General features: G+C 35.2%; 2 protein-coding genes across 4 annotated transcripts in view; one reads left to right on the top strand and one right to left on the bottom strand.

The window, feature by feature from the left end:
* The first annotated feature begins 1,544 nt into the window (after positions 1-1,544).
* LOC123547038 (uncharacterized) lies at positions 1,545-48,269 on the top strand. The gene is made up of 10 exons (XM_053550537.1): positions 1,545-1,641; positions 28,508-28,790; positions 31,582-32,822; positions 34,855-35,027; positions 38,309-38,347; positions 41,781-41,864; positions 44,373-44,444; positions 46,059-46,226; positions 46,721-46,875; positions 47,896-48,269. Exons 2-10 carry the CDS (start codon positions 28,590-28,592, stop codon positions 48,124-48,126), a joined length of 2,364 nt encoding a protein of 787 aa, XP_053406512.1. The 5' UTR covers positions 1,545-1,641; positions 28,508-28,589; the 3' UTR covers positions 48,127-48,269.
* A 6,882-nt stretch (positions 48,270-55,151) lies between these two features.
* The window catches only part of LOC123547033 (zinc finger and SCAN domain-containing protein 22-like), a 15,340-nt gene continuing 9,543 nt past the window's right edge, over positions 55,152-60,948 (bottom strand). For 2 of the 3 annotated variants that reach the window (XM_045333778.2, XM_045333779.2), the window contains exons 6-7: positions 58,672-60,341; positions 56,785-56,921 (exon numbers count right to left, since the gene is read on the bottom strand). In XM_045333778.2, coding sequence (XP_045189713.2) covers positions 58,674-60,341 — 1,668 coding nt within the window. In that variant the 3' untranslated portion in view covers positions 56,785-56,921; positions 58,672-58,673. Of the gene's footprint in view, positions 56,922-58,671; positions 60,342-60,948 lie in introns of all 3 variants that reach the window. The other variant, XM_045333782.2, reaches the window with a different exon arrangement.

The following is a 60,948-nucleotide window of genomic DNA, read 5'->3' as shown; positions in this document are numbered from 1 at the left end:
GAGTAAGACTAATGTTCACTGAGTAAGACTCACCATGAGTGATGCTTACTGAGTAAGACTCACTGTGAGTAATGCTCACTGAGTAAGACTCACCATGAGTGATGCTCACTGAGTAAGACTCACCGTGAGTGATGTTCACTGAGTAAGACTCACCATGAGTGATGCTCGCTGAGTAAGACTTACCGTGAGTGATGTTCACTGAGTAAGACTAATGTTCACTGAATAAGACTCACCATGAGTGATGCTCACTGAGTTAGACTCACTGTGAGTAATGCTCACTGAGTAAGACTCACCATGAGTGTTTTTCACTAAGCAAAACTCACCATGAGTGATGTTCACTGAGTGAGACTCATCATGAGTGATGCTCACTGAGTAAGACTCACCATGAGTGATGCTCACTAAGACTCGCTTTGAGTGATGCTCACTGAGTAAGTTCACAGTAAGGTTCACTGAGTACGACTCACTGTGAGTGATGCTCACTGAGTAAGACTCACCATGAGTGATGCTCACTGAGTAAGACTCACCATGAGTGATGCTCACTGAGTAAGACTCACCATGAGTGATGCTCACTGAGTAAGACTCACCGTGAGTAACTCACCATGAGTGATGTTCACTGAGTAAGACTAACCATGAGTGATGTTCACTGAGTATAAGACTCACCGTGAGTAATGCTCCCTGAGTAAGACTCACTGTGAGTAATGCTCACTGAGTAAGACTCACTGTGAGTAATGATCACTCAGTAAGACTCCCTGTGAGTAATGCTCACTGAGTAAGACTCACTGTGAGTAATGCTCACTGAGTAAGACTCACCATGAGTGATGTTCACTGAGTAAGACTCACCATGAGTGATGCTTACTGAGTAAGACTCACTATGAGTGATGCTCACTTCAGTAAGACTCACCATAAGTGATGCTCACTGAGTAAGACTCACTGTGAGCAATGTTCACTAAGTAAGACTCATCGTGAGTGATGCTCACTGAGCAAGACTCACTGTGAGCAATGCTCACTGAGTAAGACTCACCATGAGTGATGCTAACTGATTAGAACTCACCATGAGTAATGCTCAATTAGTAATGTTCACCATCTGTGAGTAGTGAGCACTGAGTAAAATTCACTGTGAGAAATACTCACTGCATAAAGTTCACCATAAGTAGTATTCACAGTTCACTTTGAGTAGTGTCCACTGAGTAAAACTCATCATGAGTAAGGTTAACTTTAGTCTAGATAATACGACATTTAGGGACACCTGATAACTTTTGACTTTAGAGGGATGGCAACTATAAAACAACAGATCCTCAATTTAAGCAGAATTAGTAAAGTGTATACTCAGTGTACATTATACTCACCATAAGTAGTGATCGCTGAGTAAAGTTAACTTGAGTAATAGTCACCTGGGTAGTGCTCCCTATGTGAGCAGTACTCACTGACTCAGTGATATTGAGTTTGTCACAATTTTTTTACCATCCAGACTTAGGTGCAAATTGCAGAATATCGTTCGATTAAATGTGCTCTTCTTTTCTGTCAATCAAATACGACTTGATCACGTGACATTGTTTACTCGCAAACATGACTACAAATGGTAAAGTAGCTTTTTAGGATCGTACAGTAAACGTTTTCGGTGGTATAGAAACAAACTTGAAGGTAAAGCTTTAATTTATACAATTTTATTTACTCTACTGGTTCTTAATGTCTATCAAATAGGTGTATTTTATTGAAATATTGTATAATTATGAATTTGTCCTCAATTCTGTTCAACCCAATTTTACGCCAGTATGGTAATTTAAACAAGGCAGTGGCTAGAGAACCGGAATCGGTTCCCTAGACAGCGAACTTATTCGTCCGGAACCGGTTCTCTAGCCAAATTACTGTGCATAGGCTAGGGAACCGGAATTTTATTTCTCTGCATAAAGCTGTCGAAATTCACTTTGTTTCTTTTGGAAAGTGTCATGCATGTTATTATCTTTTTTTTCACCATTTCAGCAAGCTAGATATATGCCCTTTCATTTATCTGTGTTTACTATGGCTCCAATAGTGTACTCGCCGCACACTGTCCGCCATATTGGAAGATAAACTTGGACGAATGAATGCGGAAACCGTCGGCATTGGAGCAAGCCGAAATAAACTTGAAATTTAAATTGAAAAGGTACAAAACAATAAAAGAAACAATTAAAACAAACTAAGTAATTTCTGTCAATTTGTATTGTTCACATATTTTTGAACGTGTAATGCCGAGGTGTTACAAGCCAGTATATAAAGTGATCAGATAATCTGCAAGAAGTTTTAATGGCAATTAAATTTGTTTGTACATCTATAAACCTGTAATGACGCAAATACAGTTTCAGTTTCAGTTTTTATTTGGCAAATCGGCATACATCATGCCTTTGGCCAATTTAACAATTTTCAATGATGAATATGGCCAAGACATACAACAACATGTAAAAAAATACATTTAAACAGAATTGAATAACGTGTTGAAGAGCATTTTACAAATATACACAAACATATACATATAGCTTTTAAGAAGCAGCTTCTGTTTCAAGGGTTGTCTTTCTAAACTGAAAAGCCTCATAAATATATTTTGCAGTTTTATATAACCTAAATTACTTTTAGATGACATAATATTTACAAATTTTTGCACACTAGGCCATGCACAGTGACCAAGGTACTTGTTTCTTAAATTCGCATATGCAGGACAGCTTAACAAAAAATGATACTCTGATTCAACCATATTGGAGTTACACATTTTACATATACGTTCATGTCTTTGAGTTCCATGAAATCTTCCAAATTCAATTTCCAGATTATGAGAACACATTCTAAAACATGCAAAACATTTTCTTAGTTTAACATTTGTTATTGTATCTAAATATTTTTCATATCCAAAAAATGGTTTAAATTTTCTATAATAATCTAATTTTGACACATTAATAATTGATTCATGCCATGATTGCAAATATTGATCTCGTAAACGCTGTTTTAAAACAGGAAAATAATTAACATCTGGTCTAAAGTTAATAAAAATATCACTAAAACCTAAATTATCTACAAGTTGTTTTATTTTAAAAGCCCAGCTTTTTTCATTGTTTCCATTGCATTGTTCTATAAATAATCTATACATTGGCGAATTTTGATTTTTCATAAGTTTCAACCAGAAATTAATAGCTCTTTCTTTACAGATTAAAGACAGTGGATATCTACCCAATTCTCCTAATACTGCAATATTAGGAGTTTGTTGTTTTACTCCTAACATATTTTTACAGAATTTCACGTGCAATTTATCGACCTCTTTAAAGTCATAAATGCCCCATACCTCAGAGCTATATAAAATAATTGGTACAACCATTGAATCAAACAGTGCCATCTTGGTTTTAATATCTAAGTTAACTCTATCAAATAAAGATAATAAGGCATTATAGGCGTTAAGAGCTTGATCTGAAAGTGTTTTAACAGAATTTTTCATATTTCCTGTGTAAGTCAGATCAACACCAAGATATGTAAAGTTATCAACTACCTCTATTCTCTCGCCATTTATTGTCCATATAAAATCATTTACTTGTTTTTTCTTCTCAAAAATACATATTTTTGTTTTGTTTACATTTATTTTTAGACCCCATTTAGTAGAATAAGTATGAACAATGTTTAGCTGCGCTTGCAAACTCTCAGGATTTGTTGTGAATAAAGCTATATCATCAGCAAAAAGAAGCATATACATACTCAACTGATTTAGGTCATTTTCACTTAATTGATTAAAATCGATATTTTCATTTATGTCGTTTATGAAAAGGATGAAAAGTAGAGGCGAGAGTGGCTCCCCTTGTTTTAATCCGATGGACACATCAAAAAACTCTGACAAATTCATATCCGAAGACATCTGAACACAAGATTTAACATTTGCATATATTGATTTGATAATATTAATCATTTTACAACTGACACCTTCTTTTAAAAGCTTTACCCATAAAGCATCTCTAATAACTGTGTCAAAAGCCTTCTCATAGTCAATAAAAGCACAGTATAATTTTGATTTGCTAAACAACACTTTTTGAATCAAAGAATGAAGTATAAATATACAGTCTACTGTGGAATGATTATCTCTAAATCCGAATTGCGATTCATTGAAAACATGATTTTGTTCACACCATTTGTTTAATCTGTTTCTAAGTAACAATGAAAATATTTTACCAATAACATTTACCAGCGTTATACCTCGATAATTTGAGGGGTTTGTAATAACACCTTTTTTATGAATTGGTACAATAATACCTTTACACCATGACTCAGGATATATACCCGAGTCATATATTTTGTTAAAAATTGTTACCAAATATGGAGATATGAAATAGTTTGAATCAATGAAAAAATCAGCTACATTCTTGTCATAATCACAGCTTTTATATCTATTCAAAGATTTAACAGTTTTTGAAACCTCCTCAACATTAAACGGGCAATCTAATTCTTCGATGTGTATTTCTTCATTTCGTCCCTCATAGACATCCTCAGCTGAAAATTCATTATGAGCTGTGTTTGAAAGATTCTTAAAATGTTCAACAAAATCATGTGGGCTCACATCAGCCGATTTCATTTTATTTTTTTTCTTAAACTTATTAATATATTTCCAAAATTTCCGTGGACTTTTTTTGCTCATACTACTCAGCTTCTTTTTTTCTTTAAAATAATAAGAACGTTTTGCATTTCGTTTTACTATTGTAAATTCTCTTCTACTGGTAAGAAATTTTATTTTATTTAATTCACTACTATTTGAATGGAAAAGTCTCTTATCTGTTTGAAAAACGGACTTTGCCTGCCTACACTGATCATTAAACCACGGCACTTTTTTATTCTTAGTACGCCTCCGTCTATGACCAGTGTAGCACCTGCCATTTACCTGATATGAAATATCATACACTGTTTTGGAAAAATCATTAATACATGCATCAATATCAATATCACCTGTACTCAACTTATACGACAATTCATCGAATACATGTTTATTCTCATCCAATAAAGTTTGCAATTTTTGTAAGTCTGTGTCTTCCCATACAATCTTATCATATGTTAAAATATCAGTCCTATAGAAACAAGAGCTGTCAGAGGACAGCAACGCTCGACTATTCAACAGCCTTGTCAATTGAATGAATACAAAAGTTAAAAAAGGGGCATAATTTTGTAAAATGCAAAGTAGAGGTATTGAACCTCTGTACTGCATGTCATATCATGACAGTGAACAAGTGTGTGAAGTTTCAATCCTTTCCAATTTGTGGATACTGAGATACCAGCTTACATACAAAAAACTGCTAAGTCAAAGGGGCATAATTTTGTAAAAATGCCAAGTAGAGTTATGGGACCTTCACAGTGCATGTTAGATCATGACAGTGAACAAGTGTGTGAAGTTTCAATCCATTCCAATTAGTGGATACTGAGATATCAGATTACATACAAAAATTTAACCAAAAACTGCTAAGTCGAAAAAGGGGCATAATTTTGAAAAAAAAGAGAGTAGAGTTATGGGACTTGCTTAGTGCATGTCAGATCATGATAGTGAACAAGTATGTGAAGTTTCAATCCATTCCCATTAGTAAGTACTGAGATACAAGCTTACATACAAAACCTTAACCAAAAATTTCTAAGTCGAAAAAGGGGCATAATTTTGTAAAAAAGCAAAATAGAGTTATGGAACCTGTGCAATGTAGATCAGTTCATCACAGTGAATAAGTGTGTGAAGTTTCAATCCATTCCCACAAGTGGTTACTGAGTTACCAGCTTACATACAAAACCTTAACCAAAAATTTTTAAGTCGAAAAAGGGGCATAATTTTGTAAAAAAGCAAAATAGAGTTATGGAACCTGTGCAATGTAAGTCAGTTTGTCACAGTGAATAAGTGTGTGAAGTTTCAATCTATTCCCACAAGTGGTTACTGAGATACCAGCTTACATACAAAACCTTAACCAAAATCGGGACGCGGACGCGGACGCCGACGCGGACGCCGACGCATGGGCGAGTGCAATAGCTCACTATTCTATGAATAGTCGAGCTAAAAATCATTCTCAATATTTAGTGAAAAAGTTACTGGGCAATGATCAGAAAATTCAGTCAAACTATGCACATTCATGTGAGAAATAAAAGGAAAATTATTAGAACTTGTTATAAGATAATCAACTACACTGGATGCATTTTTACTTCTAATTACATTATGACACGTAAATTCTCCTTCCTCGAGCCTTCCATTAGCAATAATAATCTCATTTTCCTTACAAAGTGATAATAAACGGTTACCAAAACCATTCACTTGGTTATCACGAGAAATGCGTGTCGGGATATCTAGTACAGACTGATCGCTCTCGGGTAAATCGACATAACGGTCAAGATTAATATTTTGCACAAAGTCTGGTTTTTGACCTGTCCTTGAATTCAGGTCACCTGTCAAAAATACGTCACCGAGAAAACTATACTTTCTTATATCAGAATTCAGCTGATCAAAAAAATCATATTCATATAAACCAGAGGAGACATTTTTATATACGCTGGACTCCTCAGGTGGTATATAGCATGCACAAAAATATAAATCATTGATAGTCCCAAAACATTCCCTTTTCAATTTAAACCATACAATTCCGTTTGAATTTAGGCTCACTAACTCTATTTTATTCAAGTACTCTTCTCTATAATATATGATAATACCGCCACTAAAACGTTTCGCTCTACGATTTGTTTTTGGACGAGCACAAACAAAAGAACAATATCCATGAATGTCAATATTTGCTAATTTTGAATTCCATGTTTCATTTAACAGGAGAATGTCGTACGAATTTATAAAATTCAAAAAGTCCGGGTCGTCTAATTTATTTTTTATTCCTTGAACATTCCAAAGTAAAAAGCTAAGCTGCTTCTCTACATTTCCCTAATCTGAAGATGAAACAAATCTACGACCTTCAATGTACAATTTGTCGTAAACCAGAACTGCTGTTTTGTTTTGATTTTTAGCTTTTATGAGTTCCGGAATCAGTTTCTTTCGCCGCTCTTGTATTTCCTTTGGATATTGGTCAGAGACCTTGATTTCAAATGATTCACGTTTTTCAAATACTTTTTGTTTAACGTTAATTTTATCAGGGGTGTGGCTAAAGTTAACCACTATCGGGCGAGTCTTGGCTCTATCGTATCTTCCGATGCGATGGGCACGATTAATTGTTATTGTATCCTTAGCCCCTGTGATTCCAAGATCTTTCTCGCAAAATTCTAGAATTTTTTTCGAACAGTCCTCACTTTTTCTTTCTTCAGTAGTGATACATTCATCAAAATTATAGAATAAGAGATTGTCTCTCATGGATCTTGATTGTAAATCCAATAACTCTTCAGAAAGACGATGATTTTCTTGCTTAATAGCTTGATATTCAGTTTCAATATTTTTTAATTTCGAAGATTCCGAACTAAGTTTTCTATCAATACAAATTAATACTATTCAAAAAAGTAATTTAAACATTGTACATGTTTAAAACAAATAACATTTAAAAACGACAAAGTAGTTTTCACGCATTCATAAAATTTCGTACTAGTTTACATCATTCCAATTAATATGGCGGACACGGAATGCGGCGAGTACACGTTTTTGAGACACTAAACGCAGAAAAATGGAAGGGAATGGTAAAATTAATTAAGATAATAATAAACATGATACTTAGATCTACTTAGAGAAACAGAATGAATTTCGGCAGTGTTATAAAATTCCGGTTCCCTAGCCTATATGTACGATATTTTGGTTAGAGAACCGGTTCCGGACGAATAAGTTCACTGTCTAGGGAACCGATTCCGGTTCTCTAGCCACTGCCTTTAAACAATTGACAGTTGAAAAAAAGACGAAAACATCACAAGGATTCATACTGTTCATACTGTTGTAGAGGCCACATATGAATTAGATTCATATAAACATAAGAGGTTTCTGGCAGCCCTGTGTTCTCCCCAATTTTTTTTTATCAGCATTCAAGTTTGGGATATTCGAATTTCAATTATTATTCGTCTTCGTCTTTCGGATAATGTGCATGGCCCCTCTGGAGCATCGTCGTCCATTGATGTAACCTATATATCTAGGGTTAATAGGTTGTCAGAATATAGATTTTATTGGCAGTCTTGTGTTCTGTCTAACTACTTTAGATATGGCACACTTCTTAGATATGACACTGGCTAGTGGCTATAAGTATAAGGGGTTAAATAACTGGACCTCTAGACTCAGAGTCACTGGACCTGTAGAGAACCTGTATAGGGCTGTTTAGAGGTCTGGAAATCAATAAGAATGTTATTAATTGTATTTGCAGAGAATTAATGAAGAGACTAGAATCAATCTATAAAAGATTAAAGATGATTTCGAAAATTTGCTCTCATTAATATTTTTTGTTTGTGTGGTTGCTTTTAAATATAATTGCAAGTGAAAGGAAATAGAATTATTTATGATCCTTTAAACCCGAGAAAAACACGATCACCAATTTGATGAATTATTAACATTTATTAGCAGTTTGTGTGACATAATGGAAACTCTTCCAAAGTGAAAGAACATGCATATAAAGCTATAGTAAGACCAAAGTTAGAATATTCAATTATTCATGTACTGGGACCTACATACTAAAAGCCATATAGATCAAATTGAAAAAGTTCAGAGAAGGGTTGCTAGATTTGTCACTATAATCGCTATCATAACACAAGCTCAGTTTCTGATATGTTAACATTTAAATTGGCCATCATTAGACATACATGTAGGAGGAACTATTGCTTGTTTTAATAATGTTCTTTAAAATTGTCCACCATGTAGTAGCTATATATCCGAAAAAGAATTTACTAATACATTATACCAGCTGATTCAAGAACAAGGCATGGACTAAAAATCCATTAGGTAACGATTACAAGTACAGCTTCAGACACATAGGCACATCCAAAGATTCCTACAAATATTCATTTTTCCTAGAACAGTAGGTTAGTGGAACATGTTGCCTGCTGTCGCACACACAACAGCCACAGTTGACTCCTTCAAAGCTTTTGTCACTGTGCCTGTTCTAATCTCAGGCCTCAGTCCTTTAAACAGCTACCAGTGTACAAAGTTTGGATAATTTAAAATTTGCAAAGTTTCATTGTTTTTGCATATGTACAAACTTGATATATGTAAAATCACCATAAATTTTTATTCAGCGCCTATGCATAATCTTCAGAGTTATGCAGGAGTGTAGTAAAAATAAAAAGAAGAAGAAACTTTTATCACATTTGTGTTTTTCTCGTCTAAAGGTAAATGTTATTTAGCATTGCTTTGTGAAACAATGAAACAAGGGGATTGAAGGATGAAATAATAAATTTATGCTTTACTGTACATAGTATTTCAGCTTTGGATTGTTATCATATTGTTGATTTTTTTTAATAACTGCGTTGGACAGAAATTGCCATGAATGTGTCTCCAACCTGAATGAGAGCTATTTATAAAGAAATATTTGCCGGCTCTATAGGTCAAAGGTCAAGGTCACAGATTGAGCTCAAAGGTCAAAACTGTCCGTCATAATTTCTGTCCGCAGCATAACTAAATAACTGAGCAAAGTATTTACTTCAAACTTGGCATGTAGGAAGGTTGCGATCAGACTGTGTGCAGAGCCCATTAACTGGGTCAAAGGTCAAGGTCACAAATTGAGCTCAAAGGTCAAATCCGTCTGTCATATTTGGTATCCGGAGCATAGTAACTTATTAACCATTCAAGGTATACATTGACTTCAAACTTGGCATGTGTGTAGGTAGTGATGAGATGGTGTGCAGAGAACATGAACCTAGTAATTGGTTTAAGGTCAAGGTCACAAATTGAGCTCAAAGGTCAAATCTGCCTGTCATATTTAGAGTCCAGAGCAAAATTTATTAACCATTCTGATTCAAGGTATTTACTTCAAACTTGGGATGTAGGTAAGTGGTGATGAGAGTCATGAGACGATGTGCAGAGTGCATGAATCTGGGTTGTAGATCAAAGGTCAAGGTCACAGCAAGGTCTGCCCTTCATATTTCATGTCCAGAGCATAACTTAAAAAAAGTATTAAAGGTTACATTGACTGGAAACTTGGAATATAGGCAGGTGGTAATGTGATGATGTGCAGACTACAACAATCTACATTACACCACCCTGCCAGTGATTTTTTAGCTCGACTATTCATAGAATAGTAGAGCTATTGGACTCGCCCATGCGTCGGCGTCCGCGTCCGCGTCCCGATTTTGGTTAAGGTTTTGTATGTAAGCTGGTATCTCAGTAACCACTTGTGGGAATGGATTGAAACTTCACACACTTATTCACTGTGACAGACTGACTTACATTGCACAGGTTCCATAACTCTATTTTGCTTTTTTACAAAATTATGCCCCTTTTTCGACTTAGAAATTTTTGGTTAAGGTTTTGTATGTAAGCTGGTAACTCAGTAACCACTTGTGGGAATGGATTGAAACTTCACACACTTATTCACTGTGATGAACTGACCTACATTGCACAGGTTCCATAACTCTATTTTGCTTTTTTACAAAATTATGCCCCTTTTTTGACTTAGAAATTTTTGGTTAAGGTTTTGTATGTAAGCTAGTATCTCAGTACTTACTAATGGGAATGGATTGAAACTTCACATACTTGTTCACTGTCATGATCTGACATGCACTAAGCAAGTCCCATAACTCTACTCTTTTTTTTTTTTTCAAAATTATGCCCCTTTTTCGACTTAGTAGTTTTTGGTTAAATTTTTGTATGTAATCTGATGTCTCAGTATCCACTAATTAGAATGGATTGAAACTTCACACACTTGTTCACTGTCATGATCTAACATGCACTGTGAAGGTCCCATAACTCTACTTGGCATTTTTACAAAACTATGCCCCTTTGACTTAGCAGTTTTTGGTTAAGTTTTTGTATGTAAGCTGGTATCTCAGTATCCACAAATTGGAAAGGATTGAAACTTCACACACTTGTTCACTGTCGTGATATGACATGCAGTACAGAGGTTCAATACCTCTACTTTGCATTTTACAAAATTATGCCCCTTTTTCAACTTTTGTATTCATTCAATTGACAAGGCTGTTGAATAGTCGAGCGTTGCTGTCCTCCGACAGCTCTTGTTTTACAGGCTGTTTCCTCTAGCCAAAAATAGCCATATTTTCCCCTAAAATTATTATATTTTCCCTTCAGGAAGGTCTTATTTTCCTCTTGGAATTAAAAGAAAATGTTCTGTAATATGCATAGTGAATACTTAAAAGTCGGTGTTTATATATCTTTCAACCCCAATTACCCCAATGTTGCTTCAAATTTACAACTGGCACGGCTGCTACGGATTATGGACTGATAATTATGTCAGTATATATGTCACACTAACTATGTTTACTTCTCATCAGGTGCCAAAATTCATAAGGACATTGGCTTACCGGTATTGCAAATAGGTACTTTACCCGTTATGAAAATCAAATGATTTGGATTTCCCCTTTTTGGGGTTTATCACACATGATTCACACTATATTTTCCCCTTCAGAAAGCCACAGGTTGTTTTGAAAATTAAAAAAAAAATCACTGCCTGCTCTCCCCCCTCACACCTCCAACCAAAAAAAGTCTTTAAATTTTGCTTGCGTCCTCTGATATAAACCTTCCGGCGTATATTGGTCAGCTTCATGGAGCTCTTGTTCTTAGTGTATGTGTTTGACTGAAAATGGTTTTTTCTCAATGCTTCAAATATATGTGATATTTTGTTTGTGAAAATCTTACTTTTGATGGCATACTGTAAATTTTGTTGAAAACTTAACTATTAATTTAGTTAATGTATCGAACTTCGACTACAGATATGTAGTCACATGCTTCCATACTTGATTCATAAGATTTGGTGTATTTAAAATGTTCTGCTTTGTTTCAGGATTATCTCCATTTAGTACTACTTTCTTGAAACTTTTACAAGCATGGTAACGGCAAGTTAAGGAACAGTACATTGTAGAATAAATACATATTGGACAAACACTATTCTGCATACAAATTTCATTATTTCAGAATGTTTCCTGTTGTTGGCGACCTTTTAATGAAATATTTGTTTTGGTTGGGAAATGGCGCCATCAAACATTGCTTTTATTTAAAATTGTATGTTTTGCTTAAGTGGTCTGTGGAAAATAACTGAAGGTTTTCAAATAAAACAAGGCACATGAGTCTATATAGATAGTTTACTATGTATGACCATGTGAAAAATAAAGCATCCAAAGAGGAATAATATCCTTATATGTATTTCAGTCAGATAAGTATAAATCTGTTCATAAAATTCACATTCTTTTCAAAATTTCATAGTTTTCAAAACAGTTGGCCGGAAAAAGCTTAAAAAAGTTTGCAATGATTATATATCATGCTGCATGGAATGTTATAATGTTTTTATTTTGTTTTGTTTTTCAAACTCTTGTACTATTATCATGTGTTATTACATAACTCCTTATTTAAGTTGCTGATCCATAGTTTATGCAAAATGACTGTTCTATATTCAACACATGTTCTCTGGGCTAATAAATCCAAAAATTTCAAACTGAAACTGTCAAAATTGATTTCTTATGTAACGTAAGTAATAGAAAGAGCATTGAAACTCGAGGGTAAACAATTTGTACGAGGGGGCGTAGCCCCGCGAGTATAAATTGTTTACCCGAGAGTTTTAATGTTCTTTCTGTTTTGTATCATAGCCATCCATATATGGTAGTTCAGTAGGCGTTCCACATTGCCATATGCAGCAGTTCAGAGAGTACTTGAAATCCTTGCTTTACAAACGTGTAAAGCTCAGGTAAAATAAACCAATGCGAGCGCAGAAAATCAGTAAAATGCACTTCGCTGTCTGCTGTTAGAGACACGACCATACATGCTGGCATACTTTCTTATCCAATAGTGCGGTAACTAGTGTGCGGGTATTTAATACCTGCGCACTTTTAGTTACGGCACCCTGCACTCAGTGTATACGAATTACCTGCACCAAATTTGTTAAGAAAAAACGACGAGCTATGATACAAATATAGTAATCACATAATTTATTTGTATACTGATTAATTCATGCTCTCTGACATCCTTAGAAAAAAAACCCAAGTAGTCTCATAGTTTTGCCTTTTGAGAGTGATTATCCCATATGCTTATTTTGCCTTTTTCATCTGAAGCTGTTCATAAGAATACATCTTTACTGGACTCGGTACCTTAGTATAGACTCATAAAGTATGAAATTGTTTCATGCATTATTAATACTGTTTACATACCAAGTGTTAGTACAATGGTGTCTGTGACATCATTGTTTACTGAAAAAAATACATTCATACCTGTAATACACTTGTATTGATCAAGGAACGCTAATTTAGTGTTTCTGTGCCAAAAACACATTTGTGTTACATTAGCTGTATGATTGATTCCTATCTGTGATTCAGTCATGTATTCTGTCAGTAAGGTAGATGAATGCACAATGCAATCACTTTGTTAATCATCAACTTTGATATATCAGGAATTATTGTTCAGAAAAAAATGTCAGAAAGTTTCAAGTTATTTGTGTTTACAGAAAATAATACAGGAATAGCACCAGCTTGTTAAATGCTGGAATTATTTATCAGGAAAGTGTCTGAACATTTTGTGGACTGTTAAAGAGTAAGGAAAACAGCTTTTATTATTTATTAATCAGCTTTAATAGTATCATATTGAGGTTCTACAGAATTCTGTTAACCCCTGAAAGTTTCCATTTAGCTACATTTTTGTATTACATTAATTCTTACAATGTAGTACTATTGGTTGTGTTGAATATCTTCCAGAGCATTTTTTTTTAATTTAAAAATTTCAAATTTTTACAAACATAAGGAAGTAGTGCTGAATGGTCTTGATCATTATGATTTGTCCATTAACTAGCATGCTTTGCTCTTGTGAAAATTATTGGAATATCAGGAATAATTATTCAGAGAAATCTCTAACAATTTCAGGTCAGAAATTTCTACAAAATTAGCAATTTGCTTAATATAATCTGTGAACCTACTGTTTTGATATTGCAGGAATTATAATAATAATAATAATAATATTATGCAGAAAAAATGTCAGAAAGTTTAAAGTCATAAATACTTCTTTTAACTCACGGAATGAGTTAGCTGTCGCTGTCATATTGGTGTTCCAAGAATTACTGTTATACTTGGAAAGTTTCGAGTTTAAGTCTTCATGAAGCTAGGGCTGCATGTATTGTAGCTGCTGACTGTTGGCAGCTTTGATCTCTTGGGCTTCAAGATTTTTATATACAAGATAACCTCAATTGCTATCAGTTTTTAAACAGTGTCTGCTCTCTAACTGAAGCAGTTATTATCTAATACTCACAAAACTTGGATACAATGTTTATGTGTATGATATCTCTGCCAGGTATGGGAACCAGCTGGACTGTCCCACAGGCTCTGGAGGTATGGCCCTTGTATGACTAATAATTGTGAAAATCTACAGTGTATGCTCTCTAACTTGAGTAATACTAACAGTTCTTGTTCATAATGTTTATGAGCGTGAAACCTAGGTCATGTTCAAAAACCTGCTGCCCTGGAGTTATTGCCCTTGAATTACACAAAATTGTGAAAATTGATGGTGTCTGCTCTCTAACTTGAACAGTTCTTAGCCATTGTTCACCAAACTTAGTCACAATGTATATGGACATAAGATTTTGGCCAAGTTCGATAACGAGCTGGATCCTCTTAAGTTTGTGTTGTGGCCCTTGAAAATTTACAGTTCCTATCCAATGATCACCAAAGTCTGTATGTTTATGGGTATATTATTTTGGTCGGATAGTCACAATGTTAGTTTGGAGTTATGGCTCATTGTCAAATTAGGAGTTATGGCCCTTGAATAAGCAGACATTTGGAAAGATGACATCTAGTCTGCTCAGAGTGTACAGTATTTTTAAAGTCAAAAGCAATTTGCCATGACTTATAGATTGCCCACCTTGTCTATAAGATATTTATATAGTCTAGTTACAAATAACTATAATATAATTATTTGGGAAAGGTTCAAGTTGTATGAAGCTAGGAATATGGTAGATTAGTAAGCAGTATGCTTTTCCAATATTGGTTTGTGAATCTTGCAGCTTTGATCTCTTGGGAATTATAGTTCATGAATATTCAGGAATATTCAGAAATTTGTTTTCAGCAAAATGTCTGTTAGTTTTAAGTAATCATTCAATCTTGTAGTTTTGATCAAATAGTTACTTTTCACGGCAATTGTGTTGCAATATAAATTTGTGAATTTGATCTTTGAACATCACATAATTGGGAATTTAACTGGTTTACTTGGATTAAATTTCATGGATTGACTTAACCACAAAATCCATGAAATTCATGAATATTAATGATTTTACAATAAAGTAATAACAGCATGTTTAATATTTTGCTTAGTCAATGTGATAATCTTAGGAATTATTATTGAGAAAAAAATATTGTTGATTATATTTTATGTAATTGTAAATAAGGAATATGACCAGCTTGATACATGCCACTTTGTCAGAAGACTAGGGAAATTAATATAATAGGGTTATTATAACAGTAGCTCGAGTGGATTTTGCCAGATTGGATCTCATGAGGCACGCAAGCGCCGAGTGTGATCCAACCTTGCAAAATTTACGAGAGCCAAATACAAAATCCCAGATCTAGCTACTGTTATAATGACCCTTTTATTTATTATATACCTCTACCTTTTTATGCCCCCACTTTGGGGTGGGGGCATATAGATTTGCTCTTGTCCGTCCGTCCGTCCTTCCGAGAATGTTTTGTCGCGCCTAGCTCCAAAAGTATTTGACGTAGAGTCACAAAACCTTACAGGAATGTTGGTCAGCATGTGTAGTTGTGCACCTGGGGTTTCGCGTCCGGATTCATTCAGTCGTGTAGGAGTTATGGCCCCTGACTTAGTAAAAAAATTGGTCATTTTAATGTTGTGTCACGCATAGCTCCAAAAGTATTTGACTTAAGAGTCACCAAAGTTTACAGGAATGTTGGTCAGCATGTGCAGTTGTGCACCTGGGGTTTCGCGTCCGGGTTCATTCAGTCGTGTAGGAGTTATGGCCCCTGACTTAGTTAAAAATTGGTCATTTTAATGTTGTGTCGCGCGTAGGTCCATAAGTATTTGACATAGAGTCACCAAAGTTTACAGGAATGTTGGTCAGCATGTGCAGTTGTGCACCTGGGGTTTTGTGTCCAGATTCATTCAGTCGTGTAGGAGTTATGGCCCCTGACTTAGTTAAAAGTTGGTCATTTTAATGTGTCGCGCGTAGCTCCAAAAGTATTTGACCTAGAGTCCCCAAGGTTTACAGGAATGTTGGTCAGCATGTGCAGGTGTCCTTTATCATGAAGTGGGGGAATTTGTATCCCATGGACACATTTCTAGTTGTTTGTTGTTTTGTTATTGAATGAAATTTTCCATGTTCATCGATATTAAAATGGAACAAAGTGAAGTTTTTATGTGCGCTATTTATAGAACTGTGTCAGGTCATTCAGTCCGGCAGCATACAATACAGAAGGTACAATACAGAATTTAAAAGGTACAATACAGATTTTTGTTCTGCCTGTTCATATTTAATTGTGAAATACAAGCCGATTATTTACAGAATTTATATAGTTATATAATAAAATCAGTTAGTGACCTATCATATTGATGTTCTAGAACTAAGAAATGTTCAAGTTATAGTCTAATACCAATATTGGTTTGTAAACTGTTAGTCTTGGGGAATGATTATTCATGAATAATGATAATTATACTGGAATAGAATCTTTGCTTCAGAACTCTCAGTATCTACATCTATTAATCTGAAAAAATGTTGGAATAATAAGTAGTGGCAGGAGTCAGTAACTTGATTACCTTGTTTAATTTTCTCATGCTGTGGATGGTAGATTTATATAACAATAAGTAAGGTGAAGCAACTAGGTTGGAATGTTGGTTGTCTGTTTTGATGTTATGAGATTATAGTGTTATAAATTATCCTCTTGGTTTCCTTTTTAGCTCAACTATTTGAAAAATATGTAGAGTTATTGGACTCACCTGTGTGCCAGCGTCAGTGTCCCGATTTGGTTGTTAGTTTTTGTATGTAAGCTGGTATCTCAGTAACCACTTTTGGGAATAGATTGAAACTTCAACTTCACACAGTTATTCACTATGAAGGACTGACTTACATTGCACAATTGTCATGTTTCTTAACTTTTGCTTTTTTACAAAATTATGCCCCATTTTATACGCCCGTTTGAAAAACGGGACGTATTATGGGAACGCCCCTGGCGGGCGGGCGGGCGGGCAGCGTCCACAGACTTTGTCCGGAGCATATCTTCTACATGCATGAAGGGATTTTGATGAAACTTGGCACAGTTGTTCACCATCATGAGACGGAGTGTCATGCGCAAAAACCAGGTCCCTAGGTCTAAGGTCAAGGTCACACTTAGAGATCAAAGGTCAAATTCAAGAACGACTTTGTCCGAAGCATATCTTCTTCATGCATAGAGGGATTTTGATGAAAGTTGGCACAGTTGTTCACCATCATGAGACGGAGTGTCATGCGCAAAAACCAGGTCCCTAGGTCTAAGGTCAAGGTCACACTTAGAGGTCAAAGGATACAAGAAAGAAAACTTTGTCCGGAGCATATCTTCTTCATGCATGGAGGGATTTTGATATAACTTGGCACAAATGTTCACAACCACGAGACAGAGTGTCATGCGCAAGAACCAGGTCCCTAGGTCTAAGGTCAAGGTCACACTTAGAGGTCAAATGATACAAGAATGAAAACCTTGTCCGGAGCATTTCTTCTTCATGCATAGAGGGATTTTGATATAACTTTGCACAAATGTTCACCACCACGAGGCGGAGTGTCATGCGCAAGAACCAGGTCCCTAGGTCAAAGGTCAAGGTCACACTTAGAGGCCAAAGGTCAGATACAAGAATGACTTTGTCCAAAGCATTTCTTCTTCATGCATGGAGGGATTTTGATGTAACTTGGCACAATTATACACCATCATGAGACGAAGTGTCATGCGCAGTTCCTTTCTTTAGAATTACTTCCCTTTGTTGTTACTATAAATAGCTTATATTGTAACTTTTTCATTACTAGTTGTAGAGAAAAATCGAGACCACTTTTCTGTAGTACAACATGCATGCTACATCCAATTATGAGGTGTATTTTGACCAATCTCTACCTGGTAAAGATTTTTGTGTGGACTTACAATTTTTTTATGGATTTTTTTTTTTTTTTTTTTTTTTTTTTTTTGTTAAGATTATCTTCCCTTAGTTGTTACTATAAATAACTTATATTGTAACTTTTTTATATTTGACCGTAGGGAAAAAACAAGACCACTTTTCTGTGGTACAACATAGATGTCACTTTCAAATTTTAGGTGTATTTTAAGGTATCTCTACCTGGTAAGGAGTTTTTTTGTGGACTTAGAAAAACAAATGACTTAAATGATTACTAAACAACCACAAAATTAAAATTCCATTTGCAAATACAGATGCTAGAGTAAAGAAATTTGCTGTGACGGGCGTATATTGTGACATTCTGGCACTCTTGTTCAACTTATATTTTTTCAGTTGACAAGGCTGTGTTGCTGTCCTCCGACAGCTCTTGTTTTTGTTGACTTCAGTAATTATGTTACAGGTTTTTTCTGCTACTTTCTTTTTTGCATTAGAGCAGATGTCATCAAGATTTTTTTATGTACCGTGAAATGGTCGTTTTAGCTTGACTATTCAAAGAATTTTGAGAGCTATACTGTATTCACCCCGGTGTTGGCGTTGATTAAAGTAGGCAAGAGTACATAACTCTGTCAAGTATTTTGGCTGAATTATGGTCTTTTTTGGACTTGGAAATTGGTTCAGTTTTTGTACAAGAACAGGTTTTGCCTAATCTGTTTGTCATGTGACTTTGAAACTTTGACAACTTGTTAACCATCATAGTCTACATATGTAGGCAAGACTACATAACTAGGACAAGGACTTTAGATCAGTTATGGACCTTTTTGACATAGAAATTAGTGTAAGTTTCACATACCATTCCATATTTTGTCTATTGTTTGATAAATGGCTTTGAAACTTTGAACACTTGCTTACCATCATGGTCACACATTGCCATACAGTGCAATACTTATCCAGTTCCACAAATACAGGTGCATTGTCTTATCAATTTTCTTCTTTTGTCTGAAATTCTGTGGTAAAATTTTGACCCCGTTCTTCCATCAGTTCTTTGAATAGTCGAGCGGGCTGTCAACAGACAGCTCTTGTTTATAATTAAAGAGATAAATGCAGGGATTTTGGCAGGCTCAGGTATAAGATACATAGTAAAATGTTGGTTGATACTGGTTTCATTTCTTTGGGCTTTATTTCAGGGATCAATGTTACCATAAAATCCATGCATATATTAGTCTGCAATATCAGTCTTGCACAAAAATAATGGTGATTTCATAATTATGTTAGCTATGAAAGAGGTAGCAGATTTTTAATGGAATCAATGCAATAAGTAAACTGTGTGGTACTTCTCATTTTGCAGAAGTTATTACTAGGAAAATTGTTTTTGAATTTTGAAGTAGCAATAATCTGTAACATAATTTCCTTTATGAAGTTTCTCAGAATTCCACAATGCATGTATCAGTCCTTTGATGCTATAGGATTTTATTATCTAATTTATTAAACTACTTATCATCATCTAGACTTTTTGGTTTTGAAGAATTTCCAAGATTTTAATGAGGTGTGTAGGTGCAGTTAAATGCAGTGTCTAGGATTTCAGGATTGTATGGTGAGTTACCCAGGGAAATTAATGATTGATGTCTTAGACAGGAGAACATTACCATGTTATGTACAAAAGATAATTTGTGATATATTATTTCAGGTACATTAACTAATAACATCACTTTTAGATTTTGAAATTTTGAGTTATTCGAGTTACTAACTAACAATAGTTTACATTGATGTATAGGTCCTGGCCAAGATAGTGGTACATGTACCTGGTGTATCCATCAGGTAGCCCTACAGGGTCATATGATTAAGATGACTGGGCAGTGTTTGCTCATAAAAAATTTAAGTATTTAAACCATGTTTAAGTCTGGAAGGTTTTAGACCTAGTTTGAGCCCATATGACAAGAAAATATAGACTTACCCTGCATGAACGTGTAGTAGTGAGTCTGACCAAGATTGGGTACCTGGATAGATCTAGATTTTGAGGAGAGGTCATAGAAGGTGACCGGGAAGTATTCAAACTTAGAATATTTCACTATTTTGACCATATCTGGAAGGTTTTCGACCTAGTTTCAGCCGCTACCACCTGAACATACTATACATATAAATGAAGGTATATATCCTGGATACAGTTTGAAATCTGGAGTAGCTCTAGACACTATGGGGTTGGTCATACATTGATGTATGGCAGGGGTTTTTTTCGGCCGTTTTTATAGCCATTATTCGGCTATATTCCCAATGCCAAAAAGTATGTATTTTTCCCAAAAATGAGTGCAAAAATTCCCAATCTACATTCTGAAAAAAATTTCATCAAAATTGCACAAAAATTGACCAAATTATGGACAATTTTGTAATGGAAGTCTGTTAAAGAAGTTGTACAATGTGAAATAAGTGTATGAGAAAGTGCTTAAACACATCCTTACTATATCCTATGGGACTAAATATTTCCCAATTTGGAACATTTACGCATCAAAATTCCCAATTTTGGGGGTATAGGCTATGTTCCCAAATTAGCTAGAAAAAACCCTGTATGGTATTATTTATATGTTCAAGCCGCTACATGTTGGGTACAATATATGGATGTGTAGATAGAGATGATTCCACTTCGAAGAGTCAAAAGTCGTCCATTACATTTTTTGCCTTTGACAGACGGACAGATGTTCAAATTTTGCGATAAAAGGGCAATATACGAAGTAGAATTTCAAGTTATCTCGAAATTTCGAGGTCAGTTTACGAACCTAGGTATGATTTTGATAGGAAATTTGAGGATTATTGTAAATGATTGACAATGGAATTTCATCATTATTTTCTTCTGTGAACATTTTCATTTATTTCTAATTTTCATTTATTTTTCATGGCTGTGAAATGTAATTGTTCACTGAAACATATATATGCCTCAAATGAAATATTAAAACAAGTTTAAATGTTTTATGAATTTAATCTTTTTATTGGCAATGAATTGACAGTTTAGAATATACGAAATAAAGATACTGTGAAAAAATTAAATTTCAAATTTTAGGCCGAAATTTATTTCTTGAATTGTCAGCGAAAATTAGTCTGTGATTTCACAGTATATTCTAAATGAATTAGAGACACTATAAGGTCTACATTTAGGAATGTGCAAAAAGAAATCAAAATTGTTTGTGAAATCTATTTCATTTCATGCATACTTTTATGTACATAATTGATGTGAAGTGCCTGTATATTTAACAGCATATGAAGTTTATATACATCACAGTATTACAGTAAATACATTGTTTAAACAAAAACAATCCCCTATTTCATTAAATTTCACCTTGAAAACTTTATAATCACAAATTTGTTTACTTAAATTTTGATATCTAAGCTTAACAGTTTTCATTCTTTGTGTAAAGGCTTTAATTTTTTTTAAGTAAATGAAAATTCCAAAATTTCATTGTCACAATAGGTAATTCATATTTTTAGACATGAACCAAAGCTTAAAGCATTTTTAACTCCACAATTTCTTTTGAAGGATCCTTGTGGGATGGGTAATTTAACTTCAAGGTTATACATTATTTAAATATTCTGTGTGAAATAGTTCCATGGTCTTAATACTTGTACTATAAAGAGATTTAATATTCTCACTTTTAAATGGGTCATGTTTTTCTTTAGGCTTAAAAAAATAATTGTTTGTTTCCGGTATCCCGACCTACCATAAATTTTTGGCCCGACTAAATGTTTTTATGGTCTTGGAGAATATTTTTTTCAACTTTTTAACAAACAGTTGCAAAACTGCAATTTTTATGCTTTAAACATGGCCAGTGATGTTAGAAATCAACTTACTGATGCTCTAAAAGCATTTCCTCCTTATTTGTATTCATTTTTTGACACAAAAATAATATCTGAAAAGTCAAAATCCCCCCCCCCCTCAAAAAAATTTTTTTCCAACCTACCTACCCTAATTTTTATTAGCATGTTACCGGAAACAAAGAAATTTTTTTAGGCCTTATAAATCCCTTGAAAAAGGTATTCAAGGTTGAACATGGTGTTTAATGGATTTAATCTAAATTTAATATTGAAAATGAAATAATGTTCAATCCCATGTGTAGATCTATAAGGAAATTATGTTTTTATAGCTTTTCAGTGCATGGTGAGAATGTTTGTTTTTTTAGTTATTTGTAATTTACATCTAGCCTCAGCACATTTAAAACTGAGTATTTCCATGCACTGACCCACTTTTTTGTGCTGATGTGACAATTATTAATGTAAATTTATTATTGGTTGAGTTTATCAAATAATTATTTATAATGAACAACATTTTTGACTGAAAAATGTTTTTTAACAAAGGAAATGGTTACAAAATTAATATGATTAAAATTGGATAGTTTAAATTTCGTTAATATTTGCAAACAGTGTGGCAAATTTAGAATATTCGTGGATATTAATTGGAGTTATCTTTTTTTTTTTTTTTTTTTTTTTTTTAACGCCGTTTTTCAACAGTATTTCAGTCATGTAACGGCGGGCAGTTAACCTAACCAGTGTTCCTGGATTCTGTACCAGTACAAACCTGTTCTCAGCAAGTAACTGCCAACTTCCCCACATGAATCAGAGGTGGAGGACTAATGATTTCAGACACAATGTCGTTTATCAAATAGTCACTGAGAACATACGCCCCGCCCGAGGATCGAACTCGCGACCCCGCGATCAGTAGACCAACGCTCTTACCTACTGAGCTAAGCGGGCGGGCTGGAGTTATCTACCAAACTATTTACTCTAGTTTTATGAATAGAGAATTTTTACAAACATACTAAAGAATTGCACAATATTAGCAAAGAGAATAAAGTACTCTTTTAAGAAATAATATATAGCAGAACCATAATTTAACACATGGAAACAATACGTTGAAGTTATAATCCACCCAGAGTTTTATGTTGGGCATAATTATCTCAAAAGGTTATTTGACCTGCAGTCATCAAACCTCATAGGATTGATATTCAGCATTATGAAGCCCAGAGTTAAGACCCTTGACTAAAGTCAAAAATTTGCAAACTGTGACAGGAAGTAGGGGCACCAGTGTCCCGTGGACACACATCTAGTTTTATCTAAGAAATAGATTTCTCTGACTTATCGGACAGAAAAATCTCTATTTTTAGAAATGCTGGAAAATCTTATCTCACATGGGTTATCCAACACTCCTGTGACGGACTATTTCATGCACTGAAGTTACATATTATTTATGTAAAATAATTAAAAATCAGGTACCTTTATCTTTTCTCTCCGTTCCTTATAGTGTATTTATTGATTCAAAATTCGTTACTTTATGATAAGAACGTACCGTTACGCTACAAACGATAAAACTAAAGCGGAACTTTGTTATTATGCGTCACTGAAATGTCATGACGTCACTTCTGCTTACGGACTTCAATTTCCCGCGTTTTAAATAGTTCCATATTTTCATACTTGTTTTCATTGTTTCTGTTGTGGTAAGTGAGAAATAGAATCCATCATTGGTGCTCGGTGAAGATCGAAAATCCCAACCCTCTGGCGCACCGCTCAAGTCTTAAACTCGGCACAGCCTCGTTTAAGACTTGAGCGGTGAGCCCTCAGGCTGGGATTTTCTGATCTTAACCGAAGACCAATGACAGATTCTCTATGTCTTTCCTTATAGATTTGTGTTAGTTATTTCCTAAAACTGAAAAAAAGAAGAAAAATTTCAGTATAACTTCACATAATTATTTTTTTTGTCATCCTAGAAACGTTATCTAAGTATATTTCAAGTATATAGTTATAGGACCCTTAATAACATTACACTCTAGGCAGGTATATTTTCATGCTAATTTTTAAAAATTTAAACACATTATATTTTAATTAACCACATTAGGAAGCAGTTATGCATAAGTAATATTGTTTTCCCCAACAATAACCATTCATCAAGAAAATTAATGTGAAATCAATACAATTTCTGGCAGCTATTGTAGAGTTTGTTATCTACAAAGAACATTGACACAAAAATCAATTGCTTCAATCATGAAGTAATCAACATGATTTCTTAATTAGTAATTGTAACAATAGTTAATCTATATAGGTGGGATTAAAAGGAAACAGCAATTGGCATTCTTTGTGGTCTTGTTTATTTAAAAATTTATGAATAAATTTTGTAAGATAAGGATATTTATGTTTATCTGATAAGCATATAATAGGGTAGAAATGTGACTAAGTAGTTTTTATGCCAACAGAGGCAAACATTTCGTACTCTTACTTCTCTGCATGTGGGGAAGTTGTCATTTACATAGTGTGTTTTTTGTTGGGTTTAATGTCAGACCAACACAGATTTAGATCATATAATGAGTTGACAGCACTAATTAGATGATGGAGGAAGACCCTGGATGCCCCTCTATGCATTATATCAGGCACTCTCATAGATTTAACAACCCTCCTTAAGACAGCTGGATGGTTTCGAACTCACAGCAATGAGCTGCAAGTGAATCTTAATCAGCAACTTTAACCACCCAGCCATGAAGGCCCTAATTTACAGGGTGAGACAAAACTTGGTACTGGCACAGAATCTAGGTATATTTCTGCTGTTTCATAACTGAAGTTGAAAATACAGGATTTTATCAGTCACAAGGAAGAAACAAAACCATAAGATATATTCTTCACATTGTTATAAGAGAATTCGCACAGTAGTGGACTACATTACTAGAATGTGGTTCTTTAGTAGATAAATTTGATAACTATCCAGTGGCAGTTGTTAGTTCCTTCCACTTTAAGTAACTTTTAGTTAATACGTGAAATTTCCAAGGACATGCAGCATTACATTATTAATTATTGAGTTAATGTTAGCAACCTTCCACGGAAATATGGGGCTAATGCCTCACCACCCATTTATCATACTGGCCCCACATATTTCCATGGAGGGTCACTAATAAACCCAATAACTGATTTGTTTTATCAACCACTTATTTTTAGCCGTAGAATGACATGAAAAGCTACTGACCCTCCACAGAAATATTATAGAGGGTCACCACGTGACCACCTTTTATCCAGTGAAAACGCTAGTCTTGTGGTAAAACAAACAGATTTGTGTCTGTCATTTTGTCACTATTGACATGTGGAGGATTTGCCATTGACTGTTTCAAGACAGTGCCGTGCTGTGTCCCTTTCTCGTGTGTGTTTGTTGCTTCTGCACTTGTTGATGTTATTGTGTACATTGTGTTCAATAACTGTATACATTTACACTTACCATATTTCCATGTGAAGTGCTTTATGGTTGACGTCATGTGTGGATTTTCATGTTTGACCTTTGTCCCTGTTTTTAGCTCACCTGTGACGTTACAAATGATAAGGTGAGCTTTTGTGATCGTACATCCATCCACAATTTCTTGTGAACATGATAGAGATCACATTTTGCAATTGATTTTATTCAAACTTGCACAGAACTTGTATTGGCATAATATCTCAGGTCCTTTCGAAAACTGGCCAGATCCCTTCACGAGTTCCAGAGTTATGGCCCCTTAAAGGGCTAAAATTTGATATTTTGGCTTGTGAACACTATAGAGACAACATTTTGCAATCGATTTTAATCAAACTTACACACAACTTGTATTGGCATAATATCTTGGTTCCTTTCGAAAACTGGCCAGATCCCATCATGGGTTCCAGAGGTATGGCCCCTTAAGGACCAAAATTTGCTATTTTGGCTTAAGCAGCCATATAGAGACTTCATTTATGATTTGATTTGATACAAACTTGCAAAATATCTTTAACAGCAATAGATCTTGGATTCCATGATGAATCCATTAGATCCAGTCGTAAGTTCCGGAGTTAGGACCCCTGATTGACCCCTGAAAGAGCCAAAATTTGTTAATTTTTGCCTTGTGAACATGACAGAACTGACATTGTACATACGATTTTAACCACACTTACACACAACTTAAAAGTCATAATAAGATAGATACTGCCCCTGAAAGGATTTTTGAAAGCACTTTCAGCCATATAGACGTTTCATTAATGCTTTGATTCGATTCAAACTTGCACAGAATGTTTATCTTGATGATCTCTAGGCCAAGTTCAAACTTGGTCATGTTGGGTCAAAACCTAGGTCACCAGGTCAAATCAAAGGAAAAGCTTGTTAACACTGTAGAGGCCACATTTATGACCCTATCTTCATGAAACTTGGTCAGAATGTTTATCTTGATGATTCCAAGGCCAAGTTCGAAACTTGGTCATGTGGGGTCAAAAACTACGGTAGTTCACCCACGCAAATCAAAGGAATAGCTTGTTAACACTCTTATAGAGTCTAGAGGCCATATTTATGACCCTATCTTCATGAAACTTGGTAAGAATGTTTATCTTGATAATTCCTAGGCCATGTTCGAAACTGGAAAAAGTCTCACTGGTGCACAGCGTCACATGACTGTATTCTTGGATTTCAAAAAATGAATAGAAAGATGTTTGTCAGGCTTTATTTTCCTGAACCATCCATGAAAAATTGGTTTTCCAAGTATGATAATGATGATTTCACTGTGTGCCTTTGTAGCAAGTAGATTGTTTCATTTTGTGGTATTATGCTGCATTGCTCCATTAAAGGTAACATGATCAGATGGTGATAGTGTCACTGTTTAATGGAAACATTGTGTACCTGTAGTTACAGGGTAATTATTTTCTTCCCTAATCAATAATATATTTCTGCCTTTGACTGCTCTGAAAATTGCTATGTCATCTATTTTTATGGTCATCATAAGCAGAATGTGGGAGAGGCAATACTTAGTTATTTTTTACCTCTGTCTACTGCAATGCAATTAACAGTTTTTATACGCCCGAAGGGACGTATTATGTTATGGTCCGGGTGTCCGTCCGTCCGTTAGCAATTTCGTGTCCGCTCTGTAACTCTTGAACCCCTAGAAGGATTTCAAAGAAACTTGACACAAATGTTCACCACACTGAGATGACATGCAGAGGGCATGTTTTGGATGTCTCATTTCAAGGTCAAGGTCACACTTAGGGGTCAAAGGTCATATGAGTGTGTTTCGTGTCCGCTCTGTAATGCTTGAACTGCTTGAAGGATTTCAAAGAAACTTGGCACAAATGTTCACCACACTTAGATGACATGTAGAGCATTTGTTTTGGATGACTAGCTTCAAGGTCAAGGTCACACTTAGGAGTGAAAGGTCATATATGACTTTGCTGTGTCTGCTCTGTAACTCTTGAACTGCTTGAAGGATTTCAAAGAAACTTGGCACAAATGTTCACCACAATGAGGCGACGTGCAGAGTGCATGTTTTGGATGACTCGCTTCAAGGTCAAGGTCACACTTAGGGGTCAAAGGTCATATATGACTTTGCTTTGTGTATATTGCTATGCATTGCAGTGCTCTTGTTTTTATCAAGTGGCAGATCCCTTTTTGTTCTCTTACAATATTTTTTTTTGAATGACTTCCCTTTTTGTTACTATAAATAGCTTATATTGAAACTTTTTTATTAACATAACTTTACCTGGTAAGAATTTTTTTGTGGACATAGAAATTTTTTTTTGTTTTTTTTTTTGGAATTTCTTCTTTTTGTTGTTCCTGTCCTTTGGGCTTCAACAGTCAAGTTCTTTAAATTTTAGTCCCATCCTCTGATGTAACCCTTCGGGCGCATATTGCCCCACTTGGCGGCGCTCTTGTTTCTTGTCTTTAATATTCTTTTTAATACTGATCTTTTTTGTTCTGAGGAGGCTTGAGGGAATTTAAGAATATACTATACCATAAAAGGGGATGTTTATCTTGTTACTTCAGTTGAATCAGAATGTGTAGGTCTTTGAGGCCATCTGATTCCAGATGTGAATCCCTACTTTACCATCATGCTGGCTCTTTTTGTTGCCCAAACTGGATGTTGACGTTATATCAATGTGCTGAAAATACAGAAATTTTAAAGTTTTATTTATCAGTTTTAATGGTTTTAGGAATTTGGCAGATGTTAATCACTGGTGATGCTCAAACTGGTGGTGAGAGGCTAATTTACCTTACCTTTATCACCTTGTTAGAACACCAGCTGTCCAAAAGGTAGATAGCTTATATTGGGGGAGTTCAAAGTCAAAAAACTTAACCACTTGGTTAGAACCACCACCCTTTCATAACAGGACAGCTGGATAATTTCCAATGGGGTACACAAATCACAATGAATACTTCAGACCTCCAATTGTGAAGTCAGGTGGTACTCTTCAATGTTTCTGGCAAAAGTTTACAAGATGTAATTATTTAACAGGAGCAGATTTTAGATCAGCTTATTTTCTTGAGAAATTTGAAGACTGAAGTGGATTGATTTTGATACATTTTAAAAACTTTTTCATGATAATTTATTTCAGAACTCTTCAGCGCAGACAAATAAACACACAATGTGATGATATACAAGGAAACTTATAGGGTGTGCGTTTAGCCCGAAACTGTATGGATCTGTCCAGCTTACCACCTTTACATGGGCAAATCGCCAATGCAAGAAGTTCGGTAGAGTTTAGAAACGATGGTTTAGGAATTCCTGGGTACCTCTATGACAGGGATCTCTTGCAGGATGAAGATCCGAGTCAAGTTAAAACGTTCGGTGAAAACGATGGAGAAGAGGCAGTTAAATGTCTACGTAGATGCTTTCAGGTGAGCAAAAAAAACATACAAGATGTTTGAAAACAAATTTGAAAAATCTCCGAAGTCTTATTGTTAAATGTGTGGAACGTACATGTAGAAGCATGCACTTATAATAGTAATTATGATGAAATACTCGCTGCATCAGCAGTTCTGGCGGATTGAAAACATTGGAGTAGAATGTAAACCTTCATTAATTTTAGTACCGTGCAATCATTAATATTCGTGGAGGACTAATTTTCGTGGATTTCATGGTTGAGTCAATCCACGAAATCTGAATGTGTGCTTTCACACTCGAAGCTTTTGATGTCACTTGAATAGTGTGCAACATTAGGTACCACAGCATAAATTTTAGTTCCACTATACAAAGTTTATATATTATATGGTTAAAGTTTTGATGCATTTTCACTTTATCTCTGTTATTACTTGATGGATTTGCTTCAGATTTTAAAAAAATGTCCCTCATCATTACTCATATCATATATCTGATGGACCATAACACTGACCTCAGTTTATGGATTATGCCCCTTTTCAACTTAAAATTTCAGGTTAAAGTTTTGATTCACTTTCACTCTATTTCTGTTGTTATTAAATGGATTTGATTCTGCCTTAAAATGGTTGTTCCACATCACCACCAACGTCATGTCCCTTTTATACTTGGGAATTCTGGCAAAATTTTTATGCATGTTCACTTTTTCTGTCGTCGTTACAAAATGGATTTGACTCAAACTTTTGTCCCACATCATCATCCACATCAGGATATTTATCACTCCAAGGGTAGCTCTAGTTTCTGCACATGTGCACTAGTAAACACTCAAGCATCAAAATGGCACACTCTCCTTTGACAGCTTTTATTTTGTTTGGGTCTGAAGGACAATAATATTATTGTTTATGGCAGTTTATTTGTTGTGGTATCCTGCAGCTAATGGCAAGACCAAGATTCAAACCTGGGACCTTGGAAATCTGTTCCAAAGCTCTACTGACTGAGCTACTGGGTTGCTTTAATTTATATTCTTTACATTCACCATATTTGAATACTTGGATGAAAAATGGAGCTTATATCTTTATATTGGTCAAATTCAGATAGAAGTAGTTCCCTTCCAGGATACTAAACAGCTGTTTTACTTCAAAAAATACAAATCTTGGAAATTTAAGACCACCAGATTAGATTAGACACTACCTGTAGACTTGATTTTACAATCCTTTCCAAGAAATCAGTTAGTTTCCTGATTTCATATAGATTAGATGCAGATTTCAACAGACATAAATAATTTTCTAACTCATCACTCACTGTAAGTTCATATGAAACAGCATGTTAGATGCATGTTGATTTTCTGGTTGCTATGGTTACAGAAAATTACATTGTCACTATCAGGCTTTTATTAGCTTTATTTATCAGGCACTTGCCAATAGGTATTTATTGGGAGTTGTTCTTTTTCCCCTTGGTGAAAATCTTTCTTGTTACTGAATGTAATCAAATTCATGAATTATGTCAGTTAAAGGCATACACTAGAATTCCCTGTATATAAGATGGGTGAAATTTTTCCCAATAATAGAAGTTCTTCAAACTTTGGATATTGAAAAATATGCAATAAAAATCATAGGTCACCAGTATTGAAAACGAGTTATCTCTATAAGAAAAGACCAACAAAAAGCAGTGATGTATGTTTCTAGAAGTATTAGCCATGCACCCGTTTGAAGAAGACGGAGTATGTTGTTTTGCTCATTGTCAGTCAGCTGGTCAGTCTGTTGGTCAGCTTTGGTTGATAGATCATTTGGTTTTTTCACAGTTACAAGAAAATGCTTGGTCTTATAATTGTCAAACTTCACAGGATGATTGCTTGTTGTATTGAGTTCATTTGGTCAAAGGTCAAGGCCATAGTGACCTTAAGACTTAAAACAGTTTCCACTCAATAACTTAACCCTTACCATGCTAAATTTCTATAATGAACTTGTCCATCTTCCAATTTGGACAGTACCATTAACTGTTAAAAGGGGTGCTTACCAAAAATATACTGACTGAATAGCGAACAGTGCAGATCATGATCTACACTGGTCGCAGAGGCAGATCCAATCGTGTCCAGCATGGTAAGGGTTAAGAATGCTTTGACATACAGTCATCAGACTTCATTATAAGGATGATTGCTTGTGGTTAGTAGATAACCTGTAATAATATGGGGGTCAGTAGGCCACTTTGGCTTTTAGTCTTCATAGGTCAGTTGCCTTTAGTCAGTAGAGGACAACTGTTGTTTTGGGTCAGAAGGTCAAAGGACAAGGTCACAGTAATCTTGAGACTGAGTAATACTCAGTATGGTTTCAGCACAATGGCTAAAGAGCTTTTTGGCCTACAGCTGTCCAACTTCATAGGATGATTGCTTATCGTCAGTCGGAGGCCACTATTGTTTTGTTAGAGTATGTAGGTCAAAGGTCAAGGTTGCAGTCACCTTGAGACTGAAAACAATTTCCAGTCTATTATGGTTTTGAAGTCAAAGGTCACAGTTACCTCTAGACTGAAAACAGTTCCTTCTCTATAATTAAAGCTTTCACTTTTCGTAAAATGATTACCTGTAGTCAGTATATGACCCCAGCTGTTTCTGAGGTTATTTGGTCAGAGCATACAAATTTACTTACTCGCTTATCATGGGGTGGGGTTTGTTTTACAGATCAGTGCCCCTGAACACTAAAAAAGCTGAAGCATGCTGCAATGCTTTTGTGACTGTTGTCTACAAAATGTCTTTGGCTTTGTGAGTTATAATTGGAAAATACAATTTATGTATTGACTGCTCCACTTTCTGTTTCACAGGTATTGGAACCAGGGTATCACATAGCAAGACGTGCACCAGATCATGGTGGTTCAAGCTTCATTCATTGTCGGCACTCCACCCAGGTCGGTCGGCGGTATTTAAATCTTCGACAAAACCTTGAAGAACGAGCACGAGTTGAGCTTATGAGAGACTGCTTTTACAGATTAAAACTATCGATCACCTTTGTGCGTGATTTACAACAACTTGTCATGGATGAGTACAAGGTTTTATATACAATTACGCATGATTGTGTCGACGAGCTTCCTGTCAGTAAAATATTCTGTCTCAATGCTCTCTGTGAAGATTTACGGACACTAATTGGTCACTGGAAATGTATAAAACAAAAACTTCACACAAATCGGTGGTTACAGCCAGTTCTCGGTTCGCTACATTTTCAGTTGGATAAGATCAGGTTGTCGCTGATCCATTTACAAAGTAAAGCGATATGGTGGCTTGAGAAGTTTGTTCTGATTGGATTACAAGTGTTTGCTCACGGAAATGTGGATGCACTAACCCATGAAATGATATGGAATATAACGAGAGGTCTTGAAGATCTTAATAGAATTATAAATGGCTTGCAACAGGATAATCATTCATCTACCTCAAAATTAGGCCTACAATCATTTTACAATCATCCTGTAAGTGGTTTAAGTGCAGAAAACACAAACTCCTTAGCGAATATTGGAGAGCATGTAAGAGCCATTCCATTTTCTCGGGTGCTAAGTGTACTTGCAAATGAGAGATCAAAATACGCAGCACTTGAAACCCACAGATTTTTTACAACAAATCATGAATTTGTGAAACTCCTATATTCGGGAAAATTACCTGATTTTGTATGGACTGAGGATTCTAGTCATGCGAATGAGCGCCCAGACAAAGACACGTCTGATTACCACACGGCTACTGGGAGCATGACATCTCTCAGTGCAGCTATACTTAAAGTTGGAAGTATACGCGCACCAGACTTGTCAGACTCTGATTCACCTTTAGTTGAACTAGCTAGACGAGAACACTCATTTGCTGAGAACTTTCTGCTAATTGTGTGCAATTCTACGAACCTGTTACGAAGAAATGATAATCAGAAATCTAAACGTGTTGTCAAATACAGTCAGAGTATGGCAAGTTCAAGTAAACCTCCACGAGGGGATACCCCAGTGCTTTCCCGAAGTGATTCATTGAGAAAGTCGGTCTCATGGGGAGATTCAGCCGATAGCTCAATCAAGACACAACTTACCTCAAGGTGAGGAAATCAGTTTCTGTTCTGCCTCTAGATTTGATTCAGATTATATTTTGTTGAAATGTGCAGCACAAATAAATGAGATTATTGTGGACTTCATCTATAATTCCCTTCATAATAGCCTTCTTTTTTCAAATTTTACGAAATGCACTTAGGGACAGCCAAAATTAAAATAGGAAAGGCTTTTGGCAACTTCTTACGAACCAAATAGATTAAACTTGGTCAACAGCATCCTTGCATGGACCTTCCTCAAGTTTGTGCAATTGGTTCTGCTTGACTACACTAGGGCCCACCAGAGCTGAAAATAGAAAAAAAGATTTAAACTCTTCTTGAACTGCTTGATTGATGTTCAATGAATTTGGTCAGAACAAAGATCTTTGTCAGGTGAGCAACTAAGGGCCTGTTTTTAGCTCACCTGTCACATAGTGACAAGGTGAGCTTTTGTGATCACCCTTCGTCCGTCGCCCGTCATCTGTGCGTCTCGTGCGTTCGTCCTTCCGTGCATCAACAATTTCTTGTCTGCATGATAGTGGTTTCATTTATGATTTTATTTTAACCAAACTTGCGCACAACTTGTATCACCATAAGATCTCGGTTCCTTTCTTGAACTGGCCAGATCCCATTATGGGTTTCAGAGTTATGGCCCCTGAAAGGGCCAAAATTAGCTATTTTGACCTTGTCTGCACAATAGCAGCTTTATTTATGATTTGATTTTTACCAAACTGGCACACAACTTGTATCACCATAAGATCTTGATTCCTTTCTTGAACTGGCCAGATTCCGTTATGGGTTCCAGAGTTATGGCCCCTGAAAGGGCCAGAATTAGCTATTTTGACCTTGTCTGCACAATAGCAGCTTCATTTATGATTTTATTTTAACCAAACTTGCACACAGCTAGTATCACCATAAGATCTTGGTTCCTTTTTTGAACTGGCGAGATTCCTTTATGGGTTCTAGAGTTATGGGTTCAAAATTATCTATTTTGACCTTGTCTGCACAATAGCAGCTTCATTTATGATTTGAATTTAATCAAACTTGCACAAAACTTGTGTCACCATAAGATCTCAATTCCTTTTTTGAACCGGCTAGATCTCATAATGGGTTCCAGAGTTATGGCCCCTGAAAGGGCCAAAATTAGCTATTTTGACCTTGTCTGCACAATAGCTGCTTCATTTATGATTTGATTTTAACCAAACTTGCACACAACTTGTATCACCACAAGGTCTTGGTTCCTTTCTTGAACTGGCCAAATTCCATCATGGGTTCCAGAGTTATGGCCCCTTAAAGGTCCAAAATTGGCTATTTTGGCTTTTGCAGTCATAAAGAGACTTCATATATGGTTTTATTTGATACAAACTTCCAAAATATCTCCAACAACAATAAATCTTAGATTCCATGACAAATCAGATCCAATCGTAGGTTCCAGAGTTATTTTATATCTGATTACCTCCCCTGATTGTAATCAAAATGGATTTATATCAGTAAGTACTTATAGGACTTATTTGAAATTTCATAATTGTCATTAGTTGGACTGAGACAATCAGGGTAGATAACTATGGACTGATTTTATGTGAAATTACCTCCCTTTATTTCAAATTAAAATGGGTATATCTCTGTAACTAATGAAGATACTGATCTGAAATTTCATTTATGTCAACAGATTTATTTGGCAGAGCCTTCTTTTGTTCACTTACAATATTTTTTTTTTTAATTACTTCTCTTTTACTTTACTATAAATAGCCTATTTTTAGGAACTTTTTTATTATTGGCCGTAGGGAAAAACCGAGACAACTTTTCTGTGGTACAACATGGATGGTACCTCCAATTTTTAGGTGCATTTTGACATATCTGTACCTTTTAAGAATTGTTTTTTCCTTTTGGTTAAATTTCTTCCCATTGTTGTTCCTGTCCTTTGGACTTAAATATTTTTACTGAGGACCTTCTTGTCCTCAAGTGCAATGATAACAGGTGAGCGATATAGGGCCATCATGGTCCTCTTGTATCATCCTGTAGAATGTATGATTTAATTTTACAGGTACATGGATTTATACTGGAACCATTTTGGCACCAGCCTGTATATGATGTTTTACGAACCATGCTGGGTTCGGCAAAAATCTTTGTATTTCTCCGAGATCGGCAGTGTGCTAATGCTCAATACAACTGTGATAGCCCTTGTCAAACATATGATACAACATGTCTGTCTTAAAGGTATTGTATAAACTTGGAAATTTTTTATTGGAGTATGGTGTACAAAATGTAATTAATTTAATTTCTAGGTTCTTCAGGGTAATTTTACTCCATCAAAAAATAGTCTTAGCACAAATTTAAATAGACAAGCATTTAAGCTTTAGACTCGTTGCATGTTATTTTGCTTTTATAAAAAAGGTTTTACTAGACTTTTTAGATTTAGATGTTAATAAATTGTTAACAACATTTCAAAACATTTTACATCCCCTACACTTAGCATAGAACATGTAGTTTAGGACATTGCACTGTGTATTTACCATTTCTTTGTATTAAAAGAGAAAACGTTTTACTTGTCTTAGCAGATGTTCATCAGTTACTGACAATATTTCAGAACATTTGAAATCCTCTACATTTTAAAAACAATACAGTTCTTTAGTACATGATACTGCCTGTAAAGAGAGGTTTGAACAGACTTTATAAGTAGATATTATTATTACTCCTTATTAAAATTGCTGGTCCATACAGTCTTATAGCTCAACATTAAATTTTGTTGTGCTGAAGTTAAAACTATGAAAATTATTAATTTCTGATATCATGTAATAAAGCACTTGCTGAAGGGCTTGCTGATCAGTAGTCAAAACTATTGACCCTCTATCCTTCACACCTCAGGCAATAGTTCAACTATTGACTGGCAAGTCATTCAGTAAACTATTTACTGTGCTCAACCGGTAATTCCTATTTGCGGTAGTGACAATGAATGTTAGGTAAATATGATACTGATTTACAGTCACTTTTGTACACAGTTTGCAACTAGGTACTTACTACCAATAATCAAGAAATTACTGGTTGATCATGGTGCTATTGTAGTCAAGGTAGTGTGATGTCCTTCACAAATAGAAGATAAGTGACTTATTTTAGTGTTTCATTGAATCACATGGAACTGACATTATCCAGTTTTAGTTTTGAATTTATATAATATTTGTTACCATGTGCATACCGTACCCCAGGGCTTGAGCTAGCAGGCGACTTGAGTGAAGTAGTCATTTTGGATCTCCCCACTTTGCTTGAATTGAACATCAAAGCGAAATTCAAGTTGTCCATTTTTTTTTTTTTTTAATCCACACACTTCTAATTATACTGGATATCGGCCTTTTGACACTTGGTTTGAAGCTCTGCCTACTAATTTTCTGTAAAGGCGATTATACTCAGTGGTTATGTCTTTGACACTATGTTTTGTAAACTGACTGTTGATAAACTTAAGCTGTAGGGCTTTACATTATGTTTATTTATCTTTTTGACCTTTTCAAAAAGTATCTTGTCTCACACAATTTCTTTAAATCTTCATAACTTTTACTCAGATTTTAAAGAATACCAAGCCCAGACCGTCAACATTTAGCTTGTGTATACGATAGAGGCTGTTTTTTTCAACTGATCTTCATGAAATTTGGTCAGAATGATGACCTTGATGAAGTCTAGGTCGAGTTCGAAAATGGGTCATCTGGGATCAAAAACTAGGTCAGTAGGTCAAATCAAGGAAAAACCTTGTGTATGCGATAGAGGCTGTATTTTTCAATTGATCTTCATGAATTTTTGTCAGAATGATTACCTTGATAAAATCTAGGCTGAGTTTGAAAATGGGTCATCTGGGATCAAAAACTAGGTCACTAGGTCAAATCAAGGAAAAACTTTGTGTATGTGATAGAGGCTATATTTTTCAATTGATCTTCATGAATATTGGTCAGAATGATTGCCTTGATGAAATCTAGGCTGAGTTCGAAAATGGGTCATCTGGGGTCAAAAACTAGGTCACTAGGTCAAATCAAAGGAAAGCCTTGTGTATGCGATAGAGGCTGTATTTTTCAATTGATTTTCATGAAATATGGTCAGAATGATTGCCTTGATGAAGTCTAGGTCGAGTTTAATTTTGGATCATCTGGGGTCAAGAAGTAGGTCACTAGGTCAAATCTAAGAAAAACCTTATGTATGCGATAGAGGCTGTATTTTTCAATTGATCCTTATGAAATTTGGTCAGAATGATTGCCTTGATGAAATCTAGGTCAAGTTTAAATTGGGTCAACTGGGGTTAAAAAACTAGGTCACTAGGTCAAATCAAAGAAAAACCTTGTGTATGCGATAGAGGCTGTGTTTTCCAATCGATCTTCATGAAATTTGGTCGGAATGATTGCCTTCATGAAATCTAGGTTGTTCTTGAATATGGGTCATCTGGGGTCAAAAAGTAGGTCATAGGTCAAATCAAAGAAAAACCTTGTGTATGCAATAGAGGCTGTATTTTTCAGTTGATATTCATGAAATTTGGTCAGAATGAATGCCTTGATAAAATCTAGGTCAAGTTTGAATATAGGTCATCTGGGGTCAAAAACTAGGTCACTAGATCATATCTAAGAAAATACTTTTAAACTCAAGAGATCACATTTTTGGTTCAATCTTAATTAAAATTGGCCAGAATATTTGTTTCCATGAAATCACTAGGTCAAACATGTTTACACTGTTATGGTGTGTTTTTAAGGTGAGTGACCTAGGGCCATCTTGGCCCTCTTGTTTGTAAATTTTATTCATAAATACAGGGTTTTCTTGGTTTGGGCATTGATGAGGCAAAACTTTGTGAATAACAAGTAAATATATCACATTAGATTCACAAAGATAAGAAAACAGATTCCCTTAATTTTTCAGTGAGTAACTTTAAATAGATAGACTTACACAAAGACAGGAAAGTATATAACAAAAAAAAGTTACTAGTCAGTTAGTTCCTTTTTTGACTTGCATGACTGGGCACTACTACCTAAAATCTCACTTCTCTTTAATCTTATTGAGGGAGAACTCATCAGAAGAGACTTCACCCTAAAAGTTAAGCCTAGCTTAAGCTCTGCACCCATCTATTAATAATATATTACAAACACAAACAAACTTTATGAGATTTGTATATCATACTTTTTTTTTTTAGTTTTTAAGATAAATTGTTTGTTCTTTAAAAATAATGGTTTTCTGAGTCTCCTTTTATTTTCGTGATGCTAGATACAGCCAAACCTGTGTATAAAGACCATGCCTTTGAGATGCAACATATGTTTTTTGTTTGCACCAGACATGGTAATTGTTTAAATCAGAAATAAAACCTGCCGTCTTTAGTGTTCCAAGCTGGTCTTTAGTACAGTGTTGGCTGTAGTTTACGTTGCAGGTTTTTGTACTTCAAAAGACGTCTCACGCTTTTTTTTTATCAGTTCCGTGTGAATTCCTTTATAGATTTACACATTACTGTATATCATTTTCTGTTCTTGCATGGTCAGTATCACCGCCTTTAGACAAGGAATCAACTAGCCAATCAGGTAGCTTTTTACATTTTCATCACGGTGTGTTGTCATGTTAGCCAATCAGCATGCATGTTACATAATTATAATATGTCCTAGTTTTGGTAAAAATAGTTGAAATATTTCAGTGACTTCAGTTGCTAACAACTAAAATGCTCCATTTGATATTTTGACTATGTACAGGAAGCTGTATACATTTTACTTGTACATACATGTATATAAATTTAATATTAATATGCTCAGAGTTTTTGGAATTCAGTTTTCTCATGTGTTATATACCTGATTACTCTTGTGATATAAAATCACTTTAGTGCAAGAAATTAAAAGCAGTAAGGGACTTGTTCTGGTACAAACTTAGAACTGGAAGCTAAAAAATATTGCTGAAATCTTTCATTCATTTTTAGTATGTGAACTGATACGTTGCACCTTTGACTTTGTTTCCAAGTTATTTGTCTGTTCAGTTCTTAGATTTTCATTGTTTTTGTAATGAATATAATTATGATGATATTGTTACCAGAGATATGAAGTGGGAACTGGCTGAATTTTGCCTTTTATTTTGGGTGATAAATCATACTGAATCTACTTACCTGTTAAATAGCATTGTTAATATTACCAACATACTGAAAATCAGTTTTCATTTGCAAAAGGCCTGCCACTTGGAGCATTTAAGGAAGAGTTTGTTCCCCTGGATGAGGTGATTTCTGAATGACAGTTTATTTTTAGAAAATAATCACCATCTGTTGTCATAATTCTTGTAGGGAAGTTGTCATAATTCTTGTAGGGAAGTTGTCATAATTCTTGCTCAGAAAAGATAAGAACTTACAGAGTCTACAGTTTATTTTCTTAATTGTACATGTAGTGATGTACTGCATGTATAAGAGGGGTTTTGCAGCCTCTCGTACTGTAGATTTGGCACTGTAGATTGGGTTATATTTTCAATGCTTTTATTTTTGCTAATTATAATTTGCAAATGTTGTCACTTGTGAATCAAAATATTCATGAATATTAATTGGCATCAGGTTATTACTCTAAGGCTCCCATTTTCACAGAATTTTATAAACATTTACATGATTGTTCAAACACAAAATGATTGTAACCATGTCAACAGCCTTTATTTATTGTTTGCAGTCTTGACTCTAGATTGCTTTTTCTTTTCTAAAATGGGGGCCCCCAAATTGTAAATGCATTATTTTCTAAAAGTAAACTGGACAAAATATCACACTTTCAAGGTAATTTTTGTTAACATTTTTACAAGTTTGACTGTTTTGATGTTTCTGGGCTGTGTGTGTCCCACACTGTTTCATGCAATTCAGTTGTAAAACAGAACAATTTATTTTAAGTGAATCAAATTTAGCAGTGTTTACAGCCTCCTTACATGATATAGTTCCATCCTGATAGAGGAATTTCATTTAATTGTATAGATTGGAAAGGTTAAACAGTCAAACATGACAACCATCATGGACTCGTTCAAACCTGTAAACTTGGGAGACTTACTTTTCTTAAATTCCTAATACCTTGTTTAAAGGCTGTTAACCATGACAAAGCAAAATGAAGCCTTCATGGAAAGTTTTCGCAGTTTGCAGTAATTTCCATGCCACTTTTATAAGACAGTGAAATACAGCGGAAATTTTCACTTTGTAGTTACGGTTAGTTGTTTCGGAAGGTAATGCTGCTTGATATACATGATTGTTTTGAATTTGCGTCTCATATTTTGATGCATGTCACATTTTTAGCTCACCTGTCACATAGTGACAAGGTGAGCTTTTGTGATCACCCTTCGTCCGTCGTCAGTCTGTCCGTCCGTCTCGTGCGTCAACAATTTCTTGTCTGCACGATAGTGGTTTTATTGATTTTATTTTAACCAAACTTGCACACAGCTTGTATCACCTTAAGTTCTCGGTTCCTTTCTTGAACTGGCCAGATCCCATTACAGGTTCCAGAGTTATGGCCCCTGAAAGGGCCAAAATTAGCTATTTTGACCTTGTCTGCACAATAGCAGCTTTATTTATAATTTGATTTTTACCAAACTGGCACACAACTTGTATCACCATAAGATCTCGGTTCCTTTCTTGAACTGGTCAGATTTCTTTATGGGTTCCAGAGTTATGGCCCCTGAAAGGGCCAGAATTAGCTATTTTTACCTTGTCTGCACAATAGCAGCTTCATTTATGATTTTATTTTAATCAAACTTGCACACAACTTGTATCACCATAAGATCTTGGTTCCTTTCTTGAACCGGCCAGATTCCTTTATGGATTCCAGAGTGATGGCCCCTGAAAGGGCCAGAATTAGCTATTTTGACCTTGTCTGCACAATGGCAGCTTCATTTATGATTTGAATTTAATCAAACTTGCACAAAACTTGTGTCACCATAAGATCTCGGTTCCTTTCTTGAACCGGCCAGATTCCTTCATGGATTCCAGAGTTATGGCCCCTGAAAGGGCCAAAATTAGCTATTTTGACCTTGTCTGCACAATAGCAGCTTCATTTGTGATTTGATTTTAACCAAACTTGCACAAAACTTGTATCACCACAAGATCTTGGTTCCTTTCTTGAACTGGCCAGATTCCTTCATGGGTTCCAGAGTTATAGCCCCTTAAAGGTCCAAAATTGGCTATTTTGGCTTTTGCAGCCATATAGAGACTTCATTTATGGTTTTATTTGATACAAACTTCCAAAATATCTTCAACAACAATAAATCTTGGATTCCATGACAAATCAGATCCATTCGTAGGTTCCAGAGTTATTTTATATCTGATTACCTCCCCTGATTGTAATCAAAATGGATTTATATCAGTAAGTACTTATAGGACTTATTTGAAATTTCATTATTGTCATTAGTTTGACTGAGCCAATGAGGGTAAATAACTATGGACTGATTTTATTTCAAATTACCTCCCTTTATTTCAAATTAAAATGGGTATATGTCCGTAACTAATGAAGATACTGATCTGAAATTTCATTTATGTCAACAGATTTATTTGGCAGATCCTTCTTTTGTTAACTTACAATCATTTTTTTTAATTACTTCCCTTTTACATTACTATAAATAGCTTGTTTTTAGTAACTTTTTTATTATTGGCCGTAGGGAAAAACCGAGACCACTTTTCTGTGGTACAACATGGATGGTACCTCCAATTTTTAGGTGTATTTTGACATATCTGTACCTTGTAAGAATTTTTTTTTCTTTTTGGTTTAATTTATTCCCTTTGTTGTTCCTGTCCTTTGGACTTAGATATTTTTTCTGAGGACCTTCTTGTCCTCAAGTGCAATGATAACAGGTGAGTGATATAGGGCCATCATGGCCCTCTTGTTGGCTTATATTAGTGAAGATAAAACCATCTGGTATACAACCCAATGCACAGTGTCTTATACTACCCTGTCACAAATATTTCTGCATTATGGTGACTTGGTGTTGCATGAATGTTGAAAAGCTATTATGTTGTTTTAGGTCCCGCAAATATGTTGCGACACCCTATTGACCCCATGTATCCTGATATAGGGGTACCAATTGTCTTACCCGAACCCACTCCAGGTTTGTAAAACTGAGTTAAAAGCTTGGTACTATGGGGCAAGCTTTGCTGTGTTGTGTCTTTGTGATGCTAATTAAGGATTATGGCCTGTCACCTTGGCATGAAACCATTCTGTTTGCTGCTTTAGTAGTAATTTGAAAAAAAATAACAGCAGAATATTGTTATAATAAAGTTAAACATGACAAAGACGTTTTACACCTCCAGAATAATTTCACGAGGGTGTTGTATGGGTGAATTATTCTATGCAGTGTATAACAGCTCTGTTGTGCTTGAATTTATTGAAACAATTTTGTTCTGCTACTGTATGTATTATTTCGATTCTAATATGACTTTTATGTATAAAAAAGTGGTTGAAATAGGTAAGCACTATTTATTGTCACAATCCATGTATAGCGCAAAATAGTAGATTGACACCATGTCTGCACAACTGTGTTTTAATAATATTTAAACATGATGAAGGATTACATGTCCCACAGGGTTATGTAGACAAGCGCATAGAGGTTTTGTCTGCAGGAGTCTGTAATGATGCTAGAGGTGGCACCTGGTTGTGTTCTTGGCCTCCACCAGTGAAGATGAAACATCACTGTATGACACTGAATGTCAGTTATAGAACATTAATTATATTAATGCACAATTTTTCAGAACTTTTTAAGCTACAGTTGATCCTTCCTTATTGGCTACCTGTATTAAATAACTGTGTGCCTTAAGTAGGCCGACAGCTATCTTCCAACATGGCTTTCTCTTCTAAATTTCAACCCAAAATAACAAGCCTCGGCCCCTTTTTCTCTCAGTAAAAAAAGGCCCTGGTCATACAAAATAAGCTTTCCCCATGGTTTGCAGTACCGTGTAGAGCAGCTTTAACATTTTTTCTGTGCCTTTGTTTGCATGGGTTGTGCTTGTATTTATGTGATAAACTTGCATGGTGTTTGCATGGTGTGGCATTAGTGTTTGTTGTTTGAATTATCTAATCTCACAACTTTTGCAGATGAAAAAACACCACATGTCATATTTTTGAAAGGTGTCAGGTGGTCTACATCTTAAGATATGATATTTTGTGTTTGAGAAATATGGATATTTGATGTTTATTGCTTACTGTTTACTTGTCTGCTTATTTCAAAATGAATTAAATATTGATTATGTTAATAACTTTAGATGTTACAATTAAAAAAAAAAAACAACACAAGATGGTTCTTTTATCTTACAAGAACAGTTGAGTAGAATTAGAACAAAAAATAAATAAAAATATGCAATGGCTAGTCAGCAAACATGCTTTTCTTGCTAACCTGAACACAAAGTATTTGCCATCACCCTTCATGCATCATTGTCCATCAACAGTTTTTAGCTCGACTATTCGAAGAATAGGGGAGCTATCCTACTCGCCCCGGAGTCGGCATTAGCGTTAGATGACATCACACAAATGTTAAAGTTTGGTCCCAACCCAAAAATTTTTCAAAAGTCCTTGAATATTTGTTTTCATTTTTTGCCCTTGTTTCCATCATGCCCCAGTCTGAAAAAAATGGAGGCAACCTGCAAGCTTTTTTGACTGAATTATGGCCCCTTTTCGTTTTTTGAAAAAATGTTAATTTTGGTACCCCCCAAACTTTTTTAAAATTCCCATTGGATATTCTTTCATTTTTTTGCATACGTTTTTCCCATCATGACCCCAAATGTAAAAAGGGGGGGAGAACTCTATCAAGCATTTTGACTGAATTAGGCCCCCTTTTCACAAAAAAAATGCTTTTTGAAATTTTTAAAAAGTTTTACCATTGCTTATTTATATATCAAGCACTGAAAATTTGTCGAGCGCGCTGTCCACTACGCTCTTGTTATAATAGTGTTTACACATTGGAAGCTACATTTCTTGAGCAATTTTTGTGACTGTTTAATGTTGTCACTAGTTCTAAATTCATGAGCAAGAAAGTTCATTATACCAGAGTAAAATGAATATTTTTACAAAAACTTGCAAATGTAGTCAGGTGGCGATATAGGCCACTGACCCCCCTTTTTTGTAGATTAAGTAGATAACTTACCCCAGTCTGCTTGAAATTTTTCTTCTCGTTCTTTTACCCTTGGGGTTATATTATACGCTGTAATTGTAAAAAGTCATATGTATTATTTTTTGATTACTATAAAATATGATTGGGCCTTTAGGATGGTATAGAAGTAAGGAATATTAAATTAAATTATGTTTGGTAATGCTCATCAAAAGAATTTCAGCGCATTGAAATAAAAAATTTGTTTTTCCATTGACCTTTAAGAATAATTTGGCAGCCCTTTTTCAGGCTTTTAGACAAAAAATTAAAAGGTGAAGGGATTTAAATAAAAGTTGAAAAAATAAATTAATAGAAAAAAAAATGTTAATAATTATAATAAGTCTTGTTTGTTTCGTTTACTTATTTCTTTCAGTATTTTTTATTTCTTATGTATTTTTTTTTTAAGTGAAATTGGTTCTATCTTTTTCTTCTTCAAAACTAGTGAATATAATGAAGAATTTATATTGCATTTTACAGATTTGTTCCCTCCAGGCAGTGTAAAACCCCTGTTGAAAAAGAGCAGAAAAGTCTTTATACAGCGCTTTTGGGGCCTGGGACACAAATAAGCATTTTTTACAAAGTTAAACGAGGTTTTTGGTATTGCTTTAAGGAAAAGTTTCCTTGTAAAAATTTTTTATTGAAAATGTCTAAGTGAACACGCTTGGGAAAAATACAGTGTGTTTGTTGTGCAAAAATTTTTTGGCGGCCCCCTGATTTCCCAAACATTTTTTCCCTCAGTGGGTTTTGGGTTGAAATTTTTATAGCAAATTTTAAAAAGAACTTCAGATTAAACTCCAATTAGTAGGTAGTCACTTGAAAATACGTCCACTTTGTTCTCTTGAATTGACGGGCAGAAAATGTGTGCAAGTTATTGCAGTTCGGCCATCAAACAAAATCTTATACAGATTTTTCTGTGACCTGATAACGAGTTTGAGCAAAGGGTGGGGATGAAATAAATCTGTTCGAGGGGAAAGAAATTTGATGCATCTTTTAACATTTTAATTTTTTAAAAGCAGTTTAGATTAAAACCCCCCGATAAAAAAGAGGCCCCCAGGGAAAGATGGTGTACTGATCGGTGCAATTTTAAAAGAAGAATGTCTATTCACAAATAGCTAGGCTAGTTAGCTGGACAGGCCAGTATCTTATGGATTTCTCTCCCTCTGCTCAGGGGGCTTTATCTCTCTCTGTCCCTCTGGTCAGATTGCTCTGTGTCTTACTAGGAGAGGATGAATTTGATGCCCTCTGGTCAGTGTCTGAACTAGTAGAGGATGAATTTGGTGCCTAGAATGGCTACCTGCGCCTTTGATAGTGTTTATCATGAAAAGGGCACTTTATAAATTTGGTGTAATTACATAAATCAGGTAATTATTATGTCTCCCACACCACTTTGGTGGGAGACATATTGATTTACTCCTGTCTGTCTGTGTGTTTCCATGTGTCTGTCTGTCTGTCTGTCTGTCTGTCACAAGTCTTGTCCGTGCTCTAAGTCGAACAGTTCCCATCCGATCTTTACCAAACTTGAACAATATATCCTCAGCCAAGTTCGATGACTAGCCAAATTAGCCCAGGCACTTTGGAATTATGGCCCTTGAATTACCGAAAATACTGACACCAGTGATATAGGTCTTGGTGCATGGTTGACTCAGATACATAATGGAGAAGAAATGCCAATCTAGATGATTAGGCAGTTGTTGGAGACATGCGCTTTTCTCAAAAGCAGCTCTAGTTTATATATGACACTGAGTGGGAATTTAAGTGTAAGGTATTGGCAATAAAACTGTTTATATTTTGCATTCAAAACTTTAAAAGCAATACAAACAGTTTACTCCCTTCTGCACAATATTTTTGGTAATTTATTAGAAAATCTTGCAAAAATTATATGTCAATAAGTTTGTACCACTAGTCAAGTCCACAGTACTGACATTTTATTGATTTTTGGGAGAAAATGATTTTCGCCTAACAGTGTGATAATGTCCGTTTATCAGTTACACTTAAGCCAGATATACCTATCCACACCTACAATTAAAAGATTCTTATAAGTTTCATTGCACAAAGCTGTTGACTGACAAAGTATTAACTGTGGGGGGAATTAAATAAAACTGTCAGTGTATAAATGCTACTACATAATTATTTATTGTATACAAATGTAAATACATATTTCAGTGATGTGTGAAGCCCTAGCATCAAATCGGAGAGACAAATGTTACCCCTGCCCTCTCGTGAATGGAGACTACAGCACGAGAACTGGGATGTTGCTTAGAGATACGTACCAGCCCGTGCTCAATCTGCTCAGAGAAAACATGGCTGAAAGCGTTGAACCTACTCCTGGGGGTGTGTCTTACACTTTTTCCTCTTTAAATTTTTTTCACAAAGTTGATTATTATTCAGTGAGAAAAAAGACAATTATCAAAACCCTGAAACTCTGTCATAGTCTAGACTTAGAAATAAGAAAGAAAATCTATTGAAAATGAAAAACACTGGACTATAAAGTATTAACTTTAAGCAATCTGTGGTAACCGTGAGAAAAGGAACACGGTATATTTCATGCTTTCTGTATTATTGAATATATAGTGTGATGTTAGTTTTCAATTTTGTTGTTTTAGAGATCTGTTAGTTTTACGTAAGCAACATTGAAGTAAATCAGTGTTAAAGAAAGAGAAGACAAAGAATGTAAATTTTGGGTATGATTTGTGCTTATAAAATACCGGATATAAAATAAACTGTGCCTATTAAAGTATGTGTGGAAACCTATTAATTCCTCACTCTTAAAACAGTCCATCTTTATAGCCATACACAGTATATTTCTTAAACTGATGTTTTTACAGGTTTACCAGCATCAGTGAATGAGATGGTTGCTGTGGCGGTGAGACTAGTATCAACATCTGGTGTGTCCTTAAGTTGGTGTCGTACGAAAACCCACCAGTATCTGGCATCTATGGCTGTTGGAAACTTCTTGCTTATTTCACAGACTGATTTGAAGGTAAATTGACAGACCAGAGATGTTTGTTGTATGGAAGAAAGAGTTTTCTCCCTTTATAATGATATTGCTTCTACATGTACAATGATTAACTGACCTGACTTGTGTGTTTGCAATTTCTGCTGAATGAAGCCTGTCAGCTAAGCTCAGTAGGGAGAGCACTGATCTATGGATCCTGGGGTCATGAGTTTGAGGTAAATATGCTCCATGATGATTTGATACAAGACATTCTGGTCCGCTACCTCATGCGGAAAAATTGGCAGTTACTTTTGGAGACCTGAGCAGTACAGAATCTGGAAACTCTGGTTAGGTTAACTGCCTGTCATTACATAAATGAAATACAATGGATCAGTTGAAACAATGTGAAAGAAAATAAAACTGTAAATATAAGATATAATATCAGTTTAGTAATTTCCATTTTTTGTATGAAACACATAGTTGTGATTACAGTACACATGGGACTACACACTTCAATCATTTCTGTGTATCTTATACACTACTTAATAATCACAACTTGCTAGGTAACTTACTACATAAATATAACCCGTCCGCTTGGCTCAGTAGGGAGAGCGCCGATCTACAGATTGCGGGGTCGTGAGTTCGATCCTTGGGTGGGCTGTATGTTGTTCGTGATGATTTGATAAAAGACATTGTGTCTGAAATCATTCGTCCTCCACCTCTGATTCATGTGCAGTTACTTGCGGAGAACAGGTTTGTACTGGTACAGAATCCAGGAACACTGGTTAGGTCAACTGCTCGCCATTACGTAACCGAAATACTGTTGAAAAATGGCGTTAAACCCAAAACAATCAAACAAATACAATGTAAATAGGGATATAAACTGGTTCATTGATGATCAGTGCTTAAAGGTTTTATATACTTTGGTTCTTTTCTAACACCTATGTTTTTTTGTACATGATTTAACTTTTTTGGATGTTTATAAAGTGTGTGGAATTAGTATGGAAATTTAAAATTCCAAGTATCTAATCAACAGAACTTAATCAAAATTTTGTTTCCTTCCAGATTTTGATAGATGAATCACGTTCTGCCCTGTACCAGACACAGATGGTATCTAAGTCACTGTCTTCAAAAGTAGGTCAGGAGTCAGTGGTTGGGTTGAGTCAGATAGCTGATCAGCTCAGCACAATCATGGATAGTCTACAGGTATCTGTTTCATGCAGTTTTCCACAAACTTTTTTAAGACCTTTTCATCCCAAACCAGAGGGTAAGATTTTTATGAAGCTGAAACTGTAAAAATAAGGTTGTAATATTTTTGTCAATATCTAAATTTAAGTAATGTGCCAAGCAGAGAGATATATTTTACGTAATTTGTATGTGCAAATTTATATATTCGTATGTATGTTGCACACTGAATATGCATATGTATATTAATATGCACAGTGAATATATAATTATGTGTGTAAGGTACGGGTAACCTGGAAGTGAGGCAAACCTGTTTTACCATTTGTCCACAAGGGTAGTCTTAACGATACATCACGATACAGATATTTTAGCATTATTGTAATACACAGGAGGTATTAACATTTTATACCAATAAATGTTATCGTAAGGTAAAAACCTCATTAAAAAAGGAAAATAAGATTTTAAAATTTTTTTTTATTCCAACAATGTTGGAAAAAAGAGATCACAAAGCTGTGCACAACACGCGTATTATTACATTGATTTTCTCCTAAATCCTCAGATTTTCCTCAAGGACGTTCGAGTCTTTCTGTATTTTACCTACATTTATACCTTCAATGACATTGAAGAGCCTTCAACTTATCGAATTTTGTCTTCAACGTATCGAATTCTTAAATACATTTATACCTGCATTTAAGGTACTCTTTCAAGCATGAACATTTTTATATATCATAATTCTCACTGTATGACATAAACTATGTTAACTCCCTCTTTGAGAAATAATTTGATTCACCTGTATTTTGGTTACTTGGCTGCGTTGCCAGAGCTGTTTCTTAGAAAAATAAGGTATATACAATTACACTTTAACCACTGACTTGTTCTATATTTGCAGTACTTTGAAAAGTGTAAAAAAATAGGTAATACCAAACTTCTTTCAAAGACATTTTTTTATTTCTACTGAAAACGCTGAGCAGGTCCCTTTAAAGTCATTCTAATGCATTGTGTGTATTGACCGATACAAAGTTGTTCTTGGGGCAACATTACACGATCATATGACGATGAATCATACACAAAATATGAATAATTATAATTATTTTGTTACGATAACATCATAAAATGATTATTTTTTAAAAGGTGACAAGTTCAGTGTTAACAGAAGGGTAGCTATATGATTAATTAAATAAGGTTAAATGTTAGCCGAATAAGCAAAGCCTAGTTCGATTATATTGTAATATTTAAAACTTAAAGGCTATTCATACCGTAATGTATGGAGTATACAACGCGGCTGGTGAAGAACGAGCGGAAACTGACTATCACGTGCAGAAGAAATCTCAAGATCAACATGTAGTAGACAGGTGATACACATTTCTATGGTGTACCATTTGGGTCGGATGTCTGCTTTGCGTGCGCGCACATTTCAAAATATACGTACACGTATAAAACTATGCGTGCACGAGTAAATATATACATTTTACCTGTATATTTTATACGTGCACGCGTAAATATGTAGATGCACGCTTATATCATATATGTACGTGCTCGTGTATATATACGTTAACTTGTAATTTCACGTGTAACCGGTAAATTTACGTGTGCACGTCTATATATGCCTGCACGCGTATATTTACGAGCACTCAGAATTACGTGTGCACGCGTAAAATAATACGTCCACGTATATATTTACGAGTACACTGGTAAATATAAAGGTGCACGCGTATATATGCGATCATCCAGAATTACTCGTTCACGCGTAGAATCATACATCCACGTATACATTTACGCGAAAATTTGTAAATATATAGTTAGGTGCGACTATATGTGTCCACGTGTATATTTTCATGCGTGCACACGTCAATATGTAGGTGCACGCATATATGGACGTGCACGCTTAAATTTATAATAAGTGCACAGATATAAAACATGCGCACGTCTACATAAACGTGCAATATTTTGAAACGTGCGCGCACGTAAAGCAGACTTTCGACCCAAACGGTACATTTCTGTACCTTTCACGGAACACTCAGTCTGCCAGTAGTTCGCTCGGTTGCGTACAACGATGCCACTTAAATCTAAATATGGAAAATCCAAGGAATTCTTGGACATTTATGTTCAAGTAATGATAAGCAAGTACGCTGAGTGAACGGATTGAAATATGCGAAGAAACACACTCCTCAGACTAAGACCTTCATCTGACCGCTAGCTACATCATTCAAAATCGCGAATTAAGATCGCATGGCATTTATTGCACTCCTGCAAATGCCACCTAATGAACAGTTGTTTCAATGCCCCAGCATTTGTCTGAAAAATGAATCTCTGGAATGCTTACATATAATTATTGTCAGTAAAGCACTTTATTTTATGTATGATGATATAATATAAATGTCACAAATTTGCTTTACTAGGATTTTGTCAAAATTATAATAAATGATAAAATCTGCAAACTTGCAGATCCTTTGGAAGCAAAGAATCGTTACATTGTCGATACATTTAAAGACGTTTGTGCATTTTAAATCAACAGGAGCTGTCCATAGTATTTGTGAAATTTCTTTGTAGGATGTTTGACCATATCCTAACTAACTTGTATTTCGTTTCGACAAGTCATTGTCTCAGTTGTGTACCATTTCCAGACACAATTTGCAAAATTATGCAAGATGGTATTGAATACGTTCTTTAGTTTGCTCATGTCATTGTAAATACTCGGAGTGCTGTATGTATTTATGTTATATTAATATCTTTGTAGCTTAAATTGTTGCATGAATTGTACTTAAATAATTTAATTATAAATGTTACCTGTATATATGCATGTACTACATATCATGTACTCTTACAGTGTGCAGGTAATAAAGAATTTGTTTACGACCTGCAACTTTTTCATAATTTATTTCACTGCCCGACCTACCGATATACCCTTTTTACCGGAACATTTTGGTGTGTATTGTACGACTTTCACGCCCGTCCAATCCCGCGACTTGCAACAAGTGCTCATAAAATCACATTCGTTGTGCCCCGCGGTCGGCTGAGAAGCAACCTATACTCATCGGTTTAGACCAAACAAAGCATCATAGCCACCATTCCATATTTATATTTCTAAAGTTCTAAGGTGCAGACCCCTGACCATACTAACATAAGCGGCGCCTACCCCCCGTGGTTGAATATCGGGGTTCTACCAAAATGATATCTGCTGTGAGGTGCGCCTTTACCGTCCAGACTAAGAATTTACACACATGAATGCACGAAAGGTCATCATTTCGTACCTAGCTTTCAAAAACTTCCAAAGGGAGTTTACATTCGGTGTGTCGCCGATGAGGCGTTTACCTCCAAGTTGACACATTTCTGCCTTCAATGTATAATACTGTCTGAATGTTTTTATTACATCAACGTATAATATTCATAAGCAGAGTAGAGTATGTCCCAGGTTGGAATATCAGACCGAGTTCCAAGACACTGTATAAAATGTTATATACTAAAGTTTGTTCCCAAATTTTTAAACATACAGCTTTCCTAAATTTCATGAATAATTACTTATCTGTGTAAACTATTTTAACAGGTGTGTGATGCACGCACGCGAGTGCATGTAAACAGTACTGTGGTATTGTAATGTGCCAACGAGTGCATGTAAACAGTACTGTGGTATTGTAATGTGTCAGCGAGTGCATGTAAACAGTACTGTGGTATTGTAACGCGTCAGTGAGTACATGTAAACACTATTGTGGTATTGTAACGCGACAGCGAGTGCAAGTAAACAGTACTGTGGTATTGTAATGTATCAGCAAGTGCAGTGCATGTAAACAGTACTGTGGTATTGTAATGTATCAGCAAGTGCAGTGCATGTAAACAGTACTGTGGTATTGTAATGTATCAGCAAGTGCAGTGCATGTAAACAGTACTGTGGTATTGTAATGTATCAGCAAGTGCAGTGCATGTAAACAGTACTGTGGTATTGTAATGTATCAGCAAGTGCAGTGCATGTAAACAGTACTGCGGTATTGTAATGTATCAGCAAGTGCAGTGCATGTAAACGGTACTGCGGTATTGCAATGTATCAGCAAGTGCAGTGCATGTAAACGGTACTGCGGTATTGCAATGTATCAGCAAGTGCAGTGCAAGTTAACGGTACTGCGGTATTGCAATGTATCAGCAAGTGCAGTGCAAGTAAACAGTACTGCGGTATTGTAATGTATTAGTAAACAGAAGCTGAATAAGTAAGGCCACTGAAATAACTGGAAGGTACAAATAATTAAGATATATTCGACCAGTATTTTCTAGATTTGAATCAATGCATGTTGGTGAGAGATGGGCATAGTGCAGCTATAAAATATTCATGTATCCTAAAGTCACATCAACACCAACATGATATAGATAACTTTCCAGCCTTTTAATGGTGCCGGGAGTGAGACCACTGGTATGTGTCTTGGCGTTACTTTTGACAATGTTCGCCCAACAGGGTAGACTGGACCTACCAACGTCGGCAATTTGAATGGCTTCCTTACTAGTATATGATGACGAATGTGAGGCTTGAGCACAGAGTTGAGAGGGAAATTATTTATTGTCAAACTATTATGTACTTTCACCTCAAAACGAACAACACATGAAAATGTTTTAACCTGAATTTAAATTGCAATAACCAGCGTCTACGTCCATAGGAGTACTATTTTTCGGTCATTTCACAATCGAGTCCCCATTACAGGTAGAAATAAAGGTTTGTCAATGTCTCTGTGTTTCGTTAATTTAATAACAAATATTCAAATACATACAATCTCCAACAAACAAATGCAATTTCATTTTAATAAGACACTAAAACACCAAAATTAATACTCCCATTTTTTTTTAGGAATACATGTATAAGACCACAAAATTTCATTTAAACAAGAGTTGTCTGTACAAAAAATCCATTATGATGGCCTGTTGGCAGTAAAAGGCTGCTTGTTTCCACTCTCGTATGTATCTAGCAGTGTGATGTTGACAGGGGTCAACAATCATTGTATGAACTTTGATGTCCATAGGCCAAAGCATTCTACAGTTAAAGATCCTAAACCTTTTACAGTGTTAATGTCACCTTATCCTTTGACCTACTGACCCATAAAGTGTCATCTACTGACCACTGACAATCATATTATGAAGTCCGATGGCTGTGGGCCCAATTACTCTTCAGCTATTGAAACTTTTTCTCAAGGTCACCATGACAAGGAACAACAGGGTTCCTCTACTGACAAATAGGCAATCATCCTATGACCTTGAGACAATCTTATGCCAAAGCAAGCTCCAGTTACCTGGCACCTGTTTTCAGGATTAAAGACACCGAGACCTTGAATTCTGACATAATGAGCACAACAGTGGGTGACCTACAGACTATAGACAATACTGTTACAAAGTTTGGTGGCCATGGACACAAGCATTCTCCAGATATTGATCATAAACCATTTAAGTCTCGAGGTTACTGGGACCTTTTCTTTTACATAATGACCCCCTCAACAAAAAATCCCAAACAATAGGTGTCATCTAATGACCACGGGCAATCATTCTATAAAGTCTGAAGGTATTATGCCACAGCCTTTCAAAGTTTTAGATAAAAAAAACATTTTCAGTGTCAAGATCAACCTGAAATATGAAATATAAACATTTAACAATTGTAGGTCGAAGTGTTTTCTACTGTTGGAAACCAAACTCTTTACGAAAGGACAGTCTGATGGACAAACTGACACAGCAATGGGTCCCAACTGTCTCTGAAGGGGGATATAGTAAGGAATACAATTACAGGATCAACTGTAAATGGTATTATCAAACATTGCACTACTTGAAGAATTCAAGGAACAGTATGAATATGGCTACTTCCAAACAGATTTCAAACCAAACCTAGGATCATTGTGCTTCCAGTATATAATTACTCCATGCCATTAACTTTTGATATAATATTACTGATAGCTACATGTACTGAAGAGAAACATAATGTTCCCTATTATATTAGAATCACTGATTCACTATGGTTGTTTGAAAGATCTGTTGAATTTTGAATTTTATGTAATATTTAACAGTCTATGTACTAGTTCCAAAGTACAGCATTATAAAAATTGCTATTTCAATGGTGTTTATGTACTGAATATGTTCATGTTTAGAAAATCATTATAGTATGGAAAATACCCAGTAAGAAACATAAGCTTGTCAAAGTAAATTATGCAAATTTTTATAGGATGCTTTTAGATTTTAGGCAAAAAATATTTCTTACTGGAAAAAAGTCACCAGGTTTGAAGTAGAATTATTCGAAATACATGAAACCTTAAGCTTTAAAGGGCAAGGAATGCCTGAAAATAAGTTAATTTTATAAGAAAGCCACCCTAACGTCTTTCATAAGGCTGAAAGAATTTTTAAAATCGGACCACTATTGAAAACGATATGGCAGTTTAGAATTTAAGAAAATGGCTGATCATGGAGGCAGCCATTTTAGTGTCTATGACGTCATTTACACACTGCTGAATTCTTTTTTAGCAAGTAACCTTTTAAACCATAAATTTCATATGTTTCTTGTGTGTAAGATGTAAAACATAAAACTTTTTTTCATGATAGCTGGAAAAAGTACAGATATTATTTTACAGAAATAAGTAAATACAGTTCATGTATGTACGGTATCTAGAAATTTAATGAATCTGCCATTTTGTTTTTTGCTGCCATGGAAACAAAATATTTTGAGATCTAAAAAAAAATCATGGTTAAGGTGTTTGGGGTATTTTTAGCTTAAATTCTAATCAAATCCCTTTTTTCTCAACTTCAAAAGGTCTTGTCTTTTTCACCACTAAATGTTTCAAAATCCGGTCATATTTTCTTCAGAATTGAAAACCATTCTGTTAGCAGCTGTAGTAATGAAAATATGACTTTCAAAACATTTTAACAGCATTTCAAGTAAATTTTCATTTAAAATGGCATTTCTGCATTTTTAAAAATAAAAATGCAATAAATTTCGAACAAATTGAATGCCTAAGTTTTTTCATCTGTAACGCTGGTAGAGGTCTATAAATTAGTGAAATTTCTAGAAAATTCAAGAAAGGATTTCAAAGAAACAGAAACTTCTGAAATAGTGTTTAAGACAGTTACATACTTGATGTTTGTTTGTTTTGGGTTTAACGCCGTTTTTCAACAGTATTTCAGTTATGTAACGGCGGGCAGTTAACCTAACCAGTGTTCCTGGATTCTGTACCAGTACAAACCTGTTCTCCGCAAGTAACTGCCAACTTCCCCACATGAATCAGAGGTGGAGGACTAATAATTTCAGACACAATGTCGTTTATCAAATAGTCACGGAGAACACACGCCCAGCCCGAGGATCGAACTCGCGACCCCGCGATCCGTAGACCGACGCTCTACCTACTGAGCTAAGCGGGCGGGTTATTACATACTTGAAGAAAAGTCTTTACAGAATTTTACAAAGATTTCTTCTAAACTGTATTGTAAAAGTAATGACAAGAATTTTGGCTCCTTCACACACTTTAAACTGCATAATTAAATCCCAAACTTTGAGATCTCAATCTCTGTTAGGTTCTACATATCCACATGACCCGAGTGCTGGGATCTAGCTGGACCGTTGTTAAAGGTAAACCAGTCACTTCCTGTCCTGCAAGAACAGCTGACTGTAACTGGGACACACCTACATTTGACAATCCACTGACCACTGTCTCAACTTGATTTAAGCTTTCAACAGACTGGTTCTCTACAACTGCAATTTGGTCCACTTGATTAGTTTGATTCTGTTCCTTTTGATCATTACTTTCTGCAGCAACTACTGTACCAGTCTGATCAACTGCTGAAACGTCTTCCTTGTTCACTTCATCATTTTTATTGATATTCCCATCATCCGATTTCAAATCACTAATTACAGAACATGTAAGAGCAGCTTTTGTTTCTGATTTCTCTTTCTTATGGCTTAGTAAATGTTTACAATAACCCGATCTATAAATAAATACTTTTTCACACTGGTCACATTTAAACCTTTTATTTTCATGCACAGACACCTTGTGGTTATGCAAAGCACCAGGACTTGAGAATTTTCTACCACAATCTTCACATTGTACTGAATTATCAACATTGTGGTTGTTTTCATGAAGCCTTAGCGACGACTTTGTTGAAAATGATCTACTACACTGACAACACTGGTGAGGTTTTCTTCCCTCATGAATATTGAGGTGATCATTATAAAGTTCTTCACTGTCAAAAACAGCGTTACAGCTAGGACGAGAGCATGAAAATTTTGCAGTACAGTGTTCCGGATGGACACGTAGCATGTGTTTCCGAAGGCAAGATTTACGTGAAAAACCTGCTTCACAGACTGTGCAAACATAACGTATTGAATGAAATTTGTCATTATGTGACTCAAGTTGATCAACTGAGTCAAAGTACATATTACACTGTCCACAATGTTGAATCCCTGGCTTGTGTGATTTTAAATGCCTCTTCCAGGAGGATTTTTGTGCATAAACTTTACCACAATCATCACATACGTATATATTTTGAGATTCCTCATGCTTTTCGCCTGCCACCTTCATCCGAGCTGGTTTTTTATGTCGCAAACTTTTCATTAACACCTTTCCTTTTTCTTTCTCTAGACACCAAGCATCAGTCAAATATTGTTTATCAGACACAAAGTTGCTCCTAACCTGAGTGAGAGTATTGGAAACAAGCATCTTTGTGTCAGATTTTTTCAAGTCACTTAACAAACGCCCTGGTGCAACAGACTCAGTCTTCCACTCAGGGTCTGAATCAAGATCATCCTCTGTAACACAAGTCCATTTTGATGTTGCAGTATTACTTGACTCGCTTGATGTGTCCGCAGTAGCAAACATGCTCCGGTATCCAGCTTTTATTACCTTTGATCCTACAGATACTTGTTCCAATGGACTATTTTGGGCATTCTCACTCATAAACTGAAAAAGTAAAAATAAGAAATTCACAATCTAGTTTAAATTTCTGATTATTTGTGAACATTTGGTGTGTGCATGGACAGCTCACAACAAGAGCTGCCCATAAGACAGCATGCTTGACTAATTAAACAATTGTAAGCCAAACAAGGCCTATAACATTAATAACAGTCAAGCAAGACCTACGTAATGTAAGTTATTTTATTGAACTTTCATAGCAGTCCAATAGACAGCTAACGTTATGGTGTTTTATATAAATTATAGTGGAACGAGGCAGCTAAGAGGTACAAAACTAGATTATTTCAATAGGTTTAATGACTGGAAGCATTATGTGATGATATATCCTTTAGACAACTGAGAAACAACTTGATACTTAGTTGCATACAAAACTTTCATCAAAGCTTTTTAACAAAAAGAGATGTCACAGGAGACAGTGCGCTCCACCATTTCAATGCTGGATAGAGAAACTGAGCACATCTGATGAAGCTAGAGCTGTAACTGGAGTGTTTAATGAAAATATTGGACATTATATTGTTAATATTGTTGGTATTGGCTCTAGTCTGTGTAAAAGGTATTAGGTAATAACAGATAAGAATATAACGTGTATCAAAACATATAAATAAGTATAAGAGGGACATAATTCATGGAAACCTTTTGCAAAAGTAATGCATCATGTGTCATATCATGTGACTTATAATATGGAATAACTATTTTAAGTTTGAATCAAATCCATGATAGAGTGACAGCGCATCAAAACTTTAACCTGCAATTTTAAACAAAAAGGGGGATAATTCATAAAACACTGGTGCCAGAGTTGTGGCCCTTATGTCAAATGATGTTGAACAACTATTTTAAGTTTGAATCAGATCCATTTAGTAATAACTGAGATAGAGTGAATGTGCATGATCAAAACTTTAGCCTGAAATTCTAAGTAGGAAAGGGGAATAATTTATGACTGGTGCCAGAATTATTGCCCTTGGGTCATAAGATGTGAGTGACGACGTGGAACAACTAGTTTAAGTTTGAATCAAATCCTTTCTATAATAAGAGAGATATGGTGAAAATGCATAAAAATAACCTTAAATTTTAAGTAAAAAGGGGGCATAATTCATCAAACATTGCTGCCAGAGTAATGGACCTTGTGTCATATGATGTGAGTGATGATGTGGAACAACTAGTTCAAGTTTGAATCAAATCCATTTATAGACAGAAAGTGCATCAAAACTTTTACCTGAAATTCTAAGGACCAGGTGCTAGAGTTATGGCTCCAGTGCCAAATGATGCGGGTGATGATGAGGAATAAGTATTTTAAGTTTGAAACAAATCCATCAAGTAATTACAGAGATAAAGAGAAAATGCATCAAAACTTTATCCAAGGTGCGGTCGTGGAAAGACACCGATGCCGGGCCAAGTAGGACGGCTCTCCATACTTTGTGTAGTCGAGCTAAAAAACTGGGCCACAATTTAGTTACATTAAACTCAACCAACAGTTATATAACTTCGTCATTTTAGTAGGTTTAATGACTAGGGAGTCTTGTGTAAAGTTTTAATCCAAAATATACAATGGTTACCGAGATACGACCTAGCACATAAGACTATAATCAATGTGTGATGCCAACTTTGAGTGTGTAGAATAATTGAACTCTCCAGCTGGTAACACTTAACTGAAAGTGGCAAATATATTGGAATCAATATACTACAGAAAAACTGACATATATTGGTTTAATACATAAACATGTGGTATATTGAACATCACCTTTATTCTTTCATGATAACATAGTAAACACTTTGAACTGACGGGTCTTCCTCTACAACCGTCCTTCCATCCTCCATTTTTAATGTACCTGCAACAGTTCCGTCTACTAGCAAACCTTGATCCCGTAGAGCCTGTGCTATCTCATTACTTATCACCTGCATTCCTGCATCAGTGGAAATGGTCGTAAAGCCTGTTTCAGCACTACTTCCTGCATTTAAAAATTCTTCTGCAGAATCACCTGGTTGCGTTACATCTGTCCCTATTTTTGCAGTATTTTCTTCCTTTACAATGTCTTTTTCACCAGTTTTTGGAACAGTTTTCACATTTTGTTCATTCTCTTCTGCTGATTTATACAGGCTGCACTTACGTCTATGTTTAGCAATTGACGACCTCCATTTTATAACATAGCCACACTCACAGGTCAAAGGTGATTGAGAGTGTATAGCTTCTATATGCATACTTAGATTTCTCTTATGGACGAATCGTTTGTCACAGTACGGGCATAATTCTTTTTCTTCTTCTTCTTTGTAACAATTTTCTCGATGCTGACGCAAATTTATCGGCGAGAAGTAAGTTTTGTGGCATTTATCACATTCATATGGCTTTTTGTGCAGATGTACTTTATTTGTGTGGTATTCTAATGAATATGGTCTAAGGAAAGTCTCCCCACAGTCTTCACACTTATACTTTTTCGCAGTATTTTTATGCTTCACCCCAATATGTTCACTCAAATTGTTCCGTCTCAGAAAAGATTTTCCGCAGAAATCACAAACGTATTTTCTTTCAGTTGGCTTAGGCTTTCGTTTCCGCTGTTTTGTCCGTAAATGTATGATATCACAATGGCTTTTCAATGAGTCACGGCGTGTAAAGCCTTTCCCGCAGGTAGCGCAAATATGGTTGCGATTCACCTCCATACATACTATTATATTGTGTTCTCTCTTTTTGTGTGTTTCGTAAGACTTAAAATCATTACACCACATGTTGCATTCTTCACACTGAACTCTATCAGCGAGATCTCCACATGATGTATGCTTATCTTTCTTATGCAGATTCAGAATGTGTTCACTTCCATAAGAAAGATGACATACATCGCATTCAAAGGATTCATCAAATGTCATTCTATGTTTCATCACTTGATGAGTTTTTAAATTGTATGTTGTCTTGTATGCTAGATCACACTTGTCACATTTGTAAAAATTCTTTTGGCTTTTGTTCTCATTGTCCGCAAAGTCTTCTTTAGACTCACTTTTGCATTTGTCTCCATTTGTATCACCGGAATGATTTTCATTACTTACTACATCAGGAAACTGAGTAGTTTTCTCTGTTTCTTCAAGGATAATATTATCAATGACTTGTTCAACCCTAACTTCAGATTCTTCAGCAACTTTTTCTCCTTCATCTATCTGGCAAACCTTGTCTGTTAAATGTTTATTAAGTTCTTTCTTGTCAAGGTATTTAGCTTTGCACATACCACATTGATACTGGACAGGATTTACATTTCTATTCTGCTTGGATTTTCTTATTTTTTTCCCTGTTATTTTTGCCGCATTGACAACTTTTATTGCTGATTCCTGACTTTCACCTGGCAGAGGGTCAAAGTTAAACAAAGCGTCTGTGTTTGATTCATTACCCTCATCATCTGTACTGATCTCACCGTCATCAAAGACCATCTAAAAATAGAACAATACACATGATGAGAGTAACTGAAATAAACACAAACTGCTGAACTTTTCTACTCTGTCCAAGAAAGGAAAGTCTCATAACCCAAGACCTAAAAATCTCTTATATTAAACAAATAAAAAATATATTTTGTGTATTTGTGTTAATGATAACATTTATACTGCAAACATTCTGGTACCTTGTATTTTCTCTAAATGACAATGGAAGGTATAATGACAATGGAAGGTGTACCATGGCAGGTAGAATTCCACTAACTGTGACTTCGTCATGAACCATTAATAAAACAAACTCTTTTAAGGTAGTTCTGCACGTTTGATAAACAGAAAGTAATGGCATCATGTCATTTATCCAAAAAACATAGAGTAAAGCCTGGATTCGGCACTGAGAAACGAGAATCATTTAAAGAATAAACATGTGGGTAAAGTTATTAAAACAGTAATTATTCTATCTTCTAAAGATAAAACTTGATATTAATGATATGACGTTAATTCCAAATAATGTATCAAAATCAAATTGAAATGTGTGGACCTCTTTAAACACAGGCAAACATCTTTACAATAAGCACAAAGACCTATACATTTCATTTCACCATATAAT

Source organism: Mercenaria mercenaria, chromosome 9 (assembly GCF_021730395.1).
Source record: "Mercenaria mercenaria strain notata chromosome 9, MADL_Memer_1, whole genome shotgun sequence".
Classification (NCBI taxonomy): domain Eukaryota; kingdom Metazoa; phylum Mollusca; class Bivalvia; order Venerida; family Veneridae; genus Mercenaria; species Mercenaria mercenaria.
Note: the sequence above shows the minus strand (reverse complement) of the source record. Positions and strands in the feature narration are given on the sequence as shown.

Excerpts from the sequence above, each read along its gene's own strand:
- LOC123547038 (XM_053550537.1), top strand. The coding sequence starts at position 28,590 with ATGGATCTGTCCAGCTTACCACCTTTACATGGGCAAATCGCCAATGCA. Across the intron at positions 32,823-34,854 it reads AAGACACAACTTACCTCAAG|GTACATGGATTTATACTGGA; the intron begins GTGAGGAAATCA and ends TTAATTTTACAG. Across the intron at positions 46,227-46,720 it reads CGTTGAACCTACTCCTGGGG|GTTTACCAGCATCAGTGAAT; the intron begins GTGTGTCTTACA and ends ATGTTTTTACAG.